Source organism: Helianthus annuus, chromosome 3, assembly GCF_002127325.2.
Source record: "Helianthus annuus cultivar XRQ/B chromosome 3, HanXRQr2.0-SUNRISE, whole genome shotgun sequence".
In the NCBI taxonomy this organism is placed as follows: Eukaryota; Viridiplantae; Streptophyta; class Magnoliopsida; order Asterales; family Asteraceae; genus Helianthus; species Helianthus annuus.
Genome location: NC_035435.2, coordinates 136,269,678 through 136,330,625, shown reverse-complemented (window position 1 = coordinate 136,330,625; position 60,948 = coordinate 136,269,678). Strand labels below are relative to the sequence as shown.

The window sequence follows — 60,948 nt, the reverse complement described above, 5'->3', positions numbered from 1 at the left end:
TTTAGGTAACTTTATTACCACTTTTCCAAGCCTTTAGTGCTGTCCAGCTGGCTTCTATTTGGCTTTCATATTTTGTTACCTGAAACGCGTTTAAAAACATTTTGTCAGTGGGAAATACTGGTGAGTGAATCCCGGTTTAATCAAGTTTAAGTAAAAACCATTGTACAGTATTGAGGGCGTTCACGCAATTACATTTGTTTCCAAGTCATACCAATTACCACCCACGTACTGTCAACCCGACTTGTGGAAATGTTACTCCTTGCAAGGCAGTAACAAATTTTGTATACAAAACCCCAACATACTGACGATAATTGTATCCTTACACATACTTAATAATTGTTTAATATATAATTAATCGTGTGAGGTTTTGTAAAAACAGTTTGTAAAAAGGAGATTACTCACATTGATGTCTTAGGTTTTCTATAAGGGTTTCCTGGTGACAATCTATAAATTACACAAATGCACACGTGTTAGTATAATAACCCATTTTAACATTAGTAATACCCTCCCCGAGACGGCATTCCAACGACTACGTCAGGCAGAACCACGACAGCCGTTACGGAACCCTAGATCAATCGGGCAGCATATCTAATACGTATCCAGGGGTTATGATACTTACAAAGGAGCAGAACTTTGTTATTTAGGGGGGTATTATGCCCGGAAATTATAATTGCTATTCAGAAATTAGAGAGAAAGCTCGAGAGATGAACGAATTCGACTGAAGGCCGATGCGTGCAATTTATAGGGCCTGATTTTGGGTTTTACATGGCCCGCCTAAGACGTAGCAAGGGGCGAGGCTCCCTAGGGTAGGCCCTAGGGTTGCTGATTCGGACCGTAGACTCCACACGTGACCTAACACGTGGCGCTCTAGGGTGCGACTCTGACTCCTTGCTGTCGCGGCCCGCGTAGGCAGTAGCCATGGGCTACGCGCCCCACGAGAGCCCCAATTTTCTTGTTTTTATTTAATTTTTATAAAAATAAAGGTATTCGGGGTCCGTTTTCACGTATGGGGTGTATTTTAAGACATATTGGGATATTTTAATATATTTTGGGGTGTCAAAAATATTTAGGAGGATGTCGGTTTATTTTAGGGTTGTTATAGTCGCCGACGGCATGTGTAAACCCCGGAAGTGGCAGACGGCCTTTCTCGCTGTCTACGGTACTCTTGGGCGACGGTGAGCTGCACGGGGCGTCGCCGACGATGCCTAAATTCCTCAGTTTCCGTTTTTCGCATTCCTTGCTCCCGATTGACCTGTTTCGCATCCCGGTGGTCCGGTTTTCGTCTCGGTGACCCGTAAAGCTCCAGAAAAGCTCCTTAAACTCCATTAAACCTGCAAAACACAAATTTAATTAAAATTAGGCTATTCGAGATTAAAAGTCACGTAAAAACATTAACTTATTGGGGGTCCGTTTTCGCGTATGGGGTGTATTTTAAGACATATTGGGATATTTTAATATATTTTGTGGTGTCAAAAATATTTAGCAGGGTGTCGGTTTATTTTAGGGTTGTTATAGTAAGTAGTGTGAACTTGTATGTACGCACGTATGAATGGGATACGTATGAATGTACTTAGATATATGAAAATGTATACACGTGTTGTAATCTAATGATTGTAGATCACTGGTATACGTATATGTGAAGATGTGGGTTTTTAATATGTTTGAGATTACGTATTCCTAACCATGTTACTATTGAGAATGAAATGGAGTGCAGGTATGGGAACGCTGGACTCTCGAGGAATTGATGTCGGACTCGAGTAAATAAAATTGAGGGGATGTTTCAATGGAATTCCTTACGTAGTTAGAATGTGATATAGCCTTTTAAGTATATGTATTAAATTATATATGATGTCGCCATGTACTAACGTGTTGGTTATATATGGTGACCGCAGGTTAGTCAGATATTCTTCATGATGGACAAGTGAACGAGGGTCGAGTTGAAGATTATGGATTGTACGGGAAAGCAGTCATGTTGTTTGTAATTATTTGTTAACATAGTTACATTAAATAAATGATGAATGATGTATTTATGTTAAAAGGGTTGACCTAAACGGTATTCAAGTATGTTAGAGCAGTTAAAAGAAAGAAATTTTACGGTTCATTTTTCGCTGCGTCGTTTTGGGTCAAATCGTGATTAGGGTCTTACAAAAAAGGTAAGAAGGATTCTAGTCCATTGATCTTAGATTTGGAGGGTTGAGGTTAGTTTTAGGGGAAAAGAAAATAATAGAAGGGCATAAAAGGAATCCTACATATATTGACTTTCTCTCTCCACATGCAAGGCACATGCCAATTCCCCCATCAAATTTAAAATGCCCATAACTTTTTCATACGACATTTGTTTTTAAAAAAATACCATAATAACGAGCGTTTTTTATCTTTAATATTAATATGATATTACTATATAAAAATAAAATAAAAATTTTCACTTTTACTGGGTTTTCTTTGTATTGTGTTAACGGTTGTGACCATTGTATCTTTTAACTGGGTTTTGGTCCTTACATTTTTTACTAAGGTTTCTATACATTGTGTTATTATCAATACTTATAACACATTGTTAATTTGGGTTCTGTCCATTGCATTTCTATCAAAACCTATAACACAATATATGACACAATGAAGATGATGTTATATTTGGGTACTCTATGCATTTTGTTATACGTTCTGGTCATTGTGTTTATTCTGCTATCCATTGTGTTTTAATCTATTGTTTATTGTGTATTAGTCTGTTGTCCATTGTTTTTTAGTCTATTGTCCATTGTGTCTTTTATCTGCTCTCACTAATTGTCTCTTTTATCTGTCGTCGTCAATTTTATTTTTAGTCTACTTTCCATTGTGTTTTTAATTTGATACTCGTTGGGTTTTACGTTATGTCCATTGTGTCTTGTGTCTTTTATCTATTGTCATCGATTGTGTTTTTTTGTCTACTTTCCATTATGTTTTAGTTTGATACTCATTGTGTTTTATGTTATGTCCATTGTGTAATACGCAATTAGGTTTTCTCATTGTGCTTTACGTTATGTCCATTGTGTAATACGCAACTGGGTTTTCGAATTTCTTTCTAAATATAACAACATGGTACTCATATTAAAGATAAAAAGATGCTCAATTTTTGGTATACTTTTTTTAAACAAATGACGTATAAAAAAGTTATGGACGTTTAAAAAATAGGGGAAATAGTATGTGACTTGCATGTGCATAATCTTTTTATTCTATTTGACAAAATTACCCTTTTCACTTGATTTCTTTTGGGACACTTGTCACTCCATAGTGGCTTCTTACACTTCTTATTTTTAAACTCGGGTAGAAAACTTAACCCATAAAGAGAGTATTGTGAGCATGGAGAGTTGAGATCTTGTCTAAAGAGTGCTAACTGTATGAACATATTTGAGCCACTGATACTTTAAATCAAATGGTGGTGTTGATTACAAATAAAACTCTTTTAAATAATAATTAGTACTAACAAGTTAGGGGTAATTTCATAAAATTACTAAGTTATATTAAATAGTAAGATCTATTATATATAGGTATTTTAGTCATTTAGCCATTTCCCATTAAATACTAATTTCATTAAGGTTTTTTAAACTAAAATAACTTTTATATATTTTACTATTTTTTCAAAGAAAATTATACCATAAGATCAAATATTTTTTTTATCTTTAATATGAGTACCAAATTGCTATACCTTTTTTTATTTGTAAAAGTGACTTTTAAAAAAGTTACAAAAAAGTGTTTTATAATTGTGCTAGATATGTAGTTGTTGTGCTAGTATGAAAAATGTATTGTGTTGATTTTAAATCTATACGTATGTTCTTATTTTGTTGTATAATTCTCATGAGAATCAATATCAAAACAACTCACCCACATTAATCCCTTTTGTGAGATAAAGTTCAATTCCATATAAAACCCTGTTGTGCGATTAGCCTCGAATACGAACAACAGATTGAATACAAACAAGCTGAACAAGCCATTGTGCGTTCAGCCTCGAAGCAAACGTCCAACGATAATCAACAATCAGTGTGGGATAAATGAGTTGGTTGTTCATGTGCTGACATAGTACGCGGGTGTGTGCTAGTTATGTGTTAATTACAATAGAATACAAACAAACACGAAAAGTAGATATAATCAGCACATTTATGTTAAATTTGAAAACCAAAATAGATATAATCAGCACATTTAATGTGCTGATAATGGAGAACGATTAAGGATGTTGTGCTAATGTCGTTTATGTTGATAATGGGGAATGATTGAGGACGATGTGTTGATAATAGAGAACGATTGAGGATGTTATGCTAATTATATAGTGTAGTGCTGCTTGTAGTTTTTTGGTGGTGGTTCCTGCAGGGTGGTTTGATCATGGAGAGTTACCAGATCATGGATATGTTAAAAAATTCAAACTTTAATTTGAATTAAACTTGCATGGATTTAGGGATATTTTAATAATTATTATTAATTTGTTATAAATAAATATGGCCAAAAGGTCTCCCTAAACTATTTTTTTATTGACTGACACTTGTCATTTATGTGTTGGTTCTTACAAACATAAGACTATGGGGTGTGGGGGGGGAGGGGCTTGGGTTGGGGGCATTGCTTGACAGGTGGCAAGCGTGGGCTCCACCTGACCACCAAAAAAAAAGTGGGGTGTGGAAGCGGCGTGGCCAGGCGGCGTTGGGGTGCCATGTTGGTTTTTTAGATTTTTTATTCCCACCAGCCAATCCAAGCAAGCCACCTCAGACCTATCCCCGCCCAACGCCAGGCTTCGGAGCCACGACAACGGGGCAACGTCGTGGCCGACGCTGGCATGGTGTGGGTTAGCCAGCGTTGCCTGGCATCCCCCGCCCCAACCAACGCCCACACCCACTAGTCTAAGTGTTTGTATTTGATCCCATTCCGAAGAATGGGTTTTTAACATAATTTTTTTTGGGAGTAAAATGCCAGAAATTGTCCATAAGGTTTGATCATTTTTTCCACTTCGGTTTAAAAATGAGACCATTGTAACTGAATCCCTGACATTTCATTTTTGTTCTATTTCCATCCAAATCACTAACTCAATTAAAATTAATCGTTAACTCGCATGGATGATTTTCACAATTCTCAAACCTCTAAGACAATTCTGACAATTTCCCGTTTTCTTTTGTTTTTAAATTTTATAAATTTTATTTTTATCTTTAAATAAAAACAAAAAAAAACATTATTACAAACAAATATATACACATACACACACGCATAGATATATACACACACACAAATATACATATATATATATATATATATATATATGTATAGGATAAGGATAATTAAAGAACACTAATTATTGCGAGAACAAAAAGAACAACTCTAAATCACTAAATTTTGAGATTTTAGGTTCATATTTCTTAAATTTTATGTTTCTAACATTCATATATGTATTATATATACATAAAAAATCATATATTTTTCCCTACACATAACCTACATGTGTGTAGGTTATTTAAAACCTGAAGATTTTTCATAGTTTGTTTTACATTCTAGTATGAGAAACAATAAATCTTACATTTATAACATTTTCATTTACTTTTTAGCTTTTTTAGGATTGAAAAAATGAGTGATTCATTTTGTTCTGCATGTTCTCGCAATATTTAGTGTTCTGCATAGAAACTCCCCTGGATGTATATATATCACATTTATATATTTACAAACTTATTTTTTTATTTTATTTTTTACCTATAAATACAAAAAATAATAATAAATTAATGATGTTTTGTATGACGGGTCAACGAGGGGAGATGAGGTACGAGTGCCGAGATAGAAAGGGTGGTTGTGGCAGCGACAGTGGTGGTGGGGGTGGGGGTGGGGGTGGGGGTGGTGGTTGAGGTGGAGAAGAGAGAAGGGTAGAAGAGAAAGAGCGTGTATGGTTTGTGTATATAGTAGCGGAGCTTGAACGAAAACACAGTGGGGGACTAACTCTCAAAATCCAAATCGGTGGGGTCGGACTCTTAAAAAATCCAACATTTTACACAACAACAAAAAATCCGAAATTTTCGTTAAAATTATAACTACGAGCGAAAAATCGGTGGGGGCCGGGCTACCCCCTTTTATATCATAAACATGTTCACAAATTCAGATTAGACCTAACCCCTAATTAAATCATGTTTGCATGTCTTATCCATAGCTTATTAAGCACCATTCTCAAGAACAAGAACACCCACCCACACCCCTTTAACCTAAAGCTTACACACACTCTTATCATCAAAATCTCTTGTTTAAACTATGTACCTTTTGATTTCATTTGTTTTTAAAGAAAGCCACATTTCAAAAGAACGGCGGCGTTATCCATCATGACATTAGCATTAAATGTCTGACAAACCATTCAGATATTTTCACAAAAACCAAGTCAAACAGTGTCATTACAAATATTGGGAGAAAGTAACATACATAAACAAAACAAATTACTTATTCCTCCTCCGACTCTTCCGCGGGGTCCAGCATCAAACGCAAGGACTCGACGCCATCCTCATTCACCTTGTCCATCAGGTCTGCATATGCAGGCAATGGCTCGTTGTACGCTGCCACCAGTGCATCAGCCATGTCACCTTGAAATTTACCCCTTGCCGTATGGAAATCAGAAGCAATCTTTTCCGACTGCTGACAGTCAAAGTATCCTTTGTAAACACCATCATGGTGACCAGACTGATACGCGACAACAGAGAGGCGATCTATTAGCGCTGTAAAAGGCGCCGATTGGCGAAGGTATTCGAACGCCCCTACTAATCCGTTTGTTATCAACCAGTTCCTATCACCCCTCCAAGGCACTTTCCACCTCCTTCAGGCGCGCGGCGGAGGATTGGGCAAGTGCATTTCTTTCAGAAAGAAGGGAAGCACAACGATGCTGAAGTTCCCTAAGCTGCCCCTCCCGTTCCTCCAATTCCGTCTGTTTCGCCCGGGCTTTAGCATTTGAAGCTTCCACCTCAACGGTCAAAGCTTGATAGCGCTCCTGCACCTGAGACACAAAGTCAGTGTCAATTCGGAATTTTTCCACTTGCGCAGACATTTCAGATCTCACCTTCTGGGCCTCAGTAATAGCTTTACGCTCCAACTCCTCCTGCACGCTTTTAGCGTGAGCAAGGACCCGGTCCTTCTCTGCTATATCGCGAGCCCATATGAGCCGCTCCTCAGCAAGGTGGGCAGTCACCCTCTTCAAGTCGTCCTCAGCTTTATTTTTCTCTGACAAAAACCGGCTCTCCCTTAACCCAGCGGCTTGGAGCTGACTCTCCAGGCGGTACTTCTCATCTTTGAGCTCTTCAATAAGGGCCCGCGCGTGGTGGAGCTCATTGTTATCATGCATCCATCTGCGCCGGATCTCTGTAAGCCTCCGGGGCTGACTAACAGAATCCACAATCGCGGAGTTCATCAAATTCTCGTTGTTTAGACCTTCAACATACGCCGCTTCGGCCGGGGGTTAAGCCCGCTCAACCCAGTGCTTAACCACTTGGGGAAAGATCAACCTAGAAGACTCCGCAATTTTCCACTAGGGCTGGTAGCGTTTATCCCGAGTGTTGGGATCCCAGTTAATGGTAGGCAAGTAAAGGTCATCACCCTGGCGGGCCCCATCATCAGCAATGCCACTATTGGACCCCCCCTGTATCGCCAGCAGCATGATCTCCAGCACTAGTTGCCTCGTGAGCAAGGGATACGACATGCATTTCTTTCTCGGTAGCGGAAAATATACAAAAAGGAGAATCAAACAAAGAGGAAGGAGCGACACTGGAGGTCACAGCAGCGGTAAGTGTAGGCGGCGGCATGGCACAACTAATGGCAGCGGTAACACTAGCCTGAGGTATAAGCTCTGGAGGGTTGCTGCCGCCAGCAATGGGAAGCACTACCCCCGCAGATGACAAGGGAGTAGGTGTCACATTTTTAGCTTGAGCCCCGCCAGTAGTACGTGTATCAAAGACAAGCTTCAGTAACACGAAGCTCATAATTCATTATAACATTCGGAGATAAAAAGTGCATACCAAGCGGCAGGGCATAGGCGGCTTGCATAGCCTCGAACGCGGTCAGAGTAGGAGCAACAAACGTTTTTCGTTTCTTCGACACATGGGTAGGGCTTGTCATTTCAGCAGTAGTAGAGGTATCACCCTTGGTGAACGCTGCCCCACCAGCGGAAGACGTGGCCGAACCAGCTGCCATGTATTTCCTCCCGGTAACCTTTATCCGGGTTGGTCTCTTCTCTAGGGCGGCAACGCTACCACCCCCGCTGAGAGAAAGGGGGGATACGTAGGCAGCGAGATCCGCCGGCAAAGCGGGTAACAAAAACTGCTCAAGGTGAAGCCTCAACACATCTGGCTCTTGTTCGTCGAGCACGCGGTCCGCGACCCTCAACTCAAGATGTCGCGGAGGGTTAACAAAGTCAAACAAGCTCCATTCCCCTTAAATGTGCATACATATTATTTTCAAAATGGTAGCATACCAGACTAGCAAGAAATACGCATACCTTCATCATCCCTTCGAAATGAAGGGTACTAGTTGATGTCACGCCATAGCAAACTCATTCCCGCCATTACCAGGGCCCCTTCTGGGATTACTGTGCACTCGAAAGGGCGGCCACACAACCTTGTATACAGGGAATTTGACATATAAGCATCTTCAGAAGGACCATCGTCCTTAACCTTGTCTTTTGGTCCCATTTCTCTCCAGTGCATCTCGCCAGGAATCACACAGGCATCAATATAGAAAAATTTCTTTTTCCAATATTTGTTCTTGGAACTGGCAGGAATATCCCTCAGACAAGACACATCGGTATCTCTCCGGTCGAAGGTGAAAAAAGGGATTTCCAAACAAGAACAAAGAAAGCCCTAAACACAGTAAGTTCCGGAATGTGCCCTAGGGCCACACAAGCAAATTCGAACTGTCGAAGTTTCACTAATCCTAGTGGATGCAGTTGGGAAATGTGAATACGGTAATGGTCAAGAACCAATTTGCAAAACTTGGTAACAGGCAGTCGGAAATTACAGAATTTGAAGAAATCACTAAATAACGTGATTTTGCCCTCTTTCAACGGAAATGTTGTGTCCGTTCTTGATGGTAACACGGGATTCCACTCAGCCCTGATACCGTAATCTTGCACAAGGTTGTTGTAAGACACAACTCCCCATTTACAGAACAGGGCATCAATGCTGGCTAAGGCAGAGGAAGAAGATTCACCGGTCTTAGAGGCCATTTGTTCGAAATAGGGAAGTGAAAGAAAGAGTTGTGAGGAAATGGAAATGGAATTCGAATCTCACAAACAGGGGTACTATTTATACAAGAAGGTAACTTTTCAAATTCGAAAAGACGAACGGACGGAAATACGCGTCAGAGCAGGGTAAATACAGTGGTCATCCCAATGATGACTTAACTGTCACATCCTATCCCATCGCCGCCATTTTCTCATAACACATAACGACACTTTACTCGATAAAATCTGCCCTAAACAGGGTATACTAACTTTTCCTTCTTTTAGTCCGATCTCATGAATTTCATTTCATAACTTCGGACTAGGGGGACATGACGAGGTATGACCCGAATCGGCTAACCCGACCCGGTCATTACCTATTATTTTATTATAAATAAATAATCACAAACATTTATTCTAGATTATTCCATCTTGCATGGATAGGTCACGCAACCAAATCTCTAGCTTTTTGGGAAGATTATGCAAATCCCTAACTTATCGGAACCCTTCCTAAGTTAAGGGAAACCCTAATGGTTAAACTATAAATAAGGGTAAACATCAAAGGTTTTGATCATCTTACTCTCGCACAACTTTCTTCCATACACATATTTCTTTACTCCCAAAACCGAGACTTATTCTCACGCCGGAGAGTGGTTACAGGAATAACCCCATTCCTGTAACGAGTCCTAACGGTGTTCTGTTTTGCAGTTAGGCTGTTCGGATCGTCAAGTGTTGAAGTCCTCGTTGGATACTACCGTGAAGGTCAGTGTTTCTTCAAACATATATTTATATTAATTTATTTATGATTAATGCTTATTAAAAGTCATGTTTAGAAACTCAAGCTTGAATGAAACGATACGAAGTTGAGTACTGATTTGAAACCTGAGCTTGCATCTAGATGCTTAGTGTTATAGTCTGTTTTTTGGTCATTTGTAACTACAAACACATTGTTAAATCAATGTGCTGGATACATAAGGTATATGAAATAGGTTTAATAATTAGGTTGGTTGTGTTAGAGGTTTAACAACCAGACTGTTCATTTAGGAGGTTTACCAGTCAAATAGTTTTTCAAGTACTGATGACATTATTGAAAGTAAATCTGCAGCTCGATAAGAACGTATTGAAAGTCGGTCTGTGTTGGGTTTTTGCCCTATGTTTCTTTTTGTTTTATTCTTGATTGCTATTCCGATTATGTTCATTGCGATGTTTAAGTATGTAATGGTTTTGTAACATCTTTGGTTTTTTGCTATTAATCTGAAAATATATGTGTGATTGATGAATATATGCTACTTAATCGATTACTTTTTGTGTATGAAATATGATGCGGTATTCTTTTATTTATAGATTTTTAAAAACATTTAAGATTAAAATAATGGATGTGCTAATATTATTCTTTCACAACAGGTTAAAGGAAAAGGAAAAGCTAAAGTTTTTGCTGACATATCCGAGACAGTCGAGAATTTGAAGAAAGAATGCAAAGGCCGACAATGTAGTAAAAAATCTGAATCGATTCCATATCGTCCGTCTACTGATTACGTCAAGGTATTAAGTATTTAATGTATTATTATGAATTTCACTAATATCCGTTTTTTATCGTCATTGTCTGGTTAGTCATATTCATAAGGTTTGATAGAAATTTGATAATTCTTGGTGAATAACATGTTTAAAATTCAAATTGGAGAATCTTTCATAATTTATTTTTTGGTGGTCAAGTTGAATATGTTGAGATTCATTTTCAAGTAGAATGAAACGAGTCTTAATTTAGTAAAAAGTGAATAGGTTTAGATTCAATGGTCTAAATGGTTTATAAGTCATACAAAGTCTAGATAGTATGCGTAAAATTCTTTAAGTGATTTTTTATTAAAAGATTTCAGATTATTGATTATTAGTTAATATAAAATTGTTTCCCTAATATCATACTCTATACATACATTAACATTAACAATAAAATTGAATTTAAGCCAAAGCAGTGTGTTAGTCAATTTCATAAATACTCTTTATACAAGAAAACTTTAATTGTACAATATATACTATATTTGCTGTTAACCACCTCTTTATATTTTTTTTTCATAAACAAGGGAAAGAAACGGTTAAAGGATGTTCAAAAAGTGAAGCATCGTAAGAAGATTACAAGGAATGCACGCAAAGTTTCTGGTGTTGGCATGGATCCTGAATTCTTCAACTTTAGTCGTAAAGGAGACTATAGGCTCGTATGTTTTTTTACATGATTTACCATCATATTTATTTCATTTTTTCTATTGACTTATATTTGTTTTTCTTTAAACGCATTTAGCGTCTTCCTGCTGAAGTTGTAGACAGAGCATGCCTGTCTGATAACTTGCAACCTTTATATGTTTAAAACATAACTGGGGATGTGGAGGTTTATGAAACAAAGACGGAGTTAAACGGTGGTGCATTACGTTACGCCGTTGATGGTTGGAGGAAGTTCATGGCAGATAACCAGTTGGAGTTTGGGCATATGTTGCACTTTACTTATGTAACATCCTAGAAGAAGATTGTGTTGAATGATGTAACCCCAATCTAAGCAAGTTTGGTATGCATTTTGTTTATGACAGTTATGGTTTGGTAAGTTGTTGGTTAGTATATTTGATATGTACATTATGGATGTTGGGTTGATGGACATGAAAACTTTGCTTACTTTATTATGGTTTAGTTTATGTTTATGTTTTTTAATGGTACAAATAACTTAGTTAAATATATGGTTGAATGGTGTTACTGTTTGATGTTATTATCATTGTCTTTATATATGTTTACAATAGTTTATCAAGTGCTTTTGTTTTTATCATATGGCTATTTTTAACTTCCGGCTAGGTTAACGTTTTCTTATGTTTATAATGTTACGTTCTTCATTTATACAATAGTTAGATGATATTCTTTTGTATAAATTAGGTATCGATTCTTCTATCCATTCACAATCTTCATATTTTTGCAATAAAATTTTGTTATTTTATTTGAAAGATGTGATCACTCTTAAGTAGTTTTGTAACCATTGACAATATTCATACGTAGTATACAAGGAAGTTTTTTCCGGGATTGAATAATTTTCTGTTTGTTTCTTCCAATGTATGCGTTTGTACAGAATATTTCATTTCAAAGTAAATAATATTGTTTTGGTTGAAGCCTGCGTATTACGCGGGCATTAACCTAGTGTATATAGTAAAGAAGAGTTAAATTACTAAAGTAACAACTAACAACAACATGTAAAATGCTTGAAATTCAAACTAAAATGAAAAAAGTATTTGACCCTACCCAAAATGGACCCAAAAAAATTATTATATAGCGATAGACAAATGACCCTTGTAAATTTCCACACCCCATGAAAGATTTTTATGGGTCCGCCACTCTCTGCAAGATTGATCCAACCTTGCCTATTGCATGTATAATTTATCTGTTTATTCTGTGGTTTAATACGTTGTGTTTATCTGTTGCAGCTGGAAATGGAAGAAGGTGATGAGATAGATGCAATGCTTCATCAAACAGGAGGTACATCTGGTGATGTTTGGGTGTAGAGTATTATTGTATGGTTTAGTGTCTGGTAGAAATACTAGTTGAACTTTGTTGATTCTGGTTGGTCTTGGTTTGTGAGGTCTTTCTCTGGTAAACTTTACGTGTTAACATATGCATTTGCTTGTTTTACCTTTGCGGTGGTTTTATTTGAAAGATTATGTTATTTGCGTAAGAACACATACTAGAGAAGGGAGACTAATACTAGAGAAGGGAGATGGGAATTTAGAAATTACAAGAAAGGTGATGGGAAATCAGAAGCTCAGAGTTAGGATGGGAAGAAGAAAATGCGCACACTCATTCATCATATTCGTTCCTCCTCTAATTCACCCTACACTCTTTCTTATATCTTCGCTCGTACATAATCATCTAACCTTTGGGCCACTAAACTGGGCCGATAAGTCAGGCCTATGATGGTCTAGTATGGTTCATAACAGGTATAAGCAACAAAAATGCGCCGGCACACACATCAAGAAAACTAACATGTGATCCGAAAAGAAGACAGTATTGCACCTTCTGTATATTGAGAACATCCTAGACAAGATTTAAGTGAATCCCATAAAAGCGTAAATAAGTCAACAATTCTGCAGGTAAAATGAAGCATTATATCTGAATTTACCAAAGAAAAATGACTTCTGTAGATATGGAATAAAGCAAAGAACAAAGAGTACAAATCATCCCGACCTTTAAAAAACTGATTCTAGCTTCACTAATACCCTTCACAAATTAACCTTGAAAGTGAGGACAGGTTCAGTTGTTAAAAAGTGGGACGGTGATAGTAAGAAAAAAAAATGTCATCTAAAGACATGAACAATTTATAAAAGAATATAAAAATTGACTGCAAATTGGAAGGGTGCGCCTGGCCAAGGCAGTAGTGCAACACCAAGGCGACGCTTAAAGACCCCAATAGCAAGCTATTGTGACGGGTCTTTCCCCATAAAAAATAAGATTAATATCAAGTGGGCCGATGGCTCACATATCAGATATTAAACTGATAAGAACAGATACTACACTTGATCTTAGCCAAAAGGCCGAGAAAGGTATGCTTATTCTTTTCTTGGGCTGCTGTTTATGTATGCTGTCTCTTCATATATATATTCTTCACTGAGCCGATGTGGGGCTGTGATAGGCTAAATTTCATAACGGTTTTCACCTCCCAGAATTTAATATCACAAAATGTTCAACAATTAATGGATACTTAATCAACACTCTTTATTAAGGCACCTTAATAAGTTATCATCTGAATACATACAAATTTCACTGCCTTAGTACAGAACTGTCAACTGAATATTCTGCTAGGAAGACTGAATGTGCTTTGATTGATGTTCTAAGTAAGAACCCTTATCTACCAGACTAATACCAGCTATGTTTAGCTTAAACAGATAACTTCTAAAAGTCAGTACATCCTAATGATTCTAACTTGTTATATACTCATTTGAATTCAAAAGGATTGTATTGTATGAATATTCTGCATGTTGAGAATTGATTACAAGATAAGCAAAATCCATTACAAGAATTGATTAATAGCCTGCCAAACTCAACAATGGTATGGAAACACAAGACTAAAACTGCAGGGCAACCATGCTCGGGAAACAATAAATAAGAATAACCTGGTTTACATATATGCCAGAACAATCAGGTCCTTGAATGAGATGAATATTTTCAGTAAAATTATTAGCATGATGTTGTAAGCAATCTCATAGGGCGGGTAAGCCAAGAAACAATAAATAAGGCTGAAAGTCCATATCATGATCCACAATCTTTGTAGAACTAGGAATAAATGTGTCACAGAACAGACTACATGTTACTTACTGCCTAGTTAAACATATGTTGAATAGTTGAGGAAATGACTAGAACTTGCTAAAAACAACATCCAAAATGTGTTTCAACCAAAATATGGAGTTCAGAAACAATTGAGTATGATATGTTGAGTGTGATTAGAAACAAATGAAGGTAAATCCTTGCAGTTTGAGCATCAAACGGGTCAACTGGTTAAAAATTGAGATAAGAGAAAAATGAAAAGATACAGCTAAAAAGAAGCGAGAAGACGTTACGTCAGTTATCTGGCTTGTGCTCATACCATTCGACATGAAAAGCTAAGTTTTCCTTAGTTGTCATATATGTGGAAGTGGTTGCAAATTACTATGAGTTTGGTCAAAAACTTGCCAAAAACACCCATTTTTAATGTCATGTGGGTGATTATTGATCACTAACTGAAAGTTATCATTTTTTGCTAATCAGATAGTCATAGTCATCGGATAGAATGACAAGTATTTATTTAAAAGAAACTGTAGCAAGGCACGGTGAACTAGATCACTCATTCCACCGGTTCCTCACATCTGTTTACAAATCAATTCAAAAAAATATGGTAAAGTGATATGGACTTATTCTAATACGTGGGATTTCAACATAAATGTCTCCTGAAAGGGAAGGGCGTATCTATTCACTGTTCTCACATACTTTGTGTAGCATTACAAGGATCAATAAAAGACATGTTCATCATCTTCAATTCCAACACTTGAAAAACAATAACTCAAAGCTTGTTTGAAATGATAGCACTCAACCTCATTTTAATAACATTTTAAAAAAAGCTGAAATGATAGCACTCAACCTCATTTTAATAACATTTTAAAAAAAGCAGACTGCCAACCTCAAACTTCATATGAAATTTAGAGAAAGCATTATTATAACAAAAAGGTAGAAAATATAAACTATGGTTTGGAGGGGTGCGCCAGGCCATGGCAATAGTGCAAGACCAAGGTGACACTCAAAGACCCCAATAGCAAGCTATTGTGATGGACCTTTCCCCATAAAAAATAAGATTAATATCGAGTGGGCCGATGACCCACATATCAGATATTAAACTGATAAGAACAGATACTACACTTGATCTTAGCCAAAAGGCAGAGAAAGGTATGCTTTTTCTCTTCTTATGCCTCTGTTTATATAGGTAGTCTCTTCATCTTTGTATATTTCACTCAGCCAATATCTCTGAATTTACTAAAGAAAAAGGACTTCTGTTTCTGTAGATATGGAATAAAGCAAAGAACAAAGAGTACAAATCATCCCGACCTTTAGAAAACTGATTCTAGCTTCACTAATACCCTTCACAAATTAACCTTGAAAGTGAGGACAGGTTCAGTTGTTAAAAAGTGGGACGGTGATAGTAAGAAAAAAAATGTCATCTAAAGACATGAACAATTTATAAAAGAATATAAAAATTGACTGCAAATTGCAGGGGTGCGCCTGGCCAAGGCAGTAGTGCAACACCAAGGCGACGCTTAAAGACCCCAATAGCAAGCTATGGTGACGGGTCTTTCCCCATAAAAAATAAGATTAATATCGAGTGGGCCGATGACCCACATATCAGATATTAAACTGATAAGAACAGATACTACACTTGATCTTAGCCAAAAGGCCGAGAAAGGTATGCTTTCTACCCTCTTGGGGCGCTGTTTATGTAGGCAGTCCCTTCATGTTTGTTTTCTTCACTCAGCCAATGTGGGACTACCAGTTACATTTGCCCTTTGTAAATGTGTATTAATTTACTGAGACTTAATCAACACTGCATTATAAAGGCACCTTAACAAAGTTTCAAACTTAATCTTGTGTTATTGTATGAAGAAGTTTAAGCGGGATGCATACACAATTAGTTTATTTTGCTAGGAAGTCCAAATTAGTTTATTTGCTTTAATCAATGTTCTAAGAACCCTTATCTACCTGACTAATTCCAGCTACATTGAGCTTAAACTGATACCTTTATTAATTATTAGTAAGTGCATCCCAATCATGACTCCTAACTTATATCCGTTGGCTAGATAAATATTTGAAAGGATTGTAAGACAAAAAACTGCAGGGTTACCATGCTCAGGAAAATAATTCCGTACCTTCTCAACAGTATTTACACTGAAATAGTTAGCATGCTCCTAAACATTTTCAGAAAATCCTGTATTAAATATTTTGTTGGCATGCAGAAGTGCAGAATGCCTTTACAGGATTAAAGCATATACGATTATATAAAACATCAGGAACAAAACCAAAGTGAAGGAAATGTTTTAAGTGAAGCTTTTAAAGGATGAAACAAAGAGCAAAGATAACCTTCAGAAAGACAGTCCAATCACCAAGGGTTCATACTGAACTTGGGGAGTTGAATTCCTTCCATGACAAAGAAATGAAAATGATGGAGAGAAAATTACATGATAAAGATATCAAAGATTCTTAAAAGGGGAAATTACAAAAATGGCAGTTGACCAAAACTATTTTCAGTTTTGTCAACCTCATGCGTCCTTGGAGGGACTCATCATGCCTTGGATGCGAACACTCAATAAAAAATGAGTCCTTCCAAGGACGCATGAGGTTGACAAAACTGAAAATAGTTTTGGTCAACTGCCATTTTTGTAATTTCCCCTTCTTAAAACTGCAGATGGTATTGCACCCAAGAAAACTAATTTGTGATCCAAAAAGAAGATGGTATTGCACCTTCTGGCTTCTGCACATACTAGAGAGATTATGTAAAGAAGTTCTTTAGATGAAACAAGAAATGATGTATGAACACTTTAATAGATATAGATATGGAAACTGATTGATGAACACTTAACTATGGTTTGGAGGGGTGCGCCAGGCCAAGGCAGTAGTGCAACACCAAGGCGACGCTTAAAAGCCCCAATAGCAAGCTATTGTGATGGGCTTTTCCCCATAAAAAATAAGATTAATATCGAGTGGGCCGATGGCCCACATATCAGATATTAAACTGATAAGAACAGATACTACACTTGATCTTAGCCAAAAGGCCGAGAAAGGTATGATTTTCCTCTTCTTGGACTGCTGTTTATGTATGCTGTCTCTTCATATATGTATAGTTCACTCAGCCGATGTGGGACAATGAGTTACTTTCGCCCTTTGTAGATGCTGATTATTTTCTCATAAAACTAGCCTTGCAAGTATTCATGAAATGATCAATTAACACTTTCTATCAAGGCACCCTAACAAAGTTTCAAACATAATATTATGTTTAAGTGGAATGCATACACAAACAACACCTGCTAAGTGAGCTTAATATTATGCTAGGAAAACCGAATTAGTTTTTGTGCTTTGATGTTCTAAGAGTCTTTATCTACCTGACTAATTCCAGTTATGTTTAGCTTAAACTGATAACCTCTATTAGTGAGTCATCCCAATCATGATTCTAACTCAAATCCATTGGGTACATATATACTCATGGAAATCAAAAGATCGAAAGAAACAGAATGTGGTTGATAGTGTCTTCTAAGTGCTACAGAAAATTGAACATGATAAAAAAACACAACATACCTACTTGGTTTGTCAAAACAGCTTGTGGAAGGTGTGTTCCAATGACGACACCTGCATATTAAGCAGTGATGTAATCGGTGTCAGTTACTTGATAATTATGTTTTTAAGTTCCAATTTTGACTCGATTAGAACAATTTGTAACAGGAATCAATAGTAGCTCCTCCAAAAATTCTGGCAATTCTTCACATATTTGCGTCGGTTCATCCAGCTGCACTTTATTATAAAGAAGTAAAATGGGTGCTTACGGAAGCCACTAATCATATCCCTAACCTCATCACAGAAACCATCTTTCACAGTTGTCTCGTCACGTTTGACTTTACTCTTGAAAAAAATATTAAACTAGTGTTTTTGTTACTGTTTGAATTACAGGAAGTTTATTTTTTCAATTTTCCTAATTTAGTTTTGATGTAGAATGATCTACTTGCTCAACTAAGTGAAGAATGCGATGGGCATGTTCTTCATCTTCAAGCGTTGTTAAGGTAATTCTTCATTTCATAATATCCTTTAGTATTTTTCCCATTTTACATCCAATTATTTATGTTTTAATTTAATGAGTGACAGTAAGACGCAAGAGGAACGATCAAACAATCAAGCAACTAAAAATGTCCCATGGCTTACGAGTAAGTTACTTGTCGATTTTTTTTTATTTTTATATCATAACTTCCATCACGAGTGGAATCTTTGTTTATGTTTTTTTTTTTATTATTTACTAACCCTTTATAACAGAGGTATAATAGAGCAAAATGTATTCAAAATTTGAGATGGGCCATCAAACTTGATATCCCTAATGCAACTAAAGAGAAACTTATAAGCTTAGAGAATGAATATTTTGGAAACGTGGCAGCTCAGGTGTTTCTCTAGACATTCCATATTTACACATTTTCATTCCGTTTTTGTTTCTAGCTTATATAAATTATTAAACCCCATTAAGTCTAACCGCCAGGCGTCAGTGAAATCGATATCCACCGTTAGATCTTGCTGAGATGAAATCCGAGCTGTTTAAACTCACAAAAAAAAGAATGTTGTGGTGGCAGTTATTTGCGGTTTTCTCTGCTGGTGGTTTGTTCCACCTTTTTCTCCCCATGATCTCCACCAGAAGTTTTTAGAATTCAGTTACTGTAATTTGAGTGCAGTTTATCAAAACCACCCCAGGGATGCTAACCACTCCTCTGCGAACTCCTATAATTGTATAATTGTAGAATATCACACGGATCTCCCGTTTGTTCTCAACCTTCAACTGCACTATTGTTCCAGAGATCCATAGAACTCGATTGTCACTGGTTCCGCCCAATTAGGGTTTCTCCAAATGCATCGGCCTTTCACCCTAAACAAGCCATGCATTCCTTCACTCTCTATCATCCTAAGCTGAGGTTCGAGGAGGTTACGAAGATGAAAAACATCGCGTCCGAATACTGATAATTGTCTTCCTCACCGTCAAGGGCACCAATTGATGCCGACGAAGGGGTGTGCACCAATGTGGATTGATTCTGTACATTTAATTGGAAATTATGTTTTCTTTAAAAAAAGTCATACAATTCTTCTACTTGAGTCATGCATTTTGGCGTTCAATAATCTATACATTTCGTTTGCAATTCTGTTTTTTAAGTTATTTTTTTTACAATCACGGCAAACTATTCTTTAAGGAATACATGAAGAAGCTAAAAAATATGACCATAGAGGTATGGTGTGATGTGAATTCCATTAGTTAGGTGAGGTACTTGTAAGTTAAATCTCATGAATATATTTTAAGTGAACTCTAGATTCATATCTCTGTGTATTGCTTCCATGGAAATGGTGTTGATCCAATTGCACATATGACAAAAACAACAATAACATCCATCAAACAATGCATCCAACAACCAGACAACCAAGCAAAGCAACTATAAATGAATACATGTTCGCAAGACAACCAGTTTCAAGCATACCTAACACAAGTTCGAGATATGTATGAACCACAAAAGGAACAACTTCTACATAAACATATGTCTAAAAAGTGATCTGCAAAACAAATTAACTACCCCTATAGAAACAGAAATGCAATCTCCCAGACATTTTTCGATCTTCCTAGTTATGATCATAAACAGAAATGCAATCTTCACTTTACCAAAGTAAACATCGCCATTTGACTTTATCTCCTTTGTCATTCTGAAACAATGAGGAATACACAACAAACACCATCAGATTCTCTAATAGAATTTGAGTGCACTCATGCATGATACACCTTGCTTTCTTTATTGAAGAACATCTTACAAATTACTTTAAACACTATTTCAATATTTACAACTCATCATACCATTTTCGTCAGGTGGTTTAAATGTGTCAACTCAATATCAGGTCATAAGATAGAAAAATACCATATAACATATATTCAAGTTTATGGGTCAAGTTATTCTACAAAGGCTCCTAATTGTAAGAAGGATTTATAGAGTGACAAGTGTCCAATAACCTAAAATTAAACCCACTACATCTATCGTGATACATAATCTTATCTTCAAAATATATTGTTTGACTGCAAAAGTAAAAAATGGGATTCAAGTTCAGGAACCAAGTAGCCCCGGTGCAGGGGCGAAGTACAGAAGGGTTGGGGAGGGGCGCTGTCACACCCCGATTTCCACGTGTATCACCGGTGGGCCCGGTGGGGGATTACCGTGACGTAGTTGGCAACAATATAGTCAAACCACACAATTATATAAATGCACAGCGGAAGCTTTAAAGATAAATATATACTTCAACCTCTGGTGGTAATATCAAATGTATTACAGAAGTCGAATGTATCCACAGCGGATCAAAATAATAAAATATTGTTCATTCAGATACGGCATCGAGTTTGCGAGACTATTCGTGATGCTTAGGAAGCTAATACCAGCCAATTTCGTATAGTACCTGCACTTAATCTTTTTGGGGAAAATACGTCAGTTTACACTGGTAAATACATTCAACTGACACATTTGAAAATGTTTATTAAAAATGATTTGAATGCACAAGGCACAAACTCTTTTATAACTTGGGAAAATTATTAAAATCTTGTGAACGTATTACATGTTCTTTTATGCGTTCAGTAGCCCGGATCGTGCCGGGTTAAAGATTAATAGACACACCACATTGCGTAAAACCGTAGTATAGAAACCAACGGCTACGTCTTTTAATTAAGTGTCGACAATATATACCGGGTGTACGCCTACACCGGGATGTCGAGGTCATGGCCATTTCGTAAAATGATGCCAAGGATATCCGGGACAACGGTCATTAACCCCCCAAAGGCTTTTAAGAAACAAAACTGTTTAAATGAGCCGATCATAATATTTAATTAACCACCTAAGCGATGGAAGGTATGATGCTCAATCAAGCGGTAAATATTATACCGTATCCCAAGCCCATATAGGGGAAATAAGTTAAAAGTATTTACCTTTGCAAGTATATTCCTTAATTTGATTAAATCACCGATAGCTTTACTGGGGCTCCTAATCTGGAACGAAGGTTTTAATTAACCTCTTAGAATCCTAACGGGTCTTTATATTAGCCGTAGCCTAGACCGGTTGGTTCCGATATATAGATATAGTTTAATCACGTGAAAGGCGAAAACCAAGAATGGAATGTGATTCTGCCCCAAACAAGTTCAGAGACTTGTTTTATATGGGTTCAATGTTCACACTCTGTATTTTGGGGTCAAAATAATATAGTTTGACCCGTATCGGCTAATTTATGAAAACTAGTTTCATAAGCCGAACCGTGCGCGCAATAGGCGAAACGGTTAACCATGAGAGTCTTACGCTTATTTCCTAAGTCAATATGCCTTAAAGAGGTTGTGGTATCAGTAGGATACCTTCCGTGATGCCCGTAACGAGTTTAAGTTAATATTACGCCCCGTAGGGGCTTTTCGGTCATTTTAAAGACTTTTAAAGAGCTTTTCGAGTTCTACAGGAAATCTGAGTTTCCCGAATATTTTATAAAGTCTAAAATACTTTATTTATTATTTAAAATCAGTAGCAACTGGAATCGGGTCAAAAGACCTTGTAGAACTCAAGTTTTGGCCGAAAAGGGCATATTCGGTATTTACCGAACCGTAGCCATAACCGCAGGTTATGAGCAAGGTAAAAATTATTAAAAATCTTTAAAATTCCAAAAATATTATTTTATAATAGTGGGTAAAAGTTTTGGTGATGGAAACTTGGTTTAGATAGGGGTTATGCTAATTGCGCCGTTTATTACAAAAGTTTCTTATAAATGCGCTATTTAGCATAACTCTCATTCTAGACCTCGGATTGACGTGAAACTTTAAGGACATGCTTATAATTTAATAAGCAAGGTTATGGTCTGTTCACGTGTCCGAAATACTCGTTTTATTTTTAAAAGGCTGTTACGGTCAACTTTTAGGCGATTAACGGAAATGCGTAAAAGACTCGGACAAATCATGAACCGATCACAGAGGTCTATACCTTCATGTAACCTGGTCCTAAGAGAGTCCTAAGGCATATCTATACCTCACTAAAACGGGTCAGAACTGAAGTCAAAGCAAAAGTCAAACTTTTGCGACATTCGGCTCCGAACCGGGTCAATAGAGCAAATGCTCGATTCAAATGAGTGTAAACAAGTTTATATACTTAATATCATGTTTTATGAGTGTCAAAACAGATTTCATAGCATATACATTACAGATTATGTATAAAACGGCAAAATAGCTTTCTGTTGACTTTTTAAGTGCACGTTTGACTCGACATTTGACATAGTTAGAGTGGTGATCAGAGGGAACCCTTTTAGGGGTTTATTACCCACATAAATACCAACTCATAACTACTTTTGATCCGACAATTTATTGGACCATTTGTGAATTATCGCTATGACAACCGTTAGTTACGACGGTTGGGTTTATAAGCTAAATCTATGGAAAAACAAGACCATAATGGATGTGAACGACTTACAGAAGTTGTGTCTTGCTTAGGGAGCAGAGAAGAATGCTTGAGAGCTTCAGAATGTGATCAGATGAGTGAGTTTGAGTTGTGTGTTGGTTATGAACCAAGGATGGCTATTTATAGTGAAATAAGGCACTCAAGATCATTACACAACACCTACAACTGATCATGGATGATTGGCAGGTGTCCCATAGAGCTATGGGTCGAGTATAGGGTGCCCATGCCTCATTTATTGATGTTTGATCGTTCACAAGCTCAAAAGGCATGCAATTACAAACTTTCTGCATCTGGGCGTCTCATGCGGCCCGCATGGAGGATCCATGCTTGTTTTAATGCGGGCTGCCTGATGTTTAAAATCAGGCGCGTATCTTAGGTGGCTCGCGGCCCGCTTTCACTTAACCCAAACTCTAATGCGGGTCGCGAGAGGCCTGTTTTTTCAGGTTTTTAAAATCTTTTGTAATGATGAACAGAATCTGGTAATTAATAACGAAATCTTTCGTAATTATTAACCTGACCTTTCGGGTTTGAAGGGGTAACTTTGCGGTTTGGCCCTCGGTTAATTACAACTAAGGACCTCGTGTTATTTACCCGCGTTGTTAAGTCTCCGGTTAGTTTATTAATTATTCAGAAAGCCTTAACTTTCATTGTTGACGCTTTTAACCCTTCTCATACGAATTTGATCATAACTTTCTCGTTTTAAAACGGAACTTCGCGGAATTTATACAATATGTTCTAGTGAGCGTATAATACTGTTACAAAGCCTCGGGAGCGTTAAAGGGTCACTCAGAGGTATAATTAAACATGTTGACACAGTTAACCCCTGTAGCTTGTAATCTCTCACTTTCTTCCGCGTTTCGCTACCGTACGATCCGTGATTTATTCGTTTGAAGGTACAAGCACCATTTAGGGTTACCATACAGTATATTTACCCTTGCTTGACATCTATAACCCTCGAATTTTCATACATTCAAGGTTTGTCAAAATTAGTCCTTTATTTAATATCAATGCCACGTGTAATCAAATGACACGTGTTAACACATCATTGGACACAAAAATTCGAGGTGTTACATCCTCACCCCCTTAAAATAAATCTCGACCCGAGATTTACTCAAATAAATAGGGATACTTTTCTTTCATTGTGGCTTCGACTTCCCACGTATATTCGGGACCTCTACGAGCATCCAATTTGACCTTTACAATCGGTACGTGCTTTCTTCGAAGCTTCTTCACCTGTCGATCTTCAATCGACAAGGGTTTTTCTACAAACCTTAAGCTCTCATCTATATGCACATCTGTGTGTGGAATCACCAATGATTCATCGGCGAAGCACTTTTTGAGATTGCAGATGTGGAACACATTGTGAATTCCATTGAGCTCTTCAGGCAAGTTCAACTTATAGGCAACTGACCCGACACGTTCAATGACCTCAAAAGGTCCTATGTACCTCGGACTCAGCTTGCCCTTCTTGCCGAAACGCATCACCCCTTTCCAGGGCGACACTTTAAGCAACACCTTTTCACCTACATCAAAGTGAAGGTCCTTACGCTTCGGATCAGCGTAGCTTTTCTGCCTATCACGGGCAGCCTTGAGACGTTCCCGAATCTGGACAATCTTGTCCGTTGTCTGGAAAACTATCTCTGGTCCCGATAATTGGACCTCTCCTACTTCCGCCCAACAAACACGCGATCTACATTTCCTACCGTATAATGCCTCGAAAGGCGCAGCCTTTATGCTGGTATGGTAGCTATTATTGTAGGAGAATTCGATTAGGGGTAGGTTCTTATCCCAGTTACCACCTAAATCGATCGCACATGCACGAAGCATGTCTTCTAACGTCTGGATAGTACGCTCACTTTGACCGTCCGTCTGTGGATGGTAAGCCGTACTGAAGTTCAAACGCGTACCCAAAGATTGCTGGAAACTCTTCCAGAAATGTGACGTGTATCTAGTATCCCTGTCGGAGATAATAGACACAGGTATGCCGTGTAAGGCTACAATCTTATCAACATACAGTTGGGCTAACATATCGGAGCTATACGTCTCCTTGATGGGTAAGAAATGAGCTGATTTAGTCAGCCTATCGACTATGACCCATATCGTGTCGTTTCCCTTCCTGGTTTTTGGTAACTTGGTAATAAAATCCATAGTTACACATTCCCACTTCCACTCGGGAAGCTCAGGCTGTTGTAGCAAGCCAGACGACTTTTGGTGCTCGGCTTTGACTTGAGCACAAGTCAAGCACTTTGCTACATGGGCGGCCACAGACTTTTTCAAGCCTATCCACCAATAATTTGCCTTTAAGTCATGATACATTTTGTCGGCTCCAGGATGGACCGAATATTTGGAACTATGGGCTTCCTGGAGGATAACATCTCGTAGTCCTCCATAAATCGGAACCCATATACGTCCGTTCAGTCTAAGGATTCCATCCTTGCTAAGAGTCAACTGCTCCTCAGTTACTCCTAACTTTTCATTAGGATAATTAGCTTCCAACACAGCCTCTCGCTGTGCAGCTAATATCCTTTCAATTAAATTGTTCTTGACCTCAATGCTCTTGGCATTGATTCGAATAGGTTTTACCCTTTCTTTTCTGCTCAGGGCATCAGCGACTACATTCACCTTGCCGGGATGGTACCTGATCTCGCAATCATAGTCATTCAAGGTTTCCATCCAACGACGCTGCCTCATGTTCAACTCTTTCTGATTGAACAGGTGCTGGAGGCTTTTGTGATCAGAATAAATCACAAATTTAATACCATAAAGGTAATGCCTCCACAATTTCAGTGCAAATACAACGGCACCCAACTCCAAATCATGGGTGGTGTAATTCTTTTCGTGCACCTTTAATTGCCTTGAAGCATAGGCAATCACCTTGCCCTTCTGCATAAACACACACCCCATGCCTGTGTGTGATGCATCGCAGTAAACTACGAATTCATCTGTACCTTCAGGTAGTGTCAACACAGGTGCGTTGCTTAGCTTCTGCTTCAGAACTTCGAAGGACTCTTGCTGCTTTGGGCCCCAAATAAATTTTTCTTTCTTCTTGGTTAAGGAAGTCAGGGGCGCAGCAATCCTTGAAAAATTTTCAATAAATCTCCTGTAGTATCCTGCTAATCCCAGGAAACTACGAATTTCGGTAGGCGTCTTTGGCTCTTGCCAATTCATGACCGCCTCTACCTTAGCGGGATCCACCTGGATTCCACGCTCACTCACGACGTGACCCAAAAATTGAACCTCTCGTAGCCAGAATTCGCATTTAGAGAATTTGGCGTAGAGTTTCTCACGCTGTAACAATTCGAGAATACAACGGAGGTGTTTCTCGTGGTCAGCTTGGCTTTTGGAATATATAAGGATATCGTCGATGAAGACTATGACAAATTTGTCCAAGTACGGCTTGCAGACGCGATTCATGAGATCCATGAACGCAGCCGGTGCATTTGTGAGCCCAAAAGGCATCACTAGGAACTCATAGTGACCGTAGCGAGTCCTAAATGCTGTCTTATGCACGTCTTCATCTCTGACCTTTAGCTGATGATAGCCCGACCTCAAGTCGATCTTTGAGAAGTAGCTCGCTCCTTGTAGTTGATCGAATAGATCGTCGATCCTTGGCAAAGGATATCTATTCTTTATGGTAACTTTATTCAGCTCACGATAATCGATGCACAAGCGCATCGATCCGTCCTTCTTCTTCACAAATAGGACAGGTGCTCCCCAGGGAGACGAACTAGGTCTGATAAAACCTTTGCCAACAGTTCATCCAACTGGGTCCTTAATTCCTTCATTTCAGTCGGAGCTAGCCTGTAGGGCGCTCTAGCTATGGGAGCTGCTCCAGGAATGATATCTATTCTGAATTCCACTTGTCTATCTGGTGGTAAACCAGGTAGTTCTTCGGGGAAAACCTCGGGATATTCAGAAATAACGGGAAGATCCTCTATCTTTGGCTTGGGCTCTTCAATTATCACTTGAGCCATGTAAATGACACAGCCTCTCTTCAAACATCTAGAAGCTTTGAGCATAGATACGTCCTCGGGTAATCCATACTGCGTGTCTCCTCGAATGGTAAGCGATTCACCACTCGGAGTCTTTAGCACTATAAGCCTTTTGTTGCAAATGATTTGGGCCTGGTTGTGGGATAACCAGTCCATGCCTAGAACAATGTCGAAACCCGCTAGTTTGAAAGGAAGTAGAGATAGAGGAAAAGAATGGTTCTTAATGGACATTTCACATCCCTCTAGAACAGTGGAGACGGTTTCTATCGTGCCGTCTGCTAACTCTACCTCGTATTTCACATCTAGGGTTTTGATAGGCATATTTAATAGTTGGCAAAATTTTTGGTCTACAAAGGATTTATCGGCGCCTGAATCGAAAAGTACTCTTGCAAATATATTATTTACGAGAAAAGTACCTGTAAGCACATTGTCGTTCAGCACAGCCTCCTTTGCATCCATGCGGAAGACTCTCGCATTTGTCTTTTTGGTCTCCTCCGCCTTCCTGACATTCTTAGGGCAGTTGCTCTTGATATGCCCCTTTTCATTGCAACCGTAGCAGGTTGCGTCCTTGATCTTCTTGCAATCCATGGTCTTATGATCCTTGGACTTGCACAGTCCACAGGCAAAAGTCTTTGGCTGAGACTGCGAATTCGACCCAAACCTACATTTCCCAGAGTGGGGTTTCTTGCAGATTTTGCAGTTGGGTCTTTCACCAGTTTGCCCATCTTTCTTCGTCTCCGACCCTCTTTTGCCATCACCGTTTCCACGGTGCTTCTTTCCTGACCTTCGTGAGGTATCATCCTCACGTTTCCTCTTCTCAGCCTCCTTGCTCCTTAGCGTCCTCAGACGGACAGCATCTAAAGTGAGAGACAAGGAGAGGTCAGTAACTGACCTGAAGGTCGTCGGCCAAGAGGCCTTCACGCTAGCCTTTATCGCAGGCTCCAAGCCCCCAATGAAACGGGCGATTCTTCTAGACTCTGGTGTCACAAGGTACGGAACCAGGCGAGACATCGTATTGAAGCTCGTCAAATAAGCCTGGCAGTCCAGGTTCGTCATCACCAGTGACACAAAGTCAGCCTCGATCTTCTCAACCTCATGCTGAGGGCAGTCGTTTTCCTTAATGAGAGCAATAAATTCCTCCCATGTCATCTTGTATAGAGCAGACTTACCTGACGCTTGTACCAACGCTCTCCACCATGCTAGGGCCTCGCCCTTAAACGACTGTGTCACAAACTTCACCACATCCTTCTCCGCACACCCACTGATATCCACAATAGTGTCCATCTCATCCAGCCAGGTGATACAATCCACAGCACCCTTTTCCCCTGTGAATTCCCGGGGTTTACAAGACACGAAGTACTTGTAGGTGCAGCCCTTGGCACCGGATGCATCAGTATATTCTCGATCACGACGAATACTATTCTCAGCGAACGAGTGATTATCGTCATCTTTCTTGGGTTTGGAGAGTGGTTTGGATTGTGACTTTGGTTTGGAGGGTGGTTTCGATACGGTTCTGCTATGAGACTCGGTGTATTGACGATCAAGAGCTGCCTGAACAGCGTTGTCAATCAGAGCCTTTAGCTGTGCGCCTGTCAGATGCACTTGCGCATTGTCGTAGTCATCTTCGTTTGTATGGCTGTTTACTCCGTTGGGATCCGCCATTGTAACTTGAATCTGTTACAGAAGATAACAAAATTTTATTCAGGAGTTTATTATGGAATTGTCTTTTATGGCAATTCGTTAACCATGGTAACAGAGACCATATTTGGTTAACTTATTACTCACTTAATTTTAGGATTTGAATATATCCTATTTTAGCTATAATAATAATATTGGCGGCATAAAGCCTAATCACGAGGATGTTTTATAATATTAGCCGAGATTTCAGAGAATCAAAGGCATAGAGATTTGAACCATAGTTCTTTTATCTCTTTCTGACAGGGAGTCATAGACCACCACTGTCTTCCGTCTTTATAAGACAATTATTACGGCCCATAGGCACTACATCACTAATGGATGTTTTATTAAGGTTGGCCCGTAGGCACTACATCTCTAATGGATGCTTAAATAAGATTGGCCCGTAGGCACTACATCACTAATGGATGTTTAAACAAATGATCATCTCTATTGATGATTTAACCCATGATTTACAAATCATTTAGTAGGGTTTTTGAAATCCTTAGAAGGATTATTGTATAAGAATGACGTATGCGATTTTAACGAATCACATCTGCCATGATTGTTAACATGCTTACAGAGGTTAACAGGGAATCTGAATCTTTTAATTAGGTCGTACCATCTTGGCCGGATCTTAAAAGACACCAGGCTAGGTTTCATTCTTAAGATTCTTCATTTAGGCAGATCAATTTAAAAGGAATGGTTTTGATTTATTTCATATATAGTGATACAAAATGAAATTTATAACATAATATTCCAAAATTTTAATACGATTACACACCGCCCTAAACGGAACTTTTAAATAGTACATACCTACATAGAGGTTTAAAATAAGAGACAAGTCCACGCAGGGACTAATATAAGATAAGTGTCCATGCAAGGACTAAAGGATAAGTCCACGTAGGGACTGAAATACGATAAATGTCCACGCAGGGACTTCTTTTTAAAATAAACGTTACATTAGAACATACATAAGGACTAATGGTCACGCTTCTTCTTCTTGCCCTTTAGTAGGTTTGCTAAGCCCTTGAGAAATCCTCGGTGGCTCTTTTTCTCTTCCTCGAACTCTCTCTACACGCGATCCAATCGGTGGAGTATCTCTTCATGCTCATGAGGAGAGAAACGTGGTTGAGGTGCTGGTTGCGGAACTGGAGGTCTGGGAGGTATTGGATACCCATGAGCTGAGTAGTCCGGTGCTCCCATGTTCCCATGAGCTCCGTCGGGATATCGTGCATTATACCTAGCCGATACCACATACGGGTCGCGCTCATAATTGTAGTTGTAATGTGCTTGTGATGACGGTTCGAACGGGTTGTAAGCCGTTGGACCCTTGTAAGCAGGTATGGGTTGGTCATACCCAAATGGTGGCGAATTTGGTGCAGCTAGTGCGGAGTTCGCCTCCTGTACAGGACTTGAAGGTCCTTCTTCTTGTAGTGGCGGGTAGTGGCTACTACTAGAGTGACGAGGGGTGCTGAAGTGGAAATCCCCTCCTCCTCGTGTGGACATACGAGCATTTGTCCTCCTACGCCTTGGCGGATCAGGCATTACTGGTTGCTGTCGCGACTCCCGACCCACCCTGGACGGAATCGGGAGCCGTGAGCAGTTCCAGTGGTACCCGTGGTATCTGATGGCAGCGGAAGTCTTTTATTACAGGATCTTTTCACCGTAAAAATGCTCGTTTAATATATTACACAAAGTTTTAGGGGATAAATCCCATAATTTACAATAAGTTGATTTCACACAGAAATCTTTAATCCAAAACATGTTTTATTGGTTTATTCATACTGAGCCACTTCCCTGAGCTTGATAGTGCTTTACTGCACTTTTCCTGGATCACACAGATCACCTGAAACATGTTTGAAAAAGGTTTTGTCAGCGGGGAAATACTGAGTGAATCATTCTGTTTTCTAAAACGACTCGTTAGTTATAAATTCACAGTATTAAGAGCGATTACAATGTTTCTATCAACCAATTATCAAGAATGGGTATTTGTCACTTGACCGGATCTGTGACTGTGGTCATACCACTATTGGGTCTCGTCGCCCCAATAGTGACGGTTCACTCACACAGAGTGATACTCACTCACCTAGAGTGATAAAAATAGTAATGTGCACAATACCCCACATACCAGCTGTAATTTGGTGATTACAAAGACTTAATCCCTGTAATTATAACCTTGCAAATAATTTGAGGTATTGTAATACTTTACTCACAAACTGTGAGAAAACAGTTTAAAAAGAAGAATGACTCACATTGCAGATTAACGAGCAATAGATATAAGCCTACTGATTAGCCTTGATTAAACCTAGTTTAACACAATGCACACACAGGCAGGTTAGTAACTAATACAGCAATTACGTCAATTCACGAGATTAAACCTTCACAACGATTAATCAGTGCAATACTCGGTAATTCAATCGGATTCACAACGAATAACAGAGCATAGTCCGAATTCGAATAGCACTCTAATATTCAAGTCGAAATCACGATGAATAATCAAAGTACAAGCTCAATTGAGCAGCACCTGGACTATCGTTGGATAGTTATAATCGATCGGACGTTGAATCGTAATAGCGATCGAGTTATTACCCTGATTGCGGCAGCGTTTCGATAATTGTGTGTGTTTGTGAACTGTTTCGACTATAACTCAGTATATAAGGTGAATTTGGACGTCGCAGTAACACCAAAGTTCAAGTGCCACTGCCCCCTATTTATATCTGAAAAACGTGTTCCCTCGCGTGTCGCGACAGGGAAACCTGGTCCTGTCGCGTGGCGCGACGGGTAACAATTTAGGGTAGGGTAGGTTTGTGTCCCAGTAGCTTGGATGAGTTGTTAATCAAACGAAATTTTACTTCTCCAGCAAGTTTAGAGGATAAACATTACTAGGGTTTAACCCCCCCCCTGAGTTTTAGGGGCCCTGATCCTAATTCCGATTGTTACGAAAATTTTAGGGTTTATGCGGAATCACTTGGGTTTTTCAATTAGGGTTTCCTTATTACCTAATTACCATCCTAATTATGGATTTTTAGTGACAGTTGTTACATCCTCCCCACCTTAAGAAAAATCTCGTCCTCGAGATTTATTGGAATAAATGAGGATATTTGCGCTTCATTTCTGATTCTAGCTCCCAAGTGTATTCTGGTCCTCTCCTTGAATTCCATTTGACTTTGACCAACACTAGTCTTTTGTGTTTGAGAAACTTGACTTTTCTATCTTCGATCTGTAGTGGTTTCTCTATAAACTTCAACTTTTCGTTCACCTCTACATCTTGAAGAGGTACTACCAGGGACTCATCTGATAGACATTTCTTGAGATTGGATACATGAAATACATCATGTACTCCAGATAATTCTTTTGGTAGTTGTAAACGATAAGCAACTGGTCCTATTCGTTGGCTTATTGGAAATGGTTCTACGTATCTGGGACTCAGTTTTCCTTTCTTACCGAATCGTACTACTCCTTTCCAAGGAGAAACTTTTAAAAGTACTTTATCTCCTACTTGGAATTCGAGCGGCTTGCGACGATTGTCTGCATAGCTTTTCTGGCGATCTCTGGCTGTTTTCAATCTTTCCTTGATCTGAGTTATTTTGTCAGTAGTTTCTTGTACAATTTCAGGACCTGATAATTGACTTTCTCCGATTTCTGCCCAGCTTCTGCATTTGCGTCCATACAGTGCTTCGAATGGTGCAGCTTCGATGCTTGAATGATAACTATTGTTATAGGAGAATTCTATTAATGGCAAATGGCTATCCCAATTACCACCAAAGTCAATTACACATGCTCGGAGCATGTATTCTAGAGTTTGTATTGTCCTTTCACTCTGTCCGTCTGTTTGTGGATGATAAGCAGTACTTAGATTTAGTCGAGTTCCCATTGCTTTCTGAAAACTTGTCCAGAAATGAGATGTAAAACGACTATCTCTATCCGATACAATGGAGAGCGGGACTCCATGTAGGGATACTACTTCGTCCACGTACAGTTGTGCTAACCTTTCCATGCTAAAGATTTCTTTCATTGGTAGAAAATGAGCTGATTTGGTTAATCGGTCTACGATTACCCAAATCGCATCATTGCCTTTTCTGGTTCTGGGTAACTTGGTAACAAAATCCATTGTTATGAGTTCCCATTTCCATACAGGCATTTCTAACTGTTGTAGTAGTCCTGAAGGTTTCTGGTGTTCAGCTTTAACTTGTGAACAAGTTGAACATTTGGATACGTATTCGGCTATATCCTTTTTCATTCCTATCCACCAGAAATTCTTCCTTAAATCTTGATACATTTTATTGTTTCCTGGGTGCATGGTATACCTAGATTTATGAACTTCTTCTAAAATCTTATTTCTTAACTCTCCTTGCTTAGGTACCCAAATTCGTTTCTTATGGAATTTCCAAATTCCATCATTTCCTTGTTCTAGTTCTTTTAGGTAACCTTTCATTCCTTCAGCATCATCTTGGATTGCTGTTTTCTGAACTTCTTTGATTTGTGCCATTAAATCTACTTGTAGATTTAACCTCAGAGCACGGACTCGTTTCTGTTTCTCATGGTACTTACGACTTAAGGCATCTGCAACTACATTTGCCTTTCCTTCGTGATATTGGATATCACAGTCGTAATCGCTTAGCATCTCCATCCATCTTCTTTGCCTCATGTTTAATTCTTTTTGCCCAAATATATATCTTAAACTTTTATGATCTGTATAAACAGTAAACTTACTTCCATACAGATAATGTCTCCATATCTTAAGGGCAAAAATTATGGCTCCTAATTCTAAATCATGAGTCGTGTAATTTTCTTCGTGCTTTTTCAATTGTCTAGAAGCATACGCAATTACCTTCTTGCGTTGCATTAACACACATCCATAGCCTAATTTTGAAGCATCACAATATACTTCAAAATCTTCTGTTCCCTCGGGTAAAGCTAAGATTGGTGCATTCGTCAACCTATGCTTTAAAATCTTAAAGGCTTCTTCTTGTCTAGGTCCCCATTCAAACTTAGCAGCTTTACAGGTTAACTTAGTTAGTGGTACGGCTATTTTAGAAAAATCTTTGATAAATCGTCTATAGTATCCAGCTAAGCCTAGAAAACTTCTTATCTCCATAGCTGTTTGTGGGATTTTCCACTTTGTAATTGCTTCTATCTTAGCAGGATCTACATGGATACCTTCATGATTTACCACATGACCTAAGAATTGTACTTCTTGCAGCCAAAATTCACATTTCGAGAATTTGGCATAAAGCCTTTCTTTTCTTAACAAAGTTAAGAGTGCATGTAAGTGTTTACAATGTTCTTTTTGGCTTTTGGAATAAATAAGTATATCGTCGATGAAAACGATCACAAATTTATCCAAGTATGGTTTACAGATCCGATTCATCATGTCCATGAATGCTGCTGGGGCATTCGTTAATCCAAAGGGCATGACTGTAAACTCATAATGACCATACCTAGTTCTGAAAGCAGTTTTAGGTATGTCTTCTTCTTGTACTTTCAACTGATGATATCCAGATCTTAAATCTATCTTAGAGAAATACCTAGCTCCTTGCAATTGATCAAAAAGATCATCAATCCTAGGTAGTGGGTATCGATTCTTAATTGTAACCTTATTCAATTCTCTATAATCGATACACATTCTCATCGATCCATCTTTCTTTTTCACAAACAGTACCGGTGCACCCCAAAGGGATGAACTTGGTTGTATGAATCCTTTGCTTAATAATTCATCTAATTGCTTTTTCAATTCTAACATTTCGGTAGGTGCTAATCTATATGATGCTTTGGCTATTGGTGCAGTACCTGGAATTAAATGAATTCTAAACTCTACTTCTCTATCATGTGGTAATCCAGGTAATTCTTCTGGAAAAACATCTGGGTATTCTGAGACTACGGGGATGTCCTGAAGTTCCTTATCTTTAGTGTTAATGATTACTGAAATCATATACACCATTTCCTGCTTTCTCGAATAACTAGCCAATTTCATTACTGATATGAATTTTAATGGCTTTCGAGGTTTATCTCCAGTAATCAAAATTACCTTTCCTGAAGGGGTTTGAATTTCTACGGCATTTTTGTCACATAAGATTCGTGCATGGTTGGCTATTAACCAATCCATTCCTAATACTACGTCGAATCCGGCTAAATTCATTGGTAACAAATTTGCAGAAAATTTATGGCCTAATAGTTCTATTTTTCCTTCTTGCCAGATTTTATCTATGTTTACAGAATTTCCTTCTGCGGTTTCAACTGTGAAAATTTGCCTAAGAGTGGTTAATGGTAACTTAAGAGCTTGACAAAATGAAGTATTAATAAAACTTTGATTCGCACCAGAGTCAAATAATACTTTTGCAAATACGTCATGTACTAGGAACGTACCAGCTATCACATCTGGAATGAGTTCGGCCTCTTGTGTGGTTAGCTGAAATGCTCGCGCATTTCTCTTGGTTGCTCCTTCAGCTGGTTTGGTTTGGTTGGCTACAGGTTTAGCTAATTTAGGACATTCAAATTGGAAATGACCTCTTTCTCTGCAATTATAGCAAATTCTTGTTTTCTTCCTGCAGTCTTCTTCCTGATGTCCTTTGGTCTTGCAAAAATTGCAAACCATGTTGCATTGTCCATAATGCTTCTTTTTGCAAGTTTTGCAGAAAGGAGATGATGAGGATTGCCCTGTTCCTCTTTTCTTGGTATTACCCACACGAAATCCTTGGGTAATCTTCTGAGCTAATTCCTTCTTCCGATCTTCTTCTCTTGTGCGCACCAACTCATCCGTTAGGGTATTAGCTAATTCTACCGCATCGTCAATAGTACGAGGTCTCGCGGCTTTAACGATGTTTCGGATTTCACTAATTAACCCCCAGAGGTAACGAGAGATAAGTACCGGTTCTGGCGAAGCCAGTGTTGGCACTACCCTTGCGTATTCAAAGAATGTCGAAGTATAGCCCCGGCAATCTACACCTAACATACGATGACTCAGGAACTTGTTTGCCATTTGTTCCTTCTCGTATTCGGGACAAAATTTTCTTTCTACCAGACTCTTAAATTCTTCCCAATTCATTGCATAGGCTACCATTCTTCCTTTTGCCTGGAGGACCGTGTTCCACCATTCGAGTGCTCCTTCTTTGAACAGATTTGATGCATACATCACTTGATCCTCTTCAGCACATTTGCTTATTGCAATTACTGCCTCGGTTTTCTCTAACCAACGCAGTGTGGCAGTTGCCCCTTCATTACCTGCAAATTCTGCGGGTTTGCAAGCAAGAAATTCCTTGTAAGTGCAACCAGGCGTTGCAGCTTTTATTCTCTTAGGGAGTGGGGCCTGTTGCGGATCATGATCATCATGATTACCGCCTCCATTTATGCTGTTACTGCCGTTATCTTCTGGAATGCGTTTACTAGGAATTAATTGTGGTTCGGCAGGTTTCTGAACAGCAACCACAATTTCTGGAATAGCATGAGCTATCCCTTGGGCGATAAAGTGCTCAATATCTTGTCGGGTTATATATTGATCTTCCTGTTCTTGCTCAGATTGATTTACTTCATTAATTGGTTCATTGTTAGCGTTTTCCATCTGTTAATTAGTAGGAATTATTAGTGTCTAACTTATTATTAACAAAATTAGCACAGATGAACATATAAATTACTACAACATACGGACATAACCAAAATTGTCGATTTCTCGACTTTCATTTTGTTATTGTATATTGTATATGCATCCGTACACACCATATCTTACAAGGTTTTATTGCCCATTTTACAGAATCAATTTTACTATATTAGTTATAATACAGACAAACTTTTTCCAGCCCTTCCCTATCTTTTGGTCCACTGGCAGTTTCAGTAACGACGCTCCCTCTCGTCGTACTTCCAAGAGATCTGCTCCCCCATTTCCCGGATCCTATTCCCGGTGCCTATCAGTTCTTCACCAAACTGACGTAACTCAGCTAAATTTTCATAGCTCATTGGCGGATTAGGGATAGGTTCTGGATCAAACTGTGGGAGAAAACTATAGGGACTATTAACTATATTTTGGAATTGCCAGTCATTAGTCCACCATTCCTCCATTCGGCCTAATGGTCTAGTGTGAACTAGTGGGTCTGGAATAGCTGGTCCTAGGTTTAGTGGAAATTGGGCTGTAACAGGATAAGAGAAAAGATTATCGTTGATAGGCTCTAGAACATCACAATTATCCAGTAGGCGGTTTATTTCTTCCTGGAATGTGATTTCCTCAGATTGTTTAGAGCTTTCGCCAATTTCTATTCCCTTTTTCTTAAGATCTATTCCTATTTCCTTTTCTGGTGGTTTCGAACTTACTCCAGTTTCTATTTCCTTTCCCTTGCTCATGCTCACAGGATTTTCTATTTTAGGAAGTCTCCTAGTGGCTGGTTTTCTACGGCGTACTTTCCTCCACCCTACGTATCTTCTCTTCTTTTTAGGTTTGGCTTTTTCCAACGGTGGAGCTTTGAATTCCACAGGTTCTTCTATGTCAGCAATGTAACCAGTAAAGTCGTGAGAGACTTCGATAGGCACTGGATATAAGTTGAGATTCTGGAATGATTCCGACATCTCATTCATGCTGCATAGTATATATGCAAAATACAAGAATGCAATGTTAAAACTTTGGAACAAAGTTTAACAAACAAACACTGAAGTTTTATTGCATACTAATTTATACAAAGAACAACAGAAATAAACACACTAGGACTCTATTTATTTACTGGATTGTGATTTCTCTTACTAGACCCAACTTATCGGATATTTAGAGATTAGCATTTTCGGCTACCGTAGCTAGCATATAGAGATTTGCCCATTTCTTGTCTATTTTATCTTCCCAAGGTGTACTATTACCCAACTCTTGGACTTCTGGGTTAAACCTAACTCTCTTGGTTCGGGTTTTCTTTTTCTCCTGACTCTTTTTAAGTATCGAATCCCTTTTCTCTGGGGAAAGAGGATTTTCATAGTTTGCCTTGCGGACAAAGATTCCTTCTTCTAAATCTACTGGGTTTTTAGAAGAAGATGCAACATCTAGTTTGTGGTAGATAGTAGACAGCTTTTGTTTACCCATACTGTAACTATCAAATAATCAGTTAATAAAAAAAATAATCACAGAATGATAACTAGTAGGATTAAGTATTTTGTCAAATACTTAATTCCGTAATAGGCTTAAATCAGTGGCTCGATCAGTGGCTCAATAGTTATTAATTATTAGCTCTGATACCACCTTCTGTCGCGACTCCCGACCCACCCTGGACGGAATCGGGAGCCGTGAGCAGTTCCAGTGGTACCCGTGGTATCTGATGGCAGCGGAAGTCTTTTATTACAGGATCTTTTCACCGTAAAAATGCTCGTTTAATATATTACACAAAGTTTTAGGGGATAAATCCCATAATTTACAATAAGTTGATTTCACACAGAAATCTTTATTTTCCAAAACATGTTTTATTGGTTTATTCATACTGAGCCACTTCCCTGAGCTTGATAGTGCTTTACTGCACTTTTCCTGGATCACACAGATCACCTGAAACATGTTTGAAAAAGGTTTTGTCAGCGGGGAAATACTGAGTGAATCATTCTGTTTTCTAAAACGACTCGTTAGTTATAAATTCACAGTATTAAGAGCGATTACAATGTTTCTATCAACCAATTATCAAGAATGGGTATTTGTCACTTGACCGGATCTGTGACTGTGGTCATACCACTATTGGGTCCCGTCGCCCCAATAGTGACGGTTCACTCACACAGAGTGATACTCACTCACCTAGAGTGATAAAAATAGTAATGTGCACAATACCCCACATACCAGCTGTAATTTGGTGATTACAAAGACTTAATCCCTGTAATTATAACCTTGAAAATAATTTGAGGTATTGTAATACTTTACTCACAAACTGTGAGAAAACAGTTTAAAAAGAAGAATGACTCACATTGCAGATTAACGAGCAATAGATATAAGCCTACTGATTAGCCTTGATTAAACCTAGTTTAACACAATGCACACACAGGCAGGTTAGTAACTAATACAGCAATTACGTCAATTCACGAGATTAAACCTTCACAACGATTAATCAGTGCAATACTCGGTAATTCAATCGGATTCACAACGAATAACATAGCATAGTCCAAATTCGAACAGCACTCTAATATTCAAGTCGAAATCACGATGAATAATCAAAGTACAAGCTCAATTGAGCAGCACCTGGACTATCGTTGGATAGTTATAATCGATCGGACGTTGAATCGTAATAGCGATCGAGTTATTACCCTGATTGCGGCAGCGTTTCGATAATTGTGTGTGTTTGTGAACTGTTTCGACTATAACTCAGTATATAAGGTGAATTTGGACGTCGCAGTAACACCAAAGTTCAAGTGCCACTGCCCCTATTTATATCTGAAAAACGTGTTTCCCTCGCGTGTCGCGACAGGGAAACCTGGTCCTGTCGCGTGGCGCGACGGGTAACAATTTAGGGTAGGGTAGGTTCGTGTCCCAGTAGCTTGGATGAGTTGTTAATCAAACGAAATTTTACTTCTCCAGCAAGTTTAGAGGATAAACATTACTAGGGTTTAACCCCCCCTGAGTTTTAGGGGCCCTGATCCTAATTCCGATTGTTACGAAAATTTTAGGGTTTATGCGGAATCACTTGGGTTTTTCAATTAGGGTTTCCTTATTACCTAATTACCATCCTAATTATGGATTTTTAGTGACAGTTGTTACAGTTGCGCCGGTGGCGGAGGTGGTGGCGTAACTGCCACAAAGCGTGAATCCTCGGAAGGATCTTGCGGATGTCGCGGTTGTTGTGATGTCTGTTGAGGTGGTGTATAGTACCACTCATGTCGGTCAAACATCGCTTGAAAACTATCTGGTCCCTGATAGGGTGTGCCATGGAAGGATGACCCATCAGAGACTTCTATCGGATGCGTGGGCGTACCACGAGCAGGTTCTGTTGGATCAGTATCTTCATCCATATGGTCTTCGGAGAAGTGATCTTGTGGCCCTAATGGAACAAAGCCTGAAGGTTCCTGTATGTAGTCAGCTGGATTAAACTGACATATGAAGTATGGAGTAGGGTCGTCGTAATTTCGGTGCGATACCGAACATTGTAGAGGTATGAAGGAAGGTTGCGGGTTGTTGGGATCATTCTCGGAATTTGGCCCGAATGAGTGCCGGTATGATGGCGTCGAGCTGTGCGAGGTGGAATGCCTCGCAGGTTCATAAAGGTCTCTTCGCCTTTGCGGTTCTTCACTCCTTGTGGTTGAAGGAGCTCGCGTATTAGAAGGCCCGGCTTCGTGATCGTGATGAGTAACGATCTCTCCTCTGCCTCTTCTTCCCCTTCCTTTTCCTCGGAAAATCACTGGCGGCATGTTTCCTGCTTTATCAAACTTTTAAATACCAATAATAAAAGAAAAAGACAAAGTTGGAATAACAATTCGAATTTGTCCTATGTTCTTGTCTAGACTCAAGTATGTGCAATTGTGTCACTGAGATTAAACACATTAGGATAGTGTTTAATTCACTCAATGTTGGCTCTGATACCAACCTGTCACACCCCGATTTCCACGTGTATCACCGGTGGGCCCGGTGGGGGATTACCGTGACGTAGTTGGCAACAATATAGTCAAACCACACAATTATATAAATGCACAGCGGAAGCTTTAAAGATAAATATATACTTCAACCTCTGGTGGTAATATCAAATGTATTACAGAAGTCGAATGTATCCACAGCGGATCAAAATAATAAAATATTGTTCATTCAGATACGACATCGAGTTTGCGAGACTATTCGTGATGCTTAGGAAGCTAATACCAGCCAATTTCGTATAGTACCTGCACTTAATCTTTTTGGGGAAAATACGTCAGTTTACACTGGTAAATACATTCAACTGACACATTTGAAAATGTTTATTAAAATTGATTTGAATGCACAAGGCACAAACTCTTTTATAACTTGGGAAAATTATTAAAATCTTGTGAACGTATTACATGTTCTTTTATGCGTTCAGTAGCCCGGATCGTGCCGGGTTAAAGATTAATAGACACACCACATTGCGTAAACCGTAGTATAGAAACCAACGGCTACGTCTTTTAATTAAGTGTCGACAATATATACCGGGTGTACGCCTACACCGGGATATCGAGGTCGTGGCCATTTCGTAAAATGATGCCAAGGATATCCGGGACAACGGTCATTAACCCCCCAAAGGCTTTTAAGAAACAAAACTGTTTAAATGAGCCGATCATAATATTTAATTAACCACCTAAGCGATGGAAGGTATGATGCTCAATCAAGCGGTAAATATTATACCGTATCCCAAGCCCATATAGGGGAAATAAGTTAAAAGTATTTACCTTTGCAAGTATATTCCTTAATTTGATTAAATCACCGATAGCTTTTACTGGGGCTCCTAATCTGGAACGAAGGTTTTAATTAACCTCTTAGAATCCTAACGGGTCTTTATATTAGCCGTAGCCTAGACCGGTTGGTTCTGATATATAGATATAGTTTAATCGCGTGAAAGGCGAAAACCGAGAATGGAATGTGATTCTGCCCCAAACAAGTTCAGAGACTTGTTTTATATGGGTTCAATGTTCACACTCTGTATTTTGGGGTCAAAATAATATAGTTTGACCCGTATCGGCTAATTTATGAAAACTAGTTTCATAAGCCGAACTGTGCGCGCAATAGGCGAAACGGTTAACCATGAGAGTCTTACGCTTATTTCCTAAGTCAATATGCCTTAAAGAGGTTGTGGTATCAGTAGGATACCTTCTGTGATGCCCGTAACGAGTTTAAGTTAATATTACGCCCCGTAGGGGCTTTTCGGTCATTTTAAAGACTTTTAAAGAGCTTTTCGAGTTCTACAGGGAATCTGAGTTTCCCGAATAGTTTATAAAGTCTAAAATACTTTATTTATTATTTAAAATCAGTAGCAACTGGAATCGGGTCAAAAGACCTTGTAGAACTCAAGTTTTGGCCGAAAAGGGCATATTCGGTATTTACCGAACCGTAGCCATAACCGCAGGTTATGATCAAGGTAAAAATTATTAAAAATCTTTAAAATTCCAAAAATATTATTTTATAATAGTGGGTAAAAGTTTTGGTGACGGAAACTTGGTTTAGATAGGGGTTATGCTAATTGCGCCGTTTATTACAAAAGTTTCTTATAAATGCGCTATTTAGCATAACTCTCATTCTAGACCTCGGATTGACGTGAAACTTTAAGGACATGCTTATAATTTAATAAGCAAGGTTATGGTCCGTTCACGTGTCCGAAATACTCGTTTTATTTTTAAAAGGCCGTTACGGTCAACTTTTAGGCGATTAACGGAAATGCGTAAAAGACTCGGACAAATCATGAACCGATCACAGAGGTCTATACCTTCATGTAACCTGGTCCTAAGAGAGTCCTAAGGCATATCTATACCTCACTAAAACGGGTCAGAACTGAAGTCAAAGCAAAAGTCAAACTTTTGCGACATTCGGCTCCGAACCGGGTCAATAGAGCAAATGGTCGATTCAAATGAGCGTAAACAAGTTTATATACTTAATATCATGTTTTATGAGTGTCAAAACAGATTTCATAGCATATACATTACAGATTATGTATAAAACGGCAAAATAGCTTTCTGTTGACTTTTTAAGTGCACGTTTGACTCGACATTTGACATAGTTAGAGTGGTGATCAGAGGGAACCCTTTTAGGGGTTTATTACCCACATAAATACCAACTCATAACTACTTTTGATCCGACAATTTACTGGACCATTTGTGAATTATCGCTATGACAACCGTTAGTTACGACGGTTGGGTTTATAAGCTAAATCTATGGAAAAACAAGACCATAATGGATGTGAACGACTTACAGAAGTTGTGTCTTGCTTAGGGAGCAGAGAAGAATGCTTGAGAGCTTTAGAATGTGATCAGATGAGTGAGTTTGAGTTGTGTGTTGGTTATGAACCAAGGATGGCTATTTATAGTGAAATAAGGCACTCAAGATCATTACACAACACCTACAACTGATCATGGATGATGGGCAGGTGTCCCATAGAGCTATGGGTCGAGTATAGGGTGCCCATGCCTCATTTATTGATGTTTGATCGTTCACAAGCTCAAAAGGCATGCAATTACAAACTTTCTGCATCTGGGCGTCTCATGCGGCCCTCATGGAGGATCCATGCTTGTTTTAATGCGGGCCGCCTGATGTTTAAAATCAGGCGCGTATCTTAGGTGGCTCGCGGCCCGCTTTCACTTAACCCAAACTCTAATGCGGGTCGCGAGAGGCCTGTTTTTTCAGGTTTTTAAAATCTTTTGTAATGATGAACAGAATCTGGTAATTAATAACGAAATCTTTCGTAATTATTAACCTGACCTTTCGGGTTTGAAGGGGTAACTTTGCGGTTTGGCCCTCGGTTAATTACAACTAAGGACCTCGTGTTATTTACCCGCGTTGTTAAGTCCCCGGTTAGTTTATTAATTATTCAGAAAGCCTTAACTTTCATTGTTGACGCTTTTAACCCTTCTCATACGAATTTGATCATAACTTTCTCGTTTTAAAACGGAACTTCGCGGAATTTATACAATATGTTCTAGTGAACGTATAATACTGTTACAAAGCCTCGGGAGCGTTAAAGGGTCACTCAGAGGTATAATTAAACATGTTGACACAGTTAACCCCTGTAGCTTGTAATCTCTCACTTTCTTCCGCGTTTCGCTACCGTACGATCCGTGCATGGTTGTAAAACAAGGTTTCCTAGGCCGAGTACTCCCCGAGTAGTCGCTACAAGGTAGGCTGCCGAGGCGACTTTCTTCGACTCCGCCTAATTACTCGGAGTCGGTCAAACGCGGTCAATCTCGACCAGAATTGGATCTAGTAGGTCAACTCGGGCCTAGTTTGACTTAAAAAATAATAAAACATAATTTCTATGCCTATCATACTAAAGAATGAATATCATTTTCACGTTGTTTGTTATAAATATTAATAAATTTATGCTATTTGACATATATTTAATCTCCAAAAAGTAATTTCTTTATAATTTATCATGTCCGAGTACTCCCCGAGTACTATCCGCCTAGACTGAGTACTCTCAACTCCCTGGTCGACCGACTAGGGAGCGACTACCGACTTCTGCAACCATGGATCCGTGATTTATTCGTTTGAAGGTACAAACACCATTTAGGGTTACCATACAGTATATTTACCCTTGCTTGACATCTATAACCCTCGAATTTTCATACATTCAAGGTTTGTCAAAATTAGTCCTTTATTTAATATCAATGCCACGTTTAATCAAATGACACGTGTTAACACATCATTGGACACAAAAATTCGAGGTGTTACAGAAATGACTTTCTTGATGCTCATGTATCTACTTTAGGTTTTGATAAATCTAAAGTTACTTGTTTTCGATGCAGGGAGAAAGGCCATTTCAAACGGGAGTGCAAGGGTAGAGAAGCTAGCGGTGCTCAGAATCCATTCGGAAAAGACGACTACTACCGGAAAGCTGTCTATCAGCAAGTTGGTCAATCTCAAGAACCACAGACGGCTCATGGTAGAAAGATTGAAGACCCCAAGAGAGCATGTTTAGGTGACTTCAGCTGGGATAAATACATATCTCCTGATAGCAAAGCCTATTTTGTTGATCAAGATGATGAGAGACTACCTGAAGGTTTTAGTTGGGATATGTTTGTTGATGAGAAGGGAGAGTTCAAAGCATTCATTGCCAAGATTGTCAGAGAGCCAGATCTGTTTGCTACATGGATGAAGTCTATCGGAGTGAATGTGGCAAGTGAGGATGAAAAGTCTGTTACATCTGATGAAATTTCAGAAAGTACTGATGAACTTTCAGAAAGATCTGGAGAAATTTCAGAGGGTTCAGATGAAAGTTTACGGAGTTCAGATGAAAGTGTTTAGAATGAGATTGTTTTAGAAAAAGAAGTTGTTTTTGATAAAACACCGTCTGGTTCTGGTGTATCAGATGCTGATTCTGAAAAATCTGTACAGTTTGATCAGTCACCAGTTGATAGTAGCAGTGATGTTGAGGAAGAAAAACATATAAATGTTGCTAAATTCATCTTTCTCCTAAAAGTTTTCATTTCTATTTTGCAGATCGCATGGAGAAACTGAAGGAGAAAAGAGCTGCTAAAGAACGACAAAAGGAATCTGAAAGTGATGTTCAAAATGTTGAAAGTGGTGCTGAAAAGATTACCGAAGTTGTGAAAGATGAAGAAAAGGTGACTGAAGCTGAAAAGGTGATTGAAGTTGTGAAAACAATCGAGGTTGAGAAGATTGTTGAAGTCGTCAAGTCTTGCGAGAAGTGTTTGGAAGCTTGCAAGGAATGTGCAGCAAAAGACGACATTATAGCTGAGTACGAGAAGAAGAAGGAGCAGTTACTGTTCAACCTCAACTACGTGAAAGAATCGTACGATGTCTTGAACAAAACAGTAACTGGTCTCCAAAAGACAAACTCAGAAAGAGAACAAGCACTGACGATGATGAATGCAGTCATGATGTCAAAGCAAAAGGCGATAAACTTCTACATCGAAGAGAGTGCTAAGTGGAAGCAAGAGTTGGAGACAGAAAAGATTGAGAATGAGAGGATTAGACGATTATTGCTAAGCTATTCTAGTTCTGATTATCTCATTGATCGTATTTACCCAACTGTTGCAGGTATGGAAGCTTTTCAAGACGAGAAGCAAAAGAAGAAGAAAGATTGTGGTAAGAAACCGACTGTTAGCTATAACAAGTGTTCGCCTCCAATTTGGGATGGGTATTCTCCTAGGAAACCAAATGAGGAGCAACTTGAGAAAGCAGTCAATATAAAGCTAAAAACCGACACAACTGACGTTTTATCAGATAACATTGATGTCACGTTTACCTTGTCCGATACCGATCATGAGTCTGAGTTAATTAAAAAGGTGGTCGATCAGGTGTTGGATACTGATGAGGAGTTCGAGTCAAAATCTAAGTCTGGAGGGTCAAATTCGTCAGTCAACAGTCAAAATTCGTCGGTCAAACGGTCTTACAGTATAGAATTTTTGTTATCGAAAGCAAATTTGGATGATGAAACATTTGAAGTTGCATACACTTTAAATGATTCGGACAAATTATACTATGACAAAGAATTTCCAATAAGAAGTGTTTGTTTTGACATGATCAAAAAGGTTTTCAAAATGACAGAAATCAATATTTCTGAAATAAAAGATTTAAATCTTACTGAAACACCTAAAAAGTACACTTCAAGAGTTCAACAACGTCTAAACAAGAAAAAGGGTTACAATTCTGGTTCTGGTTTTCAAAAGAAACCTAACCAAAATCGTAGCTATAAAAAGAAAGGTTTAGGCTTTGTTCCACCAGAAAACTATAAAAATGATAAAAATTCTAAAACAAAAACAAAATTTGTGTCAGGTGGAAGTTCAGATGAGGAACAGAAGAAACCATTCTGGAGACAGTCAAACCAGGAGTTTCTTGCTGAGAAGAAGAAAAATGGAGTTGAAGTGTGTTATCAAAGAGAAACTCGTACCTGTTACCAATGCAATGAAGTTGGTCACATTGCATGGAATTGTTCGAAAAATGCAAAAACAAAACAGGGAGTTTCTCAGAAATTGAAAGAAAAAGTTGTCGATGTTGAACCACCAACCAATAGACTTAAAATTTTTGAAAATTCAAAATTTGAGGTTGGTGAGTGTTCGAAAAAGAATTTTTATAAAAAGAAAGAGAATGAAAACCAAATGTGGGTTGCTAAAAGGAATGATGTAAATGTCGGCGATGAATCTGGTTCCACAAAGCCAGAAGAGCCACAGGTTGAGGCGAAAATTTCAATGAATAATGAGGAGTTTCCATCACTGAAATTTGAAGAAGTTAAAAAGAAAGTGGGAAAAACTGAGATTTCAAATCAGTTTTACAATGAGAAAAAAGATTTTGATGTCGAGAAAACATTCAACGGGAATGTTAAAAAGATATTTGGGAAAATGTTAAGTGGAAGGGCAAAGGGGGTTAAAGATTTTTATGCAACTAAAAAGGCGACATATAACCCTACTGCTCAAGAGTTGAAATCCATCAAGTCTGAAAAGACTTGGATGGAAGTTTGTTTTCCATGATAGTCGAAGGACTATGCCGGAGATCCCAAGTTTATATCGTGGATCAGGAATCGGCATCATTCTAGTGTTTGAAAAATTTTGAATAGTGTTTGAATTTTGCAGGTGAAAGGACTACGCCGGAGCTTCCAGGTTGATAATTGAGAAGCAGGAATCGGCATCTTTCTGAATAATTTGACAAGTGGTAAAGAGGTTTCTGTAGATGTTTCATTCCTACAGTAAAACCTACAAGTGGTATTTTTGATCTACAAGTGGTATTTGTGATTATACTTTGAAGAATTTACATTTACAAGTGGTACAGTGATTCTGAACTGCAAATGATAAATCAGGGACATTAAGTTGTACTTGATTTATTGTTCATATGAGATTGATAAATAAGATGATGAACCATATCCCCATGTTTCACAAGTGGTAAACACAAACTCATTTTCCGGAAAAATCATTTCGATTAAAACAAACTTAAGTGTTTTGAGATCTAAATGAGAAAATGGTTTGTTGAAAGGGGGAGTTCAGATTGTTTATGCCTAGTGAATGGCGATTTGATGTGATTCGATGTCAGTTGTCAAGTTTCTGTACAGTTTGTTTTACTTTTCATGTTTCTAGTGGGTCAAGAGTCTAGAAGTTTTCAAATTTTCTTTGAAACGTGTTTGCATTTTAGGGGGAGTAGGGAAATTTCTGAAAATACAAAAACATTAGAAAATTTGAAAATGTCAAAAACATTGAAAAATTAAAAATGAGTTTTGGTGTGAAAAGAGGAAATGATAGTACGATAGTAGGCTGTCACAACATGCTAAAGAAATGTAAAGATAAAATGTGATAAACAATCTCACTGAGGATATGCCAGTAGGTTTTTACACATTTAGTAAATTGTGACGAGATATAAACTAAATTTCAAACTTGCTTGTTCTGTGGGTTAACACAAACTTGGATATATAGGTAACCCCTGAAATCTTGTTTGAAAGGTCCCTTATTCTGAGATACTAGGTCTTATGCTCAGTGATATATGGGGTATTATCCCAGGAATTCTGCTGTATGGAAGTACTGACCTAGTCCCCAGATAATGCTTTCCGCAAATGCTTGAAACACAGCATCGCCCTCAACAAGCTGATGAAACAATAAAATTGATAGTCGCTGCTGTTGTAATCAAAAGATCCTCTAAAGGGGACACACCAAAAGTCGAGCCGTCATCTCTTTGCTGAACGGAAGTTCTGACCTCAGCTCTCACGGTTTCGCATTTAACCCCTATACAGATATCATATGTGGTATACTCACCTGTAAGACTGAATATTGGGATCTGGATACGGGAGTATATTCAAGTAGTGGGACACACGGATAAGTTTAAGTTCTTAAGACATTAATATCGTATCTCGGATCAGTTGAAGTTTGTGCGAAAATTTAAGTGGACCGATATACTGACAATCTAGGTGAATTGTTTTGAACTGAAAATGTAATCAAGCTTAACGGTGTTTGTGACATGTCTCATAGACTGATATGATCCTCTTACACGAACTCGCAAAAATATTGTCTGTAAATATTTTTCTTTACTGCATTACAGGTTTCTTTATTTCAAAATCCAAAAAGATTTTCAGTGTGTTTTAGCATAAATTTTTGAAAAAGTCAAAAAGATTTTCGACAACTGATGTTGAATAGCTGATTTTCAAAACTCCGAGTGCTAAACATGATGAGCAATATTTGAGGGGGAGTGTTTGTGTGAAATTAAATGTTTTCATATTCTAACCGTTCAAGTGGTTCATCAAAATCTGTGTTTGTTTTGAAGGAGAGTCTGAATTGGTGCAGGGTTATATGTTTGAAATATATATGTGAAAGAAATTTACATTGAGGTAGAGCTTTTGCAGGATAAGATGAGAAGCTGTTAGATGGACAGCCAGACAACGATCCTGAAGATGTTACTGAAGAACAAAGGAATGCCAGTAAATCGAGAGGGGGAGTCTGAAGATAAAGAGAAAGAAAAGCCCAGAGACTGATCAAGACTGTAGATGTGAAGACACGGCATTGTTGTGACTCGATAGTCGACTCCATCAACATCTGAGGGGGAGTCTGTTGGTGCACTACATCTGTTGATTTCGTCTTAGATCGAGTCTTTCATTGTAATGTATAGATTAGGGCGTGTTTTACGAGAAAACTAGAGATAATATGTGTTGTAGAGAGGAGGTCCGCTTATACGGACATAGGAGATCCTCTTTTGTGTCAGGTCCGCTTATACGGACATAGGAGATCCTCTTTTGTGTCAGGTCCGCTTATACGGACATGGGAGGTCCGCTTATACGTCAGGTCCGCTTATACGGACATGTCCGTATAAGGGAACCTGCCTAGACTATATATACCACAAAAGAGGACCTCATTTGTAACCTTCTGATTTCAATACCGAGGTGCTGCCGGTGTGAGAATTTGTTGTAAACGCTGTTATATCAATCAACAAAGTGATTTAAGTGAAGATCTAGCTGTTTCTACGTCAGGTACTTGTTTTCCGCACCTGTATCTGATCAAAACTCCTCTGATAGACTCGTTCGGGTTAAAACACGATCCTACAATGACCAATTGTACCGGTAAAATCCAATTCCCTTGAATTCAATAAACTTTCAAATGTTAACCCGCGAATAACCACAACGCGTAATAACCGAATTCCTGACTATCAAATTCGCACCATAACTCTTAAATCAAAACCTAGATTTCTAACCCTGGTTCGATAACTTTGAACCGAAAAAACTAATACTTGCGAATTGAAAATTAGAATGATGAAACCTGATCGCGAATGACTTCCTGTGATTCGTTGCCTTGCGATTCCCAATGCTTAGAGCCTGGTGCTCTGATACCAATTGTTGGCCCCAATCGATCTTAGATCTCTAGAACATGAATCGAATATTACAAAATGAAATTAAATATAACTTGAATCTCTGAATACATGTATGTTTTACAATTGAAATCTAAAGCCCTATTTATAAGTAACTAAAAGGTGCGATTGTAGAGACGTGTCTCTTCACGAACGGGTGCATCTCTTGATCTTGTGGATGTGATTGTAGTTGAAGAGGTGCGTTCCTTTCTTTTCCTTTGAAGCCGTCGATCAAAGGGTGTCTCCAAGGGACACATCGATTCCTTTAGGGAGTTGGTTATAAACTTCTGTTTTGTCACATCTAGTCCCTGTACTTCATAACTACCCCAATATTATCTTTATACTATATACAACAAAACCCTTGAACTTTAGGATGTGTAGGGATTAATGTAACAACCCTCGTCAAAACTATTGCTTATTATATTATTTCATCCAATAGGAAACCCTAATTAAGACACCCAAGTGATTCTACACAAACCCTAAAAGTTTCAAAGCAATTGGAATCAGGATCAGGGCCCCTAAAACTCAAGGGGGGCAAAACCTAGTTAACGATTATCCTTATAAATCATTATAAAAATCGAATTTATAAAAACTGTCGACTCACCTGAGCTAGTTGAACGCGTACCTACCCTACCCTAAAAATGACTTCCCAGGCGAGTAGCGGGAGATTCCCCGGATTCTGTCGCGACAAGCGGGAGATGCCAATTTTCAGTATAAATAGAAGGGCCTGGGACTTGATTTCTGGCATTCGTTCGACGTTAAAATTCGTTTCCTACGTCGAGTTATAGCCGTTTTACTACACAAACACACACAAATCTCGAAACGCTGCCACAATCAGGGTAATAACTCAATCGCTATTACGATACAACATCCGATCGATTATAACTATCCGACGATTGTCCGAGTGCTGCTCGAATTGAGCTTGTACTTTGATTGTTCATCGTGATTTCGACTTGAATATTTGAGTGCTGTTCGAATTCGGACTATGCTCTGTTATTCGTTGTGAATCCGATTGAATTATTAAGTATTATACTTTATCGTTTGTCGTCAATTCGATAAATGAATTGAAGTATTGCACTTGTTAATCGTTGTGAAGGTTTAATCTCGTGAATTGTCGTAACCGCTGTATTAGTTACAACCTCGTTTGTGTGAAGTGTTATTAGGTTAATCAAAGCAATCAATAGACTAGATTCTGCTCAAAAGTGGATCAGCAAGGCTTATCTGTAGACTAAACTTTGCTCGTAGAAATCTGCAATGTGAGTTCATTTCTCTTTTCTCACCGTTTGTGAGTCCAATCTCTTTTCCCACGATTTTGTCACCTTTTTGTGGTATAATTATATGTACAAATATTTTCCAAAATCATAAAAGGTTATCTGTTATACTTACAGTGATTAGATTTTTATAATTCTTTGCTGGTATAGGAAATCATATATTATTTGATCCTTGTTATTATTAGCCAGAAAGATAACTAATAAAAGTATTACCACAATCACAGTAATAATTATACTCCAGTATCCATAACATATAAATTTTAACAGCAAATCGTTAATAAATTCATAAGGTATTTATCATAATAAAATAATCAAGAATAAAGGTATCCTACCATACAAAGATTAGATTGTTAATTACGTGAATAGATCAAGTATTAATATAATTGACATATTATACTTGATAAGTAGTAATAGTCTGATATGAATTGATATATGTCATTCTATGGATTGAAAGGCTTTGTGCCATAAGTAATATATTTAACAAAGTAAATATCACCGGACAACGAAGTCCAGAGTCGCTAGTTGAAAGAACGATCAACAGTGACATGACCAGGAGCACTAGTTGAAAGAATGATCAACAGTGCCATGAATAGAATCACTAGTTGAAAAAAACGATCAACAGTGATATGACCAGAGTTACTAGTTGAGAGAATGATCAACAGTAACATGACCAGATGCACTAGTTGAAAGAATGATCAACAGTGTAATGAATATAGTCACTAGTTGAAAGAACGATCAACAGTGATATGATCACCGTCACAGGAATTGCCTAGTGACAGATAAATTGAATAATCATACAATATAATTACCGGATAAGATTCACGATTGGACGAAAGTATGCCAATACGTGATATGATTATTGTTACATCGGAATTACCCTATGTGACAACTACTGACTGAGTTGTGTAGATATAAAAATCGTAATGCTGTAAAGTATAACAATATATTTCCTAAACTGGAATGAATTCACCAGTAATTATTACTGACAAAAATGTTTTTCAAAACACTTTTCAGGTAATTACATTAGAATGGAATGAAAGCTGGATACGGCACTAAAAGGCATCAAGATGTGGCTTATCCTAATCAAATTAAGAAATATCGTTTTACAAAATAAAAGTTATCTTTATTAAAGCTACCATTAAAAGGGATTTATCCCATCTATTTGAATAAAATCCGGTGTTTTCTAAACTCTGATATTTTTCCTAACTCACGGTCCTGATGAAAATTCCGCTGCAATACTTTTCAAAAATAATCACCGGTACCACGGGACTGCTCGCGGCTCCCGATTCCGTCCAGGGTGGGTCGGGGGCCGTGACAGAAGGTGGTATCAGAGCTAAGCCACTGATCAGAGCCACTGATCAAAGCCATTACCTTGAGCCTACAAGTGTTGTGCCAATTATACTTAAACTTAAATAAAAGAGTTAGGAGATTGCTATTAACTGGTAGCATATCTAAGTTGAACCTAAGAAAAGATGCCTTAGTAATAAGCTAAGCCACTTGTTTAAGCTAATCAAGGTATTGTTTCAATACCTAAACAATAAAGTTAGGAAACTGATACAAATTAACCTATGTGGTATACATGAATATATGTCAATATGCACATATAATATTCTGGAGGTATTATTTTGTTAATCTGTGATATTAATAAGTGAAAATGTTTGCAATCCAGATGTCGAATGAAATACCCCATAATCCAGAAGATCATGAAAATCCTTTGGATAAAAATGCTATAGAAAATCTAATAGCTCAAGGAATAGCTAACGCTTTACCTTTGATAATTAAAGCTGTTAAAAATCCCATAGAACCTACCAAAGCTATGAGTAGCAAGCATACTCGTGACAATAGTTTTAACTATAGTGTCAATAATGATAATAATAATATTCCCGAAACCCCATTTCTCAAAAAGAAGAAGGCGATAACTCTCGGCTGCACCTACAAAGAATTTCTAGCCTGTAAACCAACAGAGTTCGCAGGAAGTGAAGGTGCCACGTCTGCTCTGCGATGGTTGGAAAAGACAGAAGCTGTTCTTACAATCAGCAAATGTGCTGAAGAAGACAAGGTGATGTATGCATCTAATCTCTTCAAGGAGGAAGCTTTAGAATGGTGGAATACAATTCTTCAAGCAAAAGGAAGCGACATGGCTTATGCCATGAACTGGGACCAATTCAAAGAAGTAGTAGAAAGAAAATTTTGTCCTCCTTATGAAAAGGAACGAATGGCTAACAAGTTCCTAAATCATAAAATGATAGACGTGAATTGTCGTGAATATACGACAACGTTCTTCGAATATGCAAGAATGGTACCAACTCTGGCTTCGCCAGAACCCGTACTAATTTCTCGTTATATTTGGGGATTAGTTAGCGAAATCCGAGACATAGTTAAAGCCACTAGACCACAGACGATCGAAGAAGCAGTTGAATTAGCCAATATGTTGACAGATGGACTAATCCGTACAAGAGAAGAAAATAAGAAGAAAGAATTAGCCCAGAAGATTGTCCAAGAACTCAAGAAGAAAGAAACGGAGTCGTCCTTGGAGCAACCTATCTGCAGAAACTGCAACAAAAAGCATTCCGGACGATGTCGTATTAGGAACACACCCTACTGTGACTTCTGCAAAATGACCGGGCACATAGAGGAAGAGTGTAGAAGGAAAACTAACGTCTGTTACAATTGTAGGGAAACAGGACACATTAAACCATATTGTCCGAAACTAACCAAACCACTAAACAACAAGGCCAGAACAACAGACGGAGCTAAGAACACGCGAGCATTTGTACTTACTACGCAAGAAGAAGAAACGATTCCAGACGTAATCACTGATATATAAGTTAAGTTATTATTTAACCCTAAGATAAGTAGAAGCGTCTAAATAAATCTTATCAAATACTTCATTTATTCGAAATCATAATAGACTCATTTGATCTTTACTTCCATTGAATCATTTATTTGGTCTCGATCACCTTGTGGTGACGTTTTCACAAATTTGAAGCTTGTGCTAAATCTCATTGCACCTCTTACATACGGATTTAATTATTTATTCCTATTGAATCCGCCCTAACTTATTCTATCAAATCAATCTTAACACAATCGTGTGCTAAGATAATGATACACAAATTCATTTCATATTTCCGTGTATCTATCAAGTACTTCGTAATCTTTATTGCCTTATCATCTTGGATCGAAAAACTTTCTTCAAATCCAAAACAATTCATTTGAAACATTCGAACTTACTTCATTTGATTTAAAGCATGGTGAAACTCGTTTCATTCACCGCTATTATTTTCATTCCTATGACACCTTGTGGCGTCATAATAAATTTGTAGCTTGCGCTATTTCTAATTTCACTCCTAACATACGAAATTTTAATTTTTGGTTCATATTCTTAATCAGTCTTAATACAATTATGTGTTAAGATAACAGTACACAAATTCATATCATATTCCGGTGTACTTCTTAAACATTTCTTTCATCATATTCATTTGATCATCATTTGAAAATCCTATTCAATTTTACTTCATTAGAGCTTTCAGTTATGTATATGGTGAAATTTTCGGTCACCATATTTCTTAAATTATTTCAATCATTACGACACCTTGCGGAGTCGTTATCAACTTGTAGCTTGTGCTAATCCTAATCATACGAACCATTCCAAAACCACGTATGTACTTCGTTTGACTCCATCATTTGAAAATAGTCTTGATACAACTATGTATTAAGACCATGATACACTAAACTCTATTTTATTCCGGTGTATCCTTGCAATGTCAACACATTGAATTTTCTTTTGTAATAACTCGGTAGTTGACAATCATTTTCATTTCAAAATTACTGATTCCGAGTCTTTCTCAGTTGCCAATCAATTCATATTGGAAATGTTATCATTTCATTTCATCCATTTGACATCAATTTCTTAAAATTTCAGCTGAACCATTAAGTCCTAGCTATGGTATAACTTGTATTTACTTCCGTGTCATTTGTTGACTAAGTTATGACATAAATCTAACAGAAATATCATAACCCAAATCTCGAGGACGAGATTTTTATTAAGGTGGGGAGGATGTAACAACCCTCGTCAAAACTATTGCTTATTATATTATTTCATCCAATAGGAAACCCTAATTAAGACACCCAAGTGATTCTACACAAACCCTAAAAGTTTCAAAGCAATTGGAATCAGGATCAGGGCCCCTAAAACTCAAGGGGGGCAAAACCTGGTTAACGATTATCCTTATAAATCATTATAAAAATCGAATTTATAAAAACTGTCGACTCACCTGAGCTAGTTGAACGCGTACCTACCCTACCCTAAAAATGACTTCCCAGGCGAGTAGCGGGAGATTCCCCGGATTCTGTCGCGACAAGCGGGAGATGCCAATTTTCAGTATAAATAGAAGGGCCTGGGACTTGATTTCTGGCATTCGTTCGACGTTAAAATTCGTTTCCTACGTCGAGTTATAGCCGTTTTACTACACAAACACACACAAATCTCGAAACGCTGCCACAATCAGGGTAATAACTCAATCGCTATTACGATACAACATCCGATCGATTATAACTATCTGACGATTGTCCGAGTGCTGCTCGAATTGAGCTTGTACTTTGATTGTTCATCGTGATTTCGACTTGAATATTTGAGTGCTGTTCGAATTCGGACTATGCTCTGTTATTCGTTGTGAATCCGATTGAATTATTAAGTATTATACTTTATCGTTTGTCGTCAATTCGATAAATGAATTGAAGTATTGCACTTGTTAATCGTTGTGAAGGTTTAATCTCGTGAATTGTCGTAACCGCTGTATTAGTTACAACCTCGTTTGTGTGAAGTGTTATTAGGTTAATCAAAGCAATCAATAGACTAGATTCTGCTCAAAAGTGGATCAGCAAGGCTTATCTGTAGACTAAACTTTGCTCGTAGAAATCTGCAATGTGAGTTCATTTCTCTTTTCTCACCGTTTGTGAGTCCAATCTCTTTTCCCACGATTTTGTCACCTTTTTGTGGTATAATTATATGTACAAATATTTTCCAAAATCATAAAAGGTTATCTGTTATACTTACAGTGATTAGATTTTTATAATTCTTTGCTGGTATAGGAAATCATATATTATTTGATCCTTGTTATTATTAGCCAGAAAGATAACTAATAAAAGTATTACCACAATCACAGTAATAATTATACTCCAGTATCCATAACATATAAATTTTAACAGCAAATCGTTAATAAATTCATAAGGTATTTATCATAATAAAATAATCAAGAATAAAGGTATCCTACCATACAAAGATTAGATTGTTAATTACGTGAATAGATCAAGTATTAATATAATTGACATATTATACTTGATAAGTAGTAATAGTCTGATATGAATTGATATATGTCATTCTATGGATTGAAAGGCTTTGTGCCATAAGTAATATATTTAACAAAGTAAATATCACCGGACAACAACGAAGTCCAGAGTCGCTAGTTGAAAGAACGATCAACAGTGACATGACCAGGAGCACTAGTTGAAAGAATGATCAACAGTGCCATGAATAGAATCACTACTTGAAAAAACGATCAACAGTGATATGACCAGAGTTACTAGTTGAGAGAATGATCAACAGTAACATGACCAGATGCACTAGTTGAAAGAATGATCAACAGTGTAATGAATATAGTCACTAGTTGAAAGAACGATCAACAGTGATATGATCACCGTCACAGGAATTGCCTAGTGACAGATAAATTGAATAATCATACAATATAATTACCGGATAAGATTCACGATTGGACGAAAGTATGCCAATACGTGATATGATTATTGTTACATCGGAATTACCCTATGTGACAACTACTGACTGAGTTGTGTAGATATAAAAATCGTAATGCTGTAAAGTATAACAATATATTTCCTAAACTGGAATGAATTCACCAGTAATTATTACTGACAAAAATGTTTTTCAAAACACTTTTCAGGTAATTACATTAGAATGGAATGAAAGCTGGATACGGCACTAAAAGGCATCAAGATGTGGCTTATCCTAATCAAATTAAGAAATATCGTTTTACAAAATAAAAGTTATCTTTATTAAAGCTACCATTAAAAGGGATTTATCCCATCTATTTGAATAAAATCCGGTGTTTTCTAAACTCTGATATTTTTCCTAACTCACGGTCCTGATGAAAATTCCGCTGCAATACTTTTCAAAAATAATCACCGGTACCACGGGACTGCTCGCGGCTCCCGATTCCGTCCAGGGTGGGTCGGGGGCCGTGACAATTAATGATTTCAGTAACAAGGCATTTTCTTTGATTTTTCTGGATCTCTAAACATTCGATTCATCACTAGTAAGATTCGCGGGATGTACGTCTTATCTGTGGCATAGATTGGTGCGGCGACATCAGGCGACTACGGCTGAGGGGTGCGAACATCGGGCGACAATGGCTGAGGGGTGGGGACATCAGGCGATGGCGGCTAAGGGGCGGTGTCACACCCCGATCTCCACGTGTCACCGGTGGGCCCGGTGTGGGGTACAGTGACGTGGTTGGCATCGTCATAGACAAACAACACAATATAATAATGCACATCGGAAGCAGAATAGATACATTTCAACTTTAATTAAATGTAATAATAACATCATAAGTAGTTGAAACGGATCCACAGGCGGATCAATTAAAAATAAGATAAAATGGTTTAACAGTTTAATTTGTCGTCCGAGCTTGCGAGACTATAGTGGACGCTCTTAGGAAACAGCCAGCCTAGTTCGTATAGTACCTGCACTTAACCTTTTGGGAAAATACGTCAGTTTACACTGGTAAATACAAATCGACTGACTCATTTTGAAAATGATTGAAAATTGATTTAAATGCACAAGGCATAAATATTTTTATTAACTTGAGATAATTATGCAATATAAACTTGTGAACGAATTACATGTTACTCGTACATTTGGTGGCCCGGGATCTGCTGTCCGGGCTAAAGATTAAATGACACACCACATTAAAGAGTTATACACGCCAGGTGTACGCCTACACCCCGTGCTCTGGTCGTGGCCATCTCGTAAGATAATGCCAAGGATATCCGAGACACGGTCAATAACCCCCCAAAGCCTAAAGTAAGAACAAGACTGTTTAAACGAGTCGCACAAACTATTCAAGACTGTACACCCATAGGGTGCAGGATTTGTGCGCTCGATCAAGCGGTATTTTAAATACCGTACCCCAAGCCCGTATAGGGAAAATAAGTCAAAATGTATTTACCTGAGCAAGTATGAATCACAAACGGTAAGTGTAGGTAGCTTTTACTGGGCCTCCTAATCTGGAACAAAGGTTTATAATAACCTATTAGATTTCTAACGGGTCTTTTATTTAAGCCTAAGCTTTGACCGGTTAGTTTTAAGGACGATACGGTACAAGCGCACGATTAAGCGAAAGACCGGATAGAATGTGATTTAGACCCGACAAGTTTGAATACTTGTATCATATGGGTATACTAAATACATTCTGGATTTTGAGATAAAAATGATAACGTTTGACCCGTTTCGGTCAATTTACGCAAACTAGTTACGTAAACCGAACCGAACGCTAAAAGGGCGTTACGGGTAGCCAAATGAGTCAAATGCAAGTTCCCTGAGATAATATGCTTTAAATATGATATAATATCAGTAAGTTATGTTCTATATTGCCCGGAATAATTTTAAACTCAATTTATGCCTTATAAGGGCATTTTGGTCATTTAAAAGATTATAAAAGAGTCAAATTAGAAATCTGAGTTTCGGGTCTGGTTTATACAGTAAATATACTTCATTTAACATATTATAACAGTAGGGTATGACCCATATACCAAACTTAACATTTAAAATCAAACTATGTACCGTAGGGGTATTTTAGTAATTTCACAAGGGCTAAAAATGCCAAAACTGGAAATCTGAGTTCAGACATTTATACTTACTGTTATTATATGAAAATATACTAATTACATCAGTAGGTATGAGTCTTATATGTTCAAAATGAGTATAACGCCTACTATACGCTAGAAACGCTAAAAATGCGATTTAGAGCCGTTTCCGGTTTTTAAAAGAAAGCTGAGATTTTTATATTTCCAGAATGCTCAAAATAATTTATTTAACATATAAAATCAGTGGAAAAAGGTTTCGGGTCAAAAGGATGTATAAAACTCATTTTATGGCTTAAACGGTCAAAACCGGCATTAACCGAATCGACTAAGCGATCTAAGATACGATCAGCCAAAAATTAAATAAAAATCATCAAAAATCCCAGAATATTATATAACATCAGTGGGTAAAAAGTTTTGTAACAAAACGTGGCCTGAAATAGGTTATACGCGAAATGCGCCGTTTATGTAACTTTAAGATATAGTTTTACGATATCGGCCATAACTCAAAATCTGGACCACCAACTGATCTCAAATTTTCGGTGCAAGTTTATATATTAGAAATAAAGATTTCTACTCTTTCACTTTTCCAAAAATCACGTTTTATATCAAAAAGGGCAAAATAGTCAACTTTTAAGCATAATCGGAAACATGCAAATGAATCGGCTAAGCATAGACTCAAATATCAAAAACTCCAGAAAGTTATACTAAAATAAAAATGGTCAAAAATAAGCTTCAATACAGATCTCAAACATGCATGCACGGATCCGAATCGATAGTCTACGAAAAAGTCGTTTCATAAGACTTTCGGTTCCAATCCGGGTTTATACTAAAGATTGTCGAGTTGATCATGGTAAAACACATTCTTATATTCATTATAAAGCTATTATTGATGATCAAACTGATTGCATGTCATCTACATTACCATTTAAGCTATTTTTCACAAAAACCATTTCTGTTGACTTTTTAGAAACAACTTTGACTCGACAATTATCATGCATAAAGTGGGAATCAGAGAATACCCTTTTGAGGGTTTGTTTCCCACATAAATACCAACATATCAGTGGTTTCAATTTGAGAAATGACAGAGCCAAACTCGTTTAATCGAAAAGTCAAACTATATGAACAACGGTTTTGACTTTTAGCAATAATCAAAGCAAGAACGAATTTGAGACTGATATAGAAGCTTACAAAGGTCCTATTGAAGCTTAGTTAACACTTAGAGTCAGCCTTGTCGTTCAGAATTGCTCCAGAAAGTCTTGAGAGTGTTCTTGAAAGTGCTAGTGTTCTTTGTTTGTAACAAGTGCTCAAGAAAATGAGCTTTTGATCTGATTTAAGGAGAAATTCAGAGGTTTAGGATAGCTCACTGTAGTCCTAGACATGCAAGGACCCTTATTGGAGCATTTGGAGGTGCACACAGCTGGTTCCAACTCAAAATTCGGGCCAAATCAGATTAATTCGCGAAACTGTGATACTGGGCAAGTCATACGGACCGTAAGGGACCTGGTCAGGTCAGCAACTTTCTATAATTGGCAGATTTGGCCCCTGACCTTCACGCGCGATGTTTTGATGCTTAACTTGACTCGTAAACCCCCAAACTTGGTTTTAAGAACCTTGGGACATTTACCAACATGGTAATGTCCTCGGATAACTTTGCGCTCAACCGAAAATCCATGAAATTCGACGTTGACGCTTTTAACCCTTCAAGTACGGTTTTGGCCATAACTTTCTCATACGTTATCGAAACTTCACGAAATTTTTACCACATATTCTAGTGAGTATATTTTAGCATTACAAGGCTTCGGGTCTGCCAAAAGTTCACTCAGAGGTATAAATTCAACATGTTGACACTTTTGGCCCCTATAGTTTGTAATTCCTCACTTTTGTGCAATTTCCGCGTCGTATGATCCATGAACCATCCGTTTAAGGTTGTAAACATTATGTAGGGTTATCATAGAGTCTATTTATCCATTGTTGACACTTTGGACCCTTACGTTCCATAGTTTTCACTGTTTGTTACTTTTAGTCCCTCTAAAGTTTGTTTTCACATACCGGAACCTTATGACACGTGTCAAGACATTATTGGACGAAATTTTTCGAGGTGTTACATCCTCACCCCCTTAAAAGAAATCTCGTCCTCGAGATTTACTGAAACAAATGAGGATATTTCTCTTGCATCGTGGATTCCACTTCCCACGTATATTCGGGACCTCTACGGGCATCCCATTTGACCTTAACAATAGGCACGTGCTTCCTTCGAAGCTTTTTCACC

General features: G+C 38.1%; 4 non-coding genes across 4 annotated transcripts; all 4 read right to left on the bottom strand.

Annotated features, from left to right (window-relative positions):
- Window positions 1–13,563: 13,563 nt before the first annotated feature.
- LOC118490734 lies at window positions 13,564–13,759 on the bottom strand. Its single transcript, XR_004889984.1, has one exon. It is a non-coding gene; the product is annotated as a U2 spliceosomal RNA (small nuclear RNA).
- Window positions 13,760–15,436: 1,677 nt separating this feature from the next.
- LOC118490741 lies at window positions 15,437–15,632 on the bottom strand. Its single transcript, XR_004889991.1, has one exon. It is a non-coding gene; the product is annotated as a U2 spliceosomal RNA (small nuclear RNA).
- A 318-nt stretch (window positions 15,633–15,950) lies between these two features.
- On the bottom strand, window positions 15,951–16,146 carry LOC118490737. The gene has a single exon (XR_004889987.1). It is a non-coding gene; the product is annotated as a U2 spliceosomal RNA (small nuclear RNA).
- A 1,176-nt stretch (window positions 16,147–17,322) lies between these two features.
- Window positions 17,323–17,518, bottom strand: LOC118491010. Its single transcript, XR_004890235.1, has one exon. It is a non-coding gene; the product is annotated as a U2 spliceosomal RNA (small nuclear RNA).
- Between the last annotated feature and the right edge of the window lie 43,430 nt (window positions 17,519–60,948).